Below are 72089 nucleotides of genomic sequence, written 5' to 3'. Positions count from 1 at the left end.
GCCGGTCTACTGGAAGTTGATGCTGTTGCTATGCAACCTCTTGCTAGCTAGTTAGCATAAAAAAATGACTAGTTAGACATTTTACGACTTCGGGTGTGTTCTTAAATTCAATCTGGAGTGACAGAGTGCGCTCGTAAATTCAGAGCGTTGTCAGATTGTCCGTTTGTTAATTCAGAGCGCTTCGCTCTCGGAGCACACACTTGACACTAGGGCCGAGGAGTAGGTTTGATTTGATCTGACCTTACAACGGCAGTCAAGCACCCAAGCTAACGTTGGCTAGCTTGCTAGCTACTTCCAGACACAAATGAGAGTGACCACTCGGACCATTTTACTCGCCCTAGCAGAGCTGGTTAGGCAGTTTTCATGTTATCCAGAGCATTGGTGACTGTGTTGCTGGCAACAATTTAATTACACTTTTTTGCCAAGGTTAACTGGCACCGGCCACATTCAACCGGTGTTGAGCGTTCGTAAATTCATTATTCTGCGCTCTAGTACACTCAGATGAGAGTGCCTTGAAATCGGAGTAGATAGTCAGAGTGAATTTAAGAACGCACAACGACTATACCATTTAGCTAAGCTAAGAATGAAGGGAATAATCAAGTCAATAAACGTTGGGTAGTTAGTTAGATAACCCCTAGTTAATATACTGGCAAGTTTGATGTATAAGTAGCCAACTAACGTTAGGTAGCTAGCTAACATACCGGTACATACTGCTGTAATGATATGCTATGTGGTTCGTAAGGACAGTGTAGCTAACAAATAGTCAGCCAACAACGTGTAAGGTAACTTATTTGAAAAGTAATTACTTTATTACATTGCTCAACATTTTGTTAACATGTCTCAAAGTTAGTTAAAGCAATGAATTTGTATCCGCTATCGTTGGACTTCAGCTGTATATTTTCCGCCATTTCCTGAAGCACATTTCCTGAAGAATTGCATTAGGGGTCATAAAGTATGGAAATAGTGTCCTCTGTGTGTATACTTCATATTTTGGCGAATTTAGTACGACATCCGGGAACTTTTGGCATATTAACCTCTACTTCCTCAGAAACCCGGGTCCGGGAGCACCCCCACCAGTAAAAAAGCTGACTAGCATAGGCTAGCATAGCGTCACAAGTAAATAGTAGCATCTAAATAGCATTAAATCACAAGTCCAAGACACCAGATGAAAGATACACATCTTGGTAATCAAGCCATCATTTCTGATTTTTAAAATGTTTTACAGGGAAGACACAATATGTAAATCTATTAGCTAACCACGTTAGCAAAAGACACAATTTTTTTTACTCCACCAGTTTTTTACTCCATCAGTAGCTATCACAAATTCGACCAAATAAAGATATAAATAGCCACTAACCAAGAAACAACCTCATCAGATGACAGTCTGATAACATATTTATTGTATAGCATAGGTTTTGTTAGAAAAATGTGCATATTTCAGGTATAAATCACAGTTTACCATTGCAGCCACCATCACAACTCGACTAGAATAACTACAGAGAGCAACGTGTATTACCTAATTACTCATCATAAAACATTTCTTAAAAATACACAGCGTACAGCAATTGAAAGACACAGATCTTGTGAATCCAGACAATATTTCAGATTTTCTAAGTGTTTTACAGCGAAAACACAATATAGCGTTATATTAGCTTAGCACAGTAGCAAACCACACAACAGCATTGATTCCAGCCAAACATAGCGATAACGTATTCACCACCAAAAATATGAATTTTCACTAACCTTCTCAGAATTCTTCAGATGACAGTCCTGTAACATCATATTACACAATGCATATAGAGTTTGTTCGAAAATGTGCATATTTAGCGGCACAAATCGTGCTTATACAATGAAAATAGTGTCCAAATACTCAAGCAATCTGTCCGGCGCCATCTTGGAAAGACACCTATTCTTATCGAAAACTATTCATAAACTTGACTAAAAAAATACAGGTTGGACAGCAATTGAAAGACAAATTAGTTCTTAAAACCTGTTTGGGCTGCAAGCCCGACACCGGTACAATTATGACAACATCCAGCTCAAGTGCAGGGCGCGACATTCAAAAGCTAGTTTTTAAAAATATTTAACTTTCACACATTAACAAGTCCAAGACACCAGATGAAAGATAAACTTCTTGTGAATCAAACCAACATGTCCGATTTTTTAAATGTTTTACAGGGAAGACAAAATATGTAAATCTATTAGCTAACCACGTTAGCAAATGACACGACTTTTCTAACTCCATCAGTTTCTTACTCCATCAGGTGCTATCACAAATTCGACCAAATAAAGATATAAATAGCCACTAACCAAGAAACAAATTCATCAGATGACAGTCTGATAACATATTTATTGTATAGCATATTTTTTTTAGAAAAATGTGCATATTTCAGGTATAAATCATATTTTACATTTCAGCTACAAATCAGAAAGTGCACCGAAAGCAGCCATAATATTTACAGACACCAACAGACACCAACGTCAAATGGCTTATTACTCATCATAAAACATTTCCGAAAAATATATAGTTTGCAGCAATTGAAAGATAGGCAACTTGTGATTCCAAACAATATTTCCGATGTATTAAATGTTTTACAGCGAAAACAAAATGTATCGCTATATTAGCGTAGCCACAATAGAGAGACACATTTGGGCGCCCACGACCCGTTCACATGCACGACAGATATATGAAATAACATCATAAAATGAGTCTTACTTTGGCTGATCTTTCATCAGAATGTTGAAACAGGCGTCCTCTGTCCAGATGAGTCGTTGTTTCGTTTCAGAATGAGAAATATCCCTGTTCATTTAGCATTTCCAGTAGCCGTGGCCCAACGTAAACACAGTCATACGACGGAACACGGCAAAACTCCCGAATAAAGTTTCAATAATCTGATTAAACTATATTGAAAAAACATACATTACGATGATATGGTCACATATATCCAAAAAAAATCGAGCCGGAGACGTTAGCCGTTCGTTAGGAAGGCAAAACAGAAGTCCATCCCACTTCCTTCAGAATACCGGAAGTTGGCGCTCAGGTCAAAGAAATAGGTTTTTTTCCACCATAGACCAAGAGGAGCAAAAAAATGTCTTCTCTGACATCCTCTTTACACCAATAGGAAGGCGTATAGACTGTCAGCAGACTCCTAGATGTTATGACCATGTATAGGCATCAGATTGAAAAGAGCATAGATTTCTGACATTTCACTTCCTGGTCAGGAAAAGTGCTGCAAAAGGACTTCTGTTTCACTCAGAGAAATAATTCCAACTCTTTTAGAAACTAGAAAGTGTTTTCTATCCAAAAAGAATAATAATATTCATATTGTACAAGCAAGATTTGAGTAGGAGGCCGTTTGAAATGGCCACCTCTTCCAGGTTACTCAGTGCTGCCAGTTGCAGCCATAAGAAGTTAATGCAATCGCTGAATTACATTTTTAAAATTAACCTTACTGTGCAATACAGGGTGCAATACAGGGTGCGATAACGCAAGGCTACACGGAAAATAATGGCGTCTTATGCATTTTACTTTTTCAACAGAACAACGAATTATCAGCATAAATAGTTCTTACTATTAGCTGAACTCCCATCAGAATCTTGGGAAAGGTGTCCTTTTGCCAAAAGAATCGTTGCTGGGTTGGAGAATGTTTTCTTCCAGGTTGCAATTAGCAGTACACAATGGCATGCGAGAGAGAGAGATACCCAACTCAATACAACGTCAGAAAATGAAATGCCCGAAAATCGCAATATACTGACATAAACTGATATAAATCGGTTTAAAATAACAAGATTATGATGTCTTTAAAGCCTATATCGAATAAAAACAGAGCCGGATATATATAGAAGCTAAAACCAGAGCTTCTAAAACGACTTGCCAAGACCCTCTCTGCGTCAGCGCGAGGATCCAAAAGGGTGGACACCTCGATTCCAATCAATTTATAGACTTTCTGAACTGCGTAGAAACTCCATTTCAAGTCTCCCTATTCGCTAACAACCAGGGGAAGGCGTATGCAGTGCATCTCAACCAATAGAGGACAGGCAAATTAATACACAGGTCTCAGAACAGCCAGTAAAATTCTGCATTCTTACATACACATAGGAAAATTGCTCTAAGTCGAGTTCTGTTTCACCCACAGATATAATTCAAACGGTTTTAGAAACTAGAGAGTGTTTTCTATCCAATAGTAATAATAATATGCATATTGTACGAGCAAGAATTGAGTACGAGGCAGTTTAATTTGGAAACACCAAGAAAAAAATTGTGCTAACAGCTCCCCCTATTGACAAGAAGTTAACTATATCCATACTATGACCAATAAGCATACTATATACTCAATTCACGTTACAAACAGTACAGTTAGTGTGGGTTGTATGAGTATTCGAACACCGCTTAGGTCTTTCCTTGCAGTACTCGACCACACGACTGGACAATAATCAAGATAAGATTAAGCCTGCAGGACTTACTTTTTGGAGTGTGGTGTCAAAAAAGCAGAGCTACTCTTTATTACAGATAGACCTCTCCCCATCTTTACAACCATTGAATGTATATGTTTTGACCATGCCAGTTTACAATCTAAGGTAACACCTAGTCTTTTAGTCTCTTGTTCAACAGCCACACCATTCATTACCAGATTCAGCTGAGGTCTCTAACTTAGGCAATGATTTGTACCAAATACAACGCTCTTAGTTTTAGAGATGTTCAGGACCAGTTTATTACTGTCCACCCATTCCAAAACAGACTGCACCTCTTTGTTAAGAGTTTCAGTGACTTCATTAGCTGTGGTTGCTGAAGAGTATATGGTTGAATCATCAGCATACATGGACACACATGCTTTGTTAAATGCCAGTGGCAGGTCATTTGAAAAATAAAAAAGATGTCTATGCTTTCTATGCCAGCTAAACCCCATTGTATCTCAGGGGCCTCTTAGTCACGGACAGAGAAACCCTTTGACCCCTGGTCCTAGAGCAGCAGTAGACAGTAGAGTGATGGAGGCGGACAGGGATTGGCACAGAGGTGGGAAACGGGAGCAGTGCAGGGAGGGAGGGAGAATCACTGTGGTAGTAAATTTCAGCAGCCTGTTTACACAGACAGGGCACACTGCTCCCACCACCCCTGGAATTCTCCCTCTCAGCTTCACATAGCAGCCATGGAAATGCAGTGGAGAAGTGCTTTAGTTTCCACTATTGATCGACCTTTTTTCTCTCACATGCAAACGCACATACTGTATGCATTCATAGATGTACACACACACACACACACACACACACACACACACACACACACACACACACACACACACACACACACACACACACACACACACACACACACACACACACACAGTCTTGTACAGCTAACCTTTTGGGGACACACAATTCAGTCCCATTCAAAATCCTATTTTCCCTAACCCCTAACCCTAAACATAACCCTAACCCTAACCTGTACTCTTGCCCTTACTCTAACCTTTACCCTAACCCTAAACCTTAGCTCTTAACCCTAAAACTAACCCTAGCTCCTAACCCTGACCAACATAATTCTAACCCTAACACTAATTCTAACCTTAACTCTAAACCCTCTAGAAATAGCATTTGACCTTGTGGGGACTAACAAAATGTCCCCAGTTTGTCAAATTTTTGTTAGTTTGCTATTCTTGTGGGGACTTCTGGTCCCCACAAGAATAGTTAAACACGTCCACGCAGAACACATTGTGTGTATAACAACCCAAGGGGGAGTGATTCTTTGTGATTCACACAGTATTTTACGATCTGGTTGATGAGACATAGCAATGGAATTACATGCCTTGTTACTGCACTTGTCAAAACCCCCTGAGTGCTTTAGTCAGCAGCTTTCAAAAGATCCAGTCCTATAGATATCTCAATAAATCATCAGGGAATGCAGACTTTTCTTAGTGGTTCAGACATCACACAGATTGTGGGTACATAAAATGCAGCTGCACCTTCATCTTGCGGATCAATCATAGACTTGGTAGGGCTTTAATAAAGAAAAAAGTACTGTAAACCACAACAAAAGCCAAAGGCCTTTTAACTATAGGATATGAACCCACCTCATTGCAGCTCATTGATTCTTGGTTTGATGTACACTACCGTTCAAAAGTTTGGGGTCACTTAGAAATGTCCTTGTTTTTGAAAGAAAAGCATTTTTTTTGTCCATTAAAATAACATGAAATTGATCAGAAATACAGTGTAGACATTGTTAATGTTGTAAATGACTATTGTAGCTGGAAACGGCAGATTTTTTATGGAATATCTACATAGGCATAGAGGCACCGTATCAGCAACCATCACTCCTGTGTTCCAATGGCACGTTGTGTTAGCTAATCCAAGTTAATCATTTTAAAAGCCTATTTGGTCATTAGAAAACCATTTTGCAATTATGTTAGCACAGCTGAAAACTGTTGTTCTGATTAAAGAAGCAATAAAACTGGCCTTTAGACTAGTAGAGTATCAGGAGCATCAGCATTTGTGGTTTCGATTACAGTCTCAAAATGGCCTGAAACAAAGAACTTTCTTCATAAACTTGTCAGTCTGCCAGATGCCTCACAATTAAATAGTACCTGCAAAACACCAGTATCAATGTCAACAGTGAAGAGGCGACTCCGGGATGCTGGCCATCTAGGTAGAGTTTCTCTGTCCAGTGTCTGTGTTCTTTTGCCCATCTTGGTCTTTTATTTTTATTGGCCAGTCTGAGATATGGCTTTTTCTTTGCAGCTCTGCATGGAAGGCCAGCATCCCAGAGTCGCCTCTTCACTGTTGACGTTGAGACTGGTGTTTTGCGGGTACTATTTAATGAAACTGCCAGTTGAGGACTTGTGAGGCATCTGTTTCTCAAACTAGACACTCTAATGTGCTTGTCCTCATGCTCAGTTGTTCCCCGGGGCCTCCCACTCCTCTTTCTATTCTGCTTAAAGCCAGTTTGCGCTGTTCTGTGAAGGGAGTAGTACATAGCGTTGTACGAGATCTTCAGTTTCTTGGCAATTTCTCGCATGGAATAGCCTTCATTTCTCAGAACAAGAATAGACCGATGAGTTTCAGAAGAAAGTTATTTGTTTCTGGCCATTTTGAGCCTGTAATCGAAACCACAAATGCTGATGCTCCAGATTCTCAACTGGTCTAAAGAAGGCCAGTTTTATTGTTTCTTTAATCAGAACAACAGTTTTCAGCTGTGCTAACATAATTGCAAAATCGTTTTTCTAATGATCAATTAGCCTTTTAAAATGATAACCTTGGATTAGCTAACACAACGTGCCATTGGAACACAGGAGTGATGGTTGCTGATAATGGGCCTCTGTACGCCTATGTAGGTATACCATTACAAATCAGCCGTTTCCAGCTACAATAGTAATTTACAACGTCTACACTGTATGTCTGATCAATTTGATGTTATTTTAATGGACAAAAAATGTGCTTTTCTTTCAAAAACAAGGACATTTCTAAGTGACCCCAAACTTTTGAACGGTAGTGTATGTAATACTACTATACATTGCAGCAGAGTCCTAATCAATGTACCTTATTGACCTTTGACATGGCCGACCCCTCTGTACCCTGTGTACCAAGGTCATTGTGACAGATGATCCAGCCAACTCTAAAACACAATAGGGCAACTCAGGACGGAGACTGTCAGAGAACCTCTGAGTGTGTGTGTGTGTGTCTATAACCTTTTACATGGTAAGAAAGAAATCTATAAGGAAGTTGTCATATTTTTCAATATAAATGGGGTTAAAGTAGATAGTTTCTCACTGGCTAAGGACATGTGATTCCTCACTACACACATACGCGCTAACACACGCGCACGCGCACACACACACACACACACACACACACACACACACACACACACACACACACACACACACACACACACACACACACACACACACGTTGTCAACAACTCTGTCAGATGACGCCCTACATACAGTACATGTCCTAATAGGCCACCATGCTGCACTTAAATATGTACACACTCTGCACAGATTGGCTTAGCAATGTGGAGATAACCACATAACCACCCAGAGTGCTGTGTCTAAATGCAAACACACACAGCCTACTCATGGCATAAATACTCAAATATGGTCAAACATACACACACAAGCATGCACACACAGACGCACGTACGCACAAACATACACACACCATTCCTGGCCCGGTTTCATCAGCTCACTTTAAAATCCTGGGTAGTGGGACAGTCTTGTTTTGATCCTCTTATAGATACTTCACACATCATTACACCCAGAGCTGAAACACCAATCAAAGCTTTAATCCAGACCAGAAGCCCCCCCCCCCCCAAAAAAAACCCAGCAAGTGACTTTTCAGTATGGGCAGGTATCTTCTCTACTACCTCTAGGAATCTCTGTTTGACTCACCTCATGTTAACGTACAGTCTGCCTCTTTCCATTAGGTCAGTCTGGGAGATAGCTGGGCTTTAATGTGGACCATCAGTTTATGATTGGCCTGGATTCAATCCATACTAGAATCTGGCTTCCATCCACCACCAGAAAGAGTATGTGCATGTCATTTTATCTCCTATAGGTCTACATGTTATGAATTCAGGTTTTTTTTAAAGCTGAATTTGTCTATAGGTAGTGTGTGTGTTCGAATTTGTGAGTGTATGTGTGTGTGTGAGTGCATGCGTGTGTGTGTGAGTATATATACAGCATACAGTGTGAGTGTGTGTCGGTGGGTGCCTACTGCAGTGACTCGGCGGGGTGGGACTCCATGTGGGGTGTTGGTTATCCATCACAGCCCTCTGCTCTTTGGTAGCCGTATGCTTAAACAGAGCGTGTAATTTCACCCCCCCAGGGCCCGACCCAGAGGCGACAGTCAGAGAGCAGCCGTCACTCTCAACCCCTTGCCCCATCACACCCTCACCCCTCTGCCCCAGCTGTGCCACATCCATCTCTGTCCCCCTTACTGCTTCGCCGAAAGGAAAAACCCCACTGGAAGCAGTAGGGGAGATCGGGGTTGGTTGTCACACTTTTAACTCTTGTGTGTATTTCTCAGCACCAGTCTATCTTACAAGACTCTTTTCAATATTGAAATGGGGGCCCTTTTTATCCTCATATCTTATTCTTTCATGGGATTGGATGTCACACGGTATGGGGTTGGTTGTCACAATGTTTGCTAGCAGTTTATTCCTTTTTGTCACAGGAAGTGAAGCAATATGCCAAACCTTTCTTTGATCAAACAATGTTCCTAACAGAATTCTGCGTTTTATGCCTTGAAAATAACATACTTAATTTTTTGGACATTTGTGTGTGTGTGCTTATGTTTGCACATATACAATATGTGTGTGTGAGAGAGGCAAGGAAGGGTGCTCTTTATAGCACAAGCACAAAGGAGCTCACCCGCTAATATAGAAAATGTGTTGTAGGCTACAGTCCGAGATGGACAATTCTTATAGCCTAATTTTGATATTTTTCTGCTTATAATTTCTGACATTTTGGTAGACTATTTGTTAGTCAACTTGTCTATAATTAGATACATGCAGCTTCTCTTTTGTCATTATATGTTGCCCTAGAATACTAAATAAACACGTGCGCACCAGAATAATGTCATAAATCGATAGAATGAATGCCTAAATCTAGTTGACATCGGTAAAGTTCTGTCATCTCTGCTTCTTTCCCTGAGCAAATACTTTTGAGAAATTGCAAAATGTTCAAATGTCATCAGTTTGACCGGTTGTAATGAAATAGAAAGCTGTGAAAATGCCCCAACATGTTTCTTTTAAGATTTCAATTTGGCGTGGTTGCAGATTTGATGTGGTTGAAATAATATCAGCTTCTATGTTGCTGATAAAGATAGCACCTTTACAGACGGTCCCTAACTGCACCTTCGCATTCTTTCAAGATGCTGTGAGAAAAATCACATTTCTCCACTACTGTTCCCGAGTAAAAATGTAGCCGACTTTTGGTGTACCATTTTACTGCAAGAAATCGTTCATTCTATGTGAGAGGTTCTAGACCTACCGTCAGTGTCCAGATGTCAGTTTCCATTCAACTCATTTGAACAGTAGGCTACAGTTCCCTTGACGTGCCATAGGCCTATTTGAATTCCCGTCTTGTGACTGACGAATTTGTATAGCGCCTCATTATCATCAAACATAACATAGCCGGCACTGCTATCATCCTTTTTGCCACTTCAGCAAATCTTTACCAAACATTTGTCACGTTGGCATGAAGGATCGGGAGACAGGCGCAGGAATGCGTAATAGTTTTTATTATTATACCCCAAATTACAGCGTGTTGTGTAAAGGCACGGGGATGAAGACCAAACAAAAGAGCGAGGAGTACCTCGAATAAATAACATAAGCGCAGAATGATTAACACACGGGACGAGACCCGTAATCATTTGCACAATCCACAAGGGCACGAAAGCCAAAACACACAGCACAGGTACTCACACGCACCAACGGACATTGTAACAATAATCAACCCCCAATGGAAATCAAAGGGCACATATATACAAATACTAATCAGTGGGAATAGGGGACAGGTGTGCGTGATGAAAGTTCCGGAGGGATCCGTGACAACATTACTTTTCTGGCTCTCCCTTCTCTTTATTTTCAATTCTCCATTTTGCAGCTTTTCTCTTATTGAATTAAACTCTGACATTGTCCTTTTTGCCACCATGGATCAACTCACTTTTTCATCCTGTTTTCAAAAGCATTTGGCGTTTGGCGTGTAGGCTATTTGGTGCGCATAGCCTACAGGCCCTAAAGCTTTTACGCACTAATGCCAGATAGCCTAAAATAATGACTCGAAAAACCTCAATGTAGCCTATAGATATAAATTCCACAAGAATTATACATTCATGTATTTTTTAAGGTAATATTTTCTCTTTATTCAACGTGCCCTTCATCCATACAATATTTAATGACCCTAAACCCGCCTGCTCCGCTGATATAACTGCGGGGACTGCGGGTTGAGAGTCCAGGTTGCAGGGTCAACCCACGCATCATCACACTGTGACAACCAACCCCGGTCTCCACTACAGGTTTTTAAACTGATTGACAGACAGTTGAGTCACGAGAAAAGCCCTTGTGTTGTCTGAGCTGAGAACCTGGTGTGTCACGCAGTCTGCAAACAGTACAGCAGAGTACATTCGATCTCTGCTCCTACAGTGAGTGGTGGCGCTGGTGCCATCCCAACAGCTGAGCCTGCACAGTGGGGAAGCCCACTCTCCCATATCATCTCACTTCCCCGACCTCCTCAGCCCAGCACATCTATACTGAGCAAAAGTATAAACGCACCATGCAACAATTTCAAAGATTTTACTGAGTTACAGTTCATATAAGGAAATCAGTCAATTTAAATCAATGCATTAGACCCTAATCTATGGATTTCACATGACTGGGAATACAGATATGCATCTGTTGGCCACATTTTAGAGTGGCCTTTTAATGTCCCCAGCACAAGGTGCACCTGTGTAATGGTCATGCTGTTTAATCAGCTTCCTGATATGCCACACTTGTCAGGTGGATGGATTATCTCGGCAAAGGAGAAATGCTCACTAACAGGGATGAAAACAAATTTGTGCCCAAAATTTGAGAGAAATACGCTTTTTGTGTATGTATGGAACATTTGTTCAGTATAGTAAGGCAGGAGTGGAGAGGAGAGAAAAGGAGAGGAGAGAGGTGTCTCTGTCTCTGTGTCTGTCTCTGACCTGTAAACTGAGCCCAGTTCTGGCATTAAGCATTTCAGCCACTCTGCTGATGAATGGTGAGATGGAGACAGACTGTATTGGGCATGCAAGGGGGGCTTGGCGTCGCGCTGGGCGCCCTGACAGCTCACACTACGGTGGCTTAGGCTGATTTGGGCACCATGTTGTGGCCAGATGTGCAGCCAGCTAGTACTGGCCTCAAACTGAGACGCCTGTTCACGCAGACATCCAGGGCCTGGTGATTGGGGTGCAAACCATGCAGAGGTTTTGTGGGTAAATTCAGCCATTGAGGTGCAGTGCCTTTTATGACCTGAATGTATCATACAAATAGTGATAGGAAAAAATGCATTGAGAATAAACATACACATGAACCAGTCATCTACAGGGACATATTGTGTCTTTTTGGCCTTGCAATGCACATCACAGATCTCTAGAACTTACATGGTAAACTAACCCCTGCACCATGGCTCCAGTGTGTGCGTGTGTGTTTGTGTGTGTGCATGCGTGCTTGAGTGTGCACTTCTGTGTGTGTGCTTGTGCATGTGTGCTTGTGTGTGTGCGAGTGTACTTACGTGTATTTCTTTCAGTGTGTGTGTGTGTGTGTGTGTGTGTGTGTGTGAGCCATTTCAGAGCCTACAGCTTCTAGCCATGAAGTGGAACCACAGCCATGCTCATATGACCAGCACGTCTTAATGAGGGACATTCCTCCAGGAATTCTGAGGGCCAGACAAAGAGGCTGAGAGACAGTGGTGCAGTGGGGCAGAGATGAGGAGGAATGGAGGGAGGAGAAAGAAGAGGTGGGGGGGGTGAGAGATCAGACTCCCCCTGAGCACCTGTGTTCTCCAACTGACCTGACACACACGGAGCCCAGCTAGCACATTTGGTTATTTGAAAGTTGTGGGAGAGTATGTTATTAGTTTCACATTGGTAATGGGAATGAAGTCATACGTTTCCTGACCACTAAACATTTTCTGTTCTGGGGAGGTTAATTTTTTGGTTGCAGGGAGGTTCTGAGAATGTTTTACTCTGGTTCCGTGAAAGATTTCCTGGTAGGTTTTATTAACGCTCTGAGAACTACTCTCGAATAACTTCCTTAAAACATTCAGACAATTTGAGAACATTACTTTATGTTTATCAGGATCCCTATCAGCTACCGCACATGCAGCAGCTACTCTTCCTGGGGTCCACATAAAACATTCAAATACATGACCAAGTACAGAACAGTAGCAGACAAGAACATAAGATATTACATTAAATAAAAAAATATATATAAAAATAAGAGTATATACAGTACCAGTCAAAAGTTTGGACACACCGTCTCATTCAAGGATTTTTTAAAATATTTTTTTTACTATTTTCTACATTGTACAATAATAGTGAAGACAGATTCTTCAAAGTAGCCACCCTTTGCCTTGATGACATCTTTGCACTCTTGGCATTCTCTCAACTAGCTTCATGAGGTAGTCACCTGGAATGCATTTCAAGTAACAGGTGTGCCTTGTTAAAAATTAATTTCTGGAATTTCTTTCCTTCTTATTGAATTTGAGCCAATCAGTTGTGCTGTGACAAGGTAGGGGTGGTATACAGAAGATAGCCCCATTTGGTCAAAGACCAAGTCCATATTATGGCAAGAATAGCTCAAATAAGCAAAGAGAAACAGCAGTCTATCGTTACTTTAAGACATGAAGGTCAGTCAATACAGAACATTTCAAGAACTTTGAAAGTTTCTTCAAGTGCAGTCGCAAAAACCATCAAGCACTATGATGAAACTGGCTCTCATGAGGACCAGCACACGAAATAAAGACCCAAATCAAATCAAATTTTATTGGTCACATACAGATGGTTAGCAGATGTTAATGTGAGTGTAGCAAAATGCTTGTGCTTCTAGTTACGACCGTGCAGTAATATCTAACAAGTAATCGATGTGGATAGGCGGGTGCTCCCTCTGCTGTTTCCTGAAGTCCACGATCATATCCTTTGTTTTGTTGACGTTGAGTGTGAGGTTATTTTCGTAGCACCACACTCCGAGGGCCCTCACCTCCTCCCTGTAGGCCGTCTCATCGTTGTTGGTAATCAAGCCTACCACTGTAGTGTCATCTGCAAACTTGTAGATTGAGTTGGAGGCGTGCATGGCCACGCAGTCATGGTTGAACAGGGAGTACAGGAGAGGGCTGAGAACACACCCTTGTGGGGTCCCAGTGTTGAGGATCAGCGGGGTGGAGATGTTGTTTCCTACCCTCACCACCTGGGGGCGGCCCGTCAGAAAGTCCAGGACCCAGTTGCAGAGGGCGGGGTCGAGACCCAGGGTCTCGAGCTAAATGACGAGTTTGGAGGGTACTATGGTGTTAAGGAAAGGTGGGATGCTAGCGCCCCATCTCAACAACATCCGGTGAAATTGCAGAGCGCAAAAGTCAAAATACAAAAATCGTAATATTGAACATTCATGAAAATACAAGTGTCATACATAATTTAAAAGCTTAACTTCTTGTTAATCCAGCCGCTTTGTCAGATTTCAAAAAGGCTTTACGGCGAAAGCATACCATGCGATTATCTGAGGACAGCGCCCAGCATACAAAAGCATTAAAAACATTTTCCAAACCAGCAGAGGCGTCACAAAGTCAGAAATAGGGATAAAATAAATCACTTACCTTTGAAGATCTTCCTCTGTTTGCTATCCCAAGGGTCCCAGCTCCACAACAAATGGTTGTTTTGTTCGATAAAGTCCTTCTTTATATCCCAAAAAAGTCAGTTTAGTTGGCTCGCTTGATTCAGTAATCCACCTGTTCCACTCTTTCAAAATGCATACAAAGGAATCCCAAAAGTTACCAATAAACTTCGTCCAAACAAGTCAAACAACGTACCTAATCAATCCTCAGGTACCCTCATATGTAAATAAACAATCAAATTTAAGACGGAGAATAGTGTGTTCAATACCGGAGATAAATAACGAAGTGCGCGCCCTCATCCACGCGCGCCACAAGACTACAGTCAAAATGTGAGCCACCTTGAAAAACTACAAATTCCAGCTCATTTTTCAAAAAACAAGCCTGAAACCCTTTCTAAAGACTGTTGACATCTATTGGAAGCCATAGGAACTGCAATCTGGGAGGATTTCCTTTGAATTTCCCATAGACAAGCATTTTCAATGGGTGGTAACCTCAAAAAAATAATTCTGGATGGATTTTTCTCTGGTTTTTGCCTGCCATATCAGTTCTGTTATACTCACAGACATTATTTTAACAGTTTTAGAAACAGAGTGTTTTCTATCCAATACTACCAATTATATGCATATCCTAGCTTCTGGGCCTGAGTAACAAGCAGTTTACTTTGGGCACGTCAGTCATCCGAACTTCCGAATACTGCCCCCTAGCCCTAAGAAGATAAATGCTGAACTGTAATCGATGAACAGCATTCTTACATAGGTATTCCTCTTGTCCAGATGGGTTAGGGCAGTGTGCAGTGTGGTTGTGATTGCGTCGTCTGTGGACCTATTGGGGCGGTAAGCAAATTGGAGTGGTTCTAGGGTGTCAGGTAGGGTGGAGGTGGAGGTGACTAGTCTCTCAAAGCACTTCATGATGACGGAAGTGAGTGCTACCGGGCGATAGTCGTTTAGCTTAGTTACCTTAGCTTTCTTGGGAACAGGAACAATGGTGGCCCTCTTGAAGTATGTGGGAACAGCAGACTGGGATAGGGATTGATTGAATATGTCCGTAAATACACCAGCGAGCTGGTCTGCGCATGCTCTGAGGACGCAGGTAGGGATGCCGTCTGGGCCGGCAGCCTTGCGAGGGTTAACATGTTTAAATGTTTTACTCACGTTGGCTACGGTGAAGGAGAGCCCGCAGGTTTTAGTAGCGGGCCGTGTCAGTGGCACTGTATTGTCCTCAAAGCGAGCAAAGAAGTTGTTTAGTTTGTCTGGTAGCAAGACATCGGTGTCCGTGACAGGGCTGGTTTTCTTTTTGTAGTCCATGATTGACTGTAGACCCAGAGTTACCTCTGCTGCAGAGGATAAGTTCATTAAAGTTACCAGCCTCAGAAATTTCAGCCCAAAAATGCGTCACAGAGTTCAAGTAACAGACACATCTTAACATCAATTGTTCAGATGAGACTGCATGAAGCAGGCCTTCATGGTCGAATTGCTGCAAAGAAACCACTACTAAAGAACACCAATAAGAAGAACAGACTTGCTTGTGTCAAGAAACACGAGCAATGGACATTAGACCTGTGGAAATCTGTCCTTTGATCTGATGAGTCAAAATTTGAGATTTTTGGTTCCCAATTTTTTTTGGTTTGATCTCTGCATGTGTGGTTCCCACCGTGAAGCATGGAGGAAGAGGTGTGATGGTGTGGGGGTGCTTTGCTGATGACACTGTCTGTAATTTACTTCCAATTCAAGGCACACTTAACCAGCATGGCTACCACAGCATTCTGCAGCAATACGCCAGCCCATCTGGTTTGCGCTTAGTGGGACTATCATTTATTTTTCAACAAGACAATGACCCAACACACCTCCAGGCGGTGTCATGGCTATTTGACCAAGAATGATTGAATTTTTATTTAACTAGGCAAGTCAGTTAAGAACAAATTCTTATTTACAATGACGGCCTACCAAAATGCAAAAGGCCTCCTGCGGGGACAGGGGCCTAGGATAAAACATGTAATAAAAAATAAAGTATAAATATAGGACAAAACACACATCAGGACAAGAGAGACAACACAACACTACATAAAGAGAGACCTAAGACCGCAACATAGCAAGGCAACAACACATGACAACACAGCATGGTAGCAACACAACATGATTAGTGGTGTGGGGGCTGTGCTTTGGCAAAGTGGGTGGGGTTATATCCTTCCTGTTTGGCCCTGTCCGGGGGTATCATCGGATGGGGCCACAGTGTCTCCTGACCCCTCCTGTCTCAGCCTCCAGTATTTATGCTGCAGTAGTTTGTGTCGGGGGGCTAGGGTCAGTTTGTTATATCTGGAGTACTTCTCCTGTCTTATCCGGTGTCCTGTGTGAATTTAAGTATGCTCTCTCAAATTCTCGCTTTCTCTCTTTCTCGGAGGACCTGAGCCCTAGGACCATGCCTCAGGACTACCTGGCATGATGACTCCTTGCTGTCCCCAGTCCACCTGGCCGTGCTGCTGCTCCAGTTTCAACTGTTCATTCTTCTTACCAAACCACATGACCTTTGTTTTGGAGGTGTTCAGAACAAGGTTAAGGGTAGAGAAAGCTTGTTGGAAGGAGAGTGATGGATTGATGCATCAGATGACCTGGCCTCCACAATCACCTTACTCAATTGAGATGGTTTGGGATGAGTTGGACCACAGAGTGAAGGAAAAGCAGCCAAAAAGTGCTCAGCATATGTGGGTTCTCCTTCAAGACTGTTGGAAAAGCATTCCTCATGAAGCTATATATATAAACAATTAGCAGCTAGCAAAATAACCATAGGACAACTACACTCTCACCAAGCTCTAAGAAACATATGGTTCTCAGAACGTTATGTGCTAGCTGGGAGAGCTCTTCTATATAGACTATGAGCTAGAAGGGGCCATCTGCCTGCCCTGATCCTGCTCTTTTACCCACACTGACTCCCATAGCGACAGACTGACGGACAGATTAATTATCCTTGTGATGCCTCTCACTTTGACCAATCATACTTCACATAATGTTTCTCTCTTGGTATCTCTCTAAATATTATATTATTTTCATCCATGCTTATTCACCCAATGTCTTCATCACAAGTGCTCCCTACGAACCTGTGATCATTACCCCACCCTCTCTCTCCTCCCTCCCTCCTTAGTCTCCTCTCTCTCTCTCTCTGTCTCTCTCTCTCTCTCTCTCTCTCTCTCTCTCTCTCTCTGTCTCTCGCTCTCTCTCTCTCTCTGAGTGCCTGTGCGTTGGGTGACAATGGTTCTCTCTCCCTGGGCCCTGGGCTGGAACGTCCTCCCATCTCTCTACTGAACAGCTCCATTGTGAGGCCTCTGCTCTCCAGGCGCCCGCACTCACGCTCCACACTGGAAAGCATCCCGCCAGATCGGGTTCCCTCGCCCTCTCCGCCGCCCGGTCCTCCAACCAGCCACTGTCCCAGGAAGACGGAGGCCCCCGACGCGGCCCAGCGATCAGGGCCATCTGACAGCATAAAGTGCACCGCGTCCGTCTTTCAGCACTCGGGCCAGATCATTTTCTGCTGGGCCACTCTGGGTGGTGTCTACATGGTGCTGAGTGGGGTTGTCAGGGGGATATGCTAATGCTAGCTGGCTAGCTACTGATAATACTCAACACAATCTCACACTCAATTCGCGCAAATATGTAAAAAAAGTATTTCAGCAGATTGAATTAATTTGTGTGAAAAGACCCCCAAAATTTTGCGACTTAATTCGTAGGAGAAGATACACATTTTTGTGTGACTTCATTCATAAGAAAATACATTTTTGGGGGGTAAACTTCGGTACAATCTTTTGAAAGTTATTAGAGCAATGGTGTTCTACACTACCTTTTTTTGTGTCCCACATTTATTTATATATAAAAATAAAACTTGTTAACAACCCAATATAGTTAATTAACCAGGTTGTCACCAAAATAATTATAATATAATAGTTGTCTTATGTTGTTTTTTTGTTTTTTTCAGTTAATACTTTGGGATACTGGTGCAGAAAAGCCCTTTTTTGTGTAGGCAACAGTAGGCCTACACAATTTTCTTCATAACGCTTTTCATAGTTCGTGGAGCCTACTTTACATAATTTTCTTCATCATGCATTTAATACAAGGCTCCACTTTGTGTACATTACACCATTTATTTTATAATGCATTTTATACAAGGCTATGTCGAATTTTATGAGGGTTGCCAGATTGGAGAAAAAATATAGATTTTTCTTTTTGGTGAAGGTATTTGATTGGGGAATGGGGATACATTTTTAAGATGGTGTCAAGTGTCAGTGTGCAGCGGGTAGGACGGAGTCAGGCGCAGGACACAGAACTGAGTAAAAACATACTTTACTCGAATAAATCACAAACTAATTCCATACAGGGAAAACAATCCAGCTCGACACAAAAGAGCGACCACTTAACAAAGAACAAACATGCACAAAACCACGTGGGAACCAGAGGGTTAAATAGGGAATAAATTATAACGTAATGGAAACCAGGTGTGTACAATCAAGACAAAACAAATGGACAAAGAAACGTTAATCGGTGGCGGCTAGAAAGCCGGTGACGTCGACCGCCGAACGCTGCCCGAACAAGGAAAGGCACCAACTTCGGAGGAAGTCGTGACAGATGGGAAATGATAATACACACCATAATACACACAGATGCACAAAAACAATATGTACACATGTTACAGCCAACTCTTGACTTTTGTATGAATTATTTTTTATTAAAGATTTGTATCTATTTATCATGTATTCATTATCTTTAATTGTTTAAATGTTTGTAGTTTGCTTGTTTCAGTTATGATTAACATGGTTAAATAGTTGTAAATCTCTGCTTGATTTAGCTTTTGGTATATTTGGCATTTTTGTACATATTCTGTATTTCCACTGAAGAAAGCAATAACTAATCAACACACTAATCAATTCATTTATTGATGAATGAATTTCCCATTATGAAAATGTATCCCCATTCCCCTATCAAATACCTTCATCGATACCACACACAAAAACAGACAAATACAGCTTTTTACTCCAATCTGGCAACCCTCAAAATCCGTCATAGCACAGTATTCCGAAGTATGTGGCGAAAACAAGCATAGAAAACAGCATTAGCATTAATAAAAACAAAAACAAATGTAAGGCTCCTATTATATTATAAGTATTTCATGACAACCTGGATGATTAACAAAATGTTGTATATATATATATATATATAAATAAATGTGGGACACAAAAAAGGCAAAATGCATTTCTCCAATAATTTTCTAAAGATTGTGCCAAAGTTGTATTTTCCTATGAATTTGTGTCCTACGAATTAAGTCGCACAAAAATGTGTGTATTTTCACATGAACTAAGCTACACAAACACGTACAAAAAGCACAAAATCTGCTGAAATACTTTTTGTACATATTTGCACTAATTGTACATATTTGTACATACAATTGTACATATTTGCACGAAGATTGTGTTGCAACACAGGGCCAGGTGCTAGAGAATCAGTTTAACCCCAGCTCTCCTTACATATCAATCTCATCTACTGCTGAGGCTAGATAACCATCCAGATCAGCCCCCAGCATTTCAACTGATGTGTCTTTATATGCCAGCCAGCTGGGCTATCAGTAGATGGCAAACATGGCTCGGTCATCACTGTTTACAAACCATGGTCATGACTGGAGCACGTCCAAGTCAGTGCACTAAGGGCTATCCATCTAAGTCAAGACCTTGAGGGTCTGTTGGTTGATGTTAGTTCCCATGTCCTTTCTGCTTAATGAAGGTCACATTTTAGTGTTGCTTAATCTGCTGTTTTTCACAGCCATAAAAAGTGTGTTAAACAGTATTAAATCCGTATCGTGGGAGTTCAGCGTTACAGCGTGATTAAAATGTAAAGACAATGTTTCCACGTTAGCGGAGGCTGCATTCACGGTAAACACTGCATATGTTGGCTCAGACGCAGATTGAATTGAGCCAGGGGCGTCACGCACCCCAAAGGTCTGAGGGACCACAAAGTACATGTGGATGGTTGGGGTGTCGTCCAGACAGGGGCTAGGGATTTTTCCTGCAATCTAGAGCCATAATCATTATGCTTAATTCTATGTTAAAATATGTCAATTTTTCTGTCTATCTAAGCATACCTCTTCTGCTCTCTGTATCCTCCTGACCGTTGGTTATTTTTAAAGAACCCAAATATTCTTCTCTACAGCTCTGCAAAAATCTGGGTGAAAGATTGAAATGAATGTGAGTCTTATTCAGTACATTTAGTTATTGCTAAAGTCTACCAACCTCGCCATCAGGCATGCCAGCCAAGACAGCTAGACAAGCTAGCTACTCTAACTTGATTAATAGCCTGAAATGATTTGGCATGTTCCTCAAAAATTTCTAAAGCCGCAGCATTGAGAGCATCTTGACTGGCTGCATCACCGCTTGGTATGGCAACTGCAAGGCACCCGACTGCAAGGTACTACAGAGGGTGGTGAGCACGGCCAAGTATATCACTGGGGCTGATCTCCCTGCCATCCAGGACCTCTATACTCGACGGTGTCAGAGGAAGGCCCTAAAAATTGTAAAAGACTCCAGCCACCCAAGTCAAAAACTGTTCTCTCTGCTACCACACAACAAGCGGTACCGATGTACCAGGTTTGGAATCAACAAGACCCTGAACAGCTCCTACCCATAAGACTGATACATAGTTAACCAAACAGCTACCTGGACTATCTGCATTGACCCTTTTTGTACTAAATCCTTTGACTCATCACACATACTGCTGCTGTTAATTATCTATCCTGTTGCCTAGTCACTTTACCCCTACCTATATAGGTAGAGGAGAGGAGGGGGATGAATGAGCCAATTGTAAACTGGGGATTATTAGGTGACCGTGATGGTTTTGAGGGCCAGATTGGGAATTTAGCCAGGACACCGGGGTTAACACCCCTACTCTTACGATAAGTGCCATGGGATCTTTAATGACCTCAGAGAGTCAGGACACCCATTTAACGTCCCATCTGAAAGACGGCACCCTACACATATATGCACAGTACATGTCTACCTCAACTACCTAGTACCCCTCCACATCGACTCGGTACTGGTAGCCTGTGTAAATAGCCAAGTTAATGTTACTCATTGTGTGTATTTATGTGTCATTATTTTTTCCAAAAAATCTTAATATTTCTCCCTGCATTGTTGGGAAGGGCCCATAAGTAAGCATTTCACTGTTAGTCTACCTACACCTGTTGTTTACGGAGCATGTGACAAATAGAACTGTATTTGATTTGATTATGAGGTTGGGAGATTGGGATCTTATCTGCGCTAGCTAAAGCCAACTTCATAAAATTGCTAGGGGGCTAGTAGTATTACAAAGAAACAACCAAAAATGTAACCAAAAGAATCGTATTATTATTTAAATGTTTTATATTTTTTAAACAGGGCAAATCTGAGGGGGCATGTGCCCCTGTGCCTCCTATGGGCATGACACCTCTGAATAGAGCCCTAGAGAGGAGAGGTATAACAGGTATGAAGGTAGATTGAATTTACAATTGTATATTGTACTTTTTTGATATTCTTACTTTTGAATCACTGAATCAATGTGTAAATACTGACTCAGTACATGTGACCTGCTTGCCTACCATGTGACTCTGCCCAGGAAGTAGATATTTTGATCTGATGAAGAATATCTTGGTGGAATGCGGTGATGTGCAAGCAGGCTGATGTCAGATGGATGTGAAACACAGAAGGAGTGCAGAATACTAGATCTCCACTCCAAGGCATAGCTGGCATGCGGCTGCTCAGCTGCATGGCAAACGCACACACAGTGGTGTAAAGTACTTAGGTAAAAGTACTACTTATGTAGTTTTTGGGGTATCTGTACTTGACTTTACTATCTATATTTTTGACAACTTTTACATCACTACATCCTAAAGAAAATAATCTACTTTTTACTCCATACATTTTTCCTGACACCCAAAAGTACAGTATTTTGAATGATTAGCAGGACAGGAAAATCCCTGGTTATCTCTACTGCCTGAGTGTTGGAGTGTGCCCCTGTTATCGATAAATTTAAAAAACAAGAAAATTGTGCCATCTGGATTGTTTAATACACACTGCATTCGGAAAGTATTCAGACCCCTTCCCCTTTTTCCACATTTTGTTACATTACAGCCTTATTCTAAAATGTATTAAATTAATGTTTTGTCTCATCAATCTACAGACAATACCACATAATGACAAAGCGAAAACAGGTGTTTAGACATTTTTGAAAATGTTTTAAAAATAAAAAACAGAAATACCTTATTTACATAAGTATTCAGACACTTTGCTATGAGACTCAAAATTGAGCTCAGAGGCATCCTGTTTCCATTGATCATCCTTGAGATGCTTCTACAGTCCACCTGTGGTAAATCCTATTGATTGGACATGATTTGTAAAGGCACACACCTGTCTATATAAGATCCCACAGTTGACAGTGCATGTCAGAGCAAAAACCAAGCCATGAGGTCGAAAGAATTGTCCGTAGAGCTCCGAGACAAGATTGTGTTGAGGCACAGATCCGGGGAAGGGTACCAAAAACTGTCTGCAGAATTGAAGGTCTCAAAGAACACAGTGGCCTGGAACCACCAAGACTCTTCCTAGAGCTGGCTGCCCGGCCAAACTGAGCAATCGGGGGAGAAGGGCCTTGTTCAGGGAGGTGACCAAGAACACAATGGTAATTCTGACCGAGCTCCAGAGTTCCCCTATGTAGATGGGAGAACCTTCCAGAAGGACAACCATTAGGCCTTTATGGTAGACTGGCCAGACAGAAGCCACTCCTCAGTAAAAGGCACATGACAGCCCGCTTGGAGTGTGCCAAAACGCATCTAAAGGACTCTCAGACCATGAGAAACAAGATTCTTTGGTGTGATGAATCCAAGATTGAACTCTTTGGCCTGAATGCCAAGCATCACGTCGAGGAAACCTGGATACATTTCTACGGTGAAGCATGGTGGTGGTAGCATCATGCTGTGGGAATATTTTTCAGCGGCAGGGACTGGCAGACTAGTCAGGATCGAGGGAAAGATTAACAGAGTAAAGTACAGAGAGATCCTTGATGAAAACCTGCTACAGGACAACGAACCTAAGCACACAGCCAAGACAATGCAGGAGTGGCTTTGGGACAAGTCTCTGAATGTCCTTGAGTGGCCCAGCCAGAGCCCGGACTTGAACCCGATCGAACATCTCTGGAGAGACCTGAAAATAGCTGTGCAGAGACGCTCCCCATCCAACCTGACAGAGCTAGAGAGGATCTGTAGAGAAGAATGGGAGAAAATCCCCAAATACAGGTGTGCCAAGCTTATAGCGACATACCCAAGAAGACTCGAGGCTGTAATCGTTGCCAAAGGTGCATCAACAAAGTACTGAGTAAATGGTCTGAATACTTATGTAAATGTGATATTTAAAAAAAAAAAAATTAAAAAACTGTTTTTGCTTTGTCATTATGGGGTACTGTGTGTAGATTGACTAGGCTTTAAAAAAAATCAATTTTAAAATGTGGAAAAAGTCTAGGGGTCGGAATAGATTTTCCGAATGCACTGTAAGTCATTTGAAATTATTTATAATTTTACTTAAGTATATACTTAAGTATATTTTTGCAATTACATTTACTTTTGATGCTTAAGTATATTTAAAACCAAATACTTTTAGTAGTATTTTAATAGTTTTTAATAGTATTTTACTGGGTGACTTTTACTTGAGTCAATTTCTATTACTAAATTTCTATTTCTATCTTTACTTTAACTCAAGTATGACAACTGGGTACTTTTTGTACCACTACACGGATATAGACACACCCAAATGTCAGTGCTCTCTCTCTCTCTGCTGGCCCCTGAGATCTCACAGTAAGACCCAGTCCAGGAATTTTGTTTTCTCTTTTCAACTGTATTTCACCGCTCCGGCCACAAGATTTCTCAAACTAATTAGCATCGTATTGGCAAAACGCAGACAAGTGTCCCATTGTGCTCCAAGCCATGATCCACTTCACAACTAATTAGATATGCTAATGTACCATTAAATTGGAAGATTGGAGAGAAAACGGGAGTGCTGCATGCAGCTTCTATTCAGGGCTAAATGGGATAAATGTGGTGAGGTGTATCTGGCCCCCGTAGCTGGTAGTAGTCCTGGGGAGTAGCACTGTTTATGAAACACATACATCTGCACTGTCATCACCTGCATTGCATTTAACATCTGACTGATAGCCAGGGCTGATAGGTAAGGCAGGTTATAGATACACACACGCACACATACACACGCAGGCATACGGTGGCCCGAGCCTGGGCCACACTGACATGTTTCCTAATGGCTCCAACCAACGCACGTGCTTGTTTCAAGGTCATATCCACACTAGTCTGAGGCTCATAAACTCACAAAGTGTGACTGAGTGTTTGCTGGCGGCACAGGCCTCCCTCCAAGGGAAGATCTCAATTGCATTCTCCTCCACTCCTCTCTCCTCGTCCCTACCCTCTGACCTTCTCCTCCAATGGGTTTTGAGAAGAAGATAAGGAGAGAGGAGAGAGGACGCGAGGAGTATGCAATTGAGGTTTCCCCCCCAGTCTTTCTCTCTCTCCTCCTCTCTCGCCAACTCCCTCCTTTCTCAACTGAAAACAGAACCAGAAGTTCCTCTCTAGAAACATAACTCTTATGGGGTAGAGAACGCTCTCCTTATCACCCATTTGTCTCAGACACTGATATGGGTCTACTCCACTTCTCTATAGCAGCCAGCAAGAGAGGATGAATAAGAAACCACACAAACCTCCTGACTAAAGGTTCAGATGGAAAAAGAGTCCATTTCAACTTAAACGGAACATAAAAAAGCTTGGCACCTAAGTGGGAAATTAAATACATGAACAGTGCATTTACAAAATCAAAACCACAATGCACAGCACATTTAATAGATACTGGACAACATCAAGATACAGTTCAGAAATGTCTTTAGTTCATTAAAAACATCTCAAGTTGACTGACTCCAATGTAAATTTAAGCTCTGATTCAGAAATGGCTCTGACTAAAAATGTCTTATTCAAGATATATAGCCAATTTCTTTTGAGCCTTTTGGTCCTTGCAATAAAATGGATGCACAAGTTTACAACTTCTATATAGAGACCTTCTCTCCATGGCATTCACTTCGGCAGGTTGCAAATTGCATAAATACTTTCAGCTCAAATTTGATTAATTGACACCTCATTACTTCGGGTGACATAATGTATTTGGCCTACTAAAGCGCACATTGCCAATGAATGGCCAACCTACGCCCCCATTTTAATTCATGTGTGGTTTCCAGTAACAAAGGCATATAATTATCCCCCTCAGAAAATAGAAGTGTAAAAGGATTTGTTCAGTCATATACCGCCGTAGGTTGAGCCAATCACAAAGGCACAGCAAAGGTAACATTCCTGCGCTGCAGCGGGCTAATCCGTTACCCGCGAGCCAGCCAACTGCCACTCCCGGATTCTCCATGTAAACGGCTGGTCAAATGGAAAAGCCCCAGCATAGTGGTTAGAATACACTGTTTGCCTATTGTCCCTAATAATCCGAGAGAAAATGAAGTTATTTAAGTGGGATTAATGCGTGTTAGCTCCCCCGAGGCGCATTGAGCCTCCCCTCCCGCAGAGCTGTCCGCCCCAAACTAGGCCATGCAAATGACCACTCCACTCTCAAAGTAAGAAATCGGAAATGAAAGCAACAGTTGCACCACTGACGAGGCAAATTCCGTTTCCTTACACATCACTTCTGTTACTTTAAAAAATGCAGCCAAATAATTAATTATACGTTTTGGGTTAGGCTATCTTGTCAAAACTTCTTGACAGTTGGATTGCAAAAGTACCCTAAATATTTATATTATATAATTTACACCACAATGTATAGATAACTTGCTAAATAGGGCAAGATAAGTGTAGTCAATCATTCGGATGTTTATTGGACTATATAATGACGGACAATCAACTCTAATGACCATTAATATGCAGAGATAACAATGATTGAATACAATCATCGTGCTTAAAAATTAAAGAAAAATAACCGCCAAATAAACAAATGGTTAATTATCGGATAATAAATTATTATTATTGTCACAATTTATAATCATCATCATCAAAGACTGTTGTCCAGGAGATGGAGCTAAGCTTCTCCACATCCCACTTGCCACTTGTCAAATGTGTGGACATAAAACAGTCTCAAAGTGACAGGAGCAGTTCCAGATATGATAACAGTTGGTGTGGGATGTAGTGGCCATTTCAGCGCGAGAGGTAGGCTATAGTTAGGCTACTGAAAAGCTTCTGCTCAAAAACAGTTCCATCCAAAATGATCCTTCCTGTCAAAAAGGGCCAATAAAATAGTATAATATAATATAGGGCTAATATAATATAATTATATTTACACTACTTTGACCTTTTAAAAAATGTTACCAAAGCTATTAAAAGGAGTGGACGCGCGCCTCGTGTACAAATTCTCCCTGAGTCTGGCCCCTCGACCCCAGGCCGTCGTGCGGCTGCGCCCCGCTGTCTCCGCTTTGTTTGTTCAGTTTCCAGGTTGATTGTATTTGTTAATTAGTTGCTAACTACATGGTAATGTCGGTTTGATGGATAGCCATGTCACTAGCATTCAGGTCTACACTATCCGGATCTCAAGCAGGGCTCAGGCCGGGCTCCCTGCGTCATTCTTCTGGTTTGTTGGCCTAATGAAGGTATAGAGGCCGCTTGGTCTTGCCTCAGCTGCACCAGAAATAACTAATGTGTCATTATTAAAGTAATCCGATAAACAATGAGAGCATTAATAACATTATTTTAAAGTTCATCATCATTTAGCCTACCACAATAGAGAGCGAGACCCCGTCGTGAACTCTGTTTGGGTCTGCTTAAAAGGGGTCGTGGTGGCTAATTTTTTTAACGTCCCTGGCACTGCTATAGTGTATTTACAGCAGATAAACACGACGGGATTTATTTGGGAGGACGGGGGTGCTGGCTAACATGAGATTCCAGTCAAGGAATGCTTATCTCGGCCGAGTTTAACAAAGCCGTACTGGAGCCTATTATTTCATTATTTATACTCCCTTTTTCGTAATGTCTGCTTTTAATTTAGAGTTTTACTTCTCCGACCCCAGAGACATAATTATACACATTTTTCTTTCCAAGTAACAGAGGGGCTCGCAGAACTTCAGCCTGCAAGGAGTCTGGACTTCTCAACCAATTTAAAACAGAGGTGGAAGATTTAATGCAATCCAAAAGTGTTAGCTAAATGGAATACCCTACTTGCTGAAAGCATGAAGCGTTCTTATGCGTATGCACAGTTGTCTCATAGCGCAATGTTCATTATTCATTGGAAACATTTCAATTATCCTACTTTCCATGTTGTGTATATACCATCAGCAGAAAATCTACTGGATATAGGCTAGGCTACATAATGTTACTATGCGCAATGGTAACAATTAATCATCCGGATGACATAACCAATTGGCATATTAAGTGCGTATAGGCCTATTAGAAAGGCTTAGCAAACATTCAATTAAGGCTATATTTAAAACACATATAAGCCTGGCCATTCAAAAAATTTAAATAAAACAACATTAGATAGTAGATATTATAATTCATGTCCATCAACTCATGCGCTTTCATCACTAACCTCAGTGGGCAGATTTTGCGCGTGCCATTAGGTCTACTTGAAACGGCAGTTCTAAGAAACCTCAAACACTGTTCCACAGCTGCTGGTTTGCTGGAATTGTCTGGATTTTTACATTGCACCATGGGTAGTGTGGTTTTTAGAATTTCTATGTTCAACGTACCCTAATGGGAAATGGACTTCCTGAAAACTACAGTGCTCACAGATGCATGACCTACGTATGCTGTCAATCACAGTGGCGTCACGGCTGTTTAGTCGCTCAGGGGGCTTCTAGTAGGCTAGAGGACCCCTGCCTGATGCGCTCATAGGCTACAGAAGTGGTGGGCTTTGCAGTGTGTGAAGGCAAGTGTCACCATGGTCAACCTTATATGGGGAGGATCTTAAACCTGCGTGGCTGCATAAATCATATAATTCAAGATGAAGACGTGATCATAGCGTATTCGGCATCGGAATATCATTAAATTCTGTCGCGCACGATAGAACCTTGAACGCCGGGCACCGCTGCAGAGGTGGTAGACACTTAGGCGGGGGCTGGAGCCGAAGACGGACAAATATATTTTATGCTATTAATACAACTGATCACTATGAAGCGAAGAAAGATTGTGGTTGCAGCAGGTTTCTGCCTCTCTTTCTTCCTCGGTACGCTGATGAATTTGCTGTACATACCAGGGTTCGAGCACCATCAGAACCACGACAATAGAGTACATCGGTACTACCACAAAAAACAGCAGCGGGTTACAGGCGATTCCCAGCTTCACGTCGGCGAGTCAGACACTAAAGATGTGGCCGAGTCCAGTAGTAAAAACGCCGCGGGAGGCAGGCATCACCAGGACTTATTACTGCAGATACGAGAGAGATTCGATGAGGTTGTGCGGTACCGTCGGCGCCAAGGACATGGGTCTGGGACCGGGGACCCCGTCCGCCCGCTGGAGAGAAGGAGACTCATGGATTCAGAGCCAGGGGACAATTGGGACCCTATCAAAGTCATTGAGCGAACCGATAACCAACAGACGCATTTTCAAAATCGTCTTTCACCTTCCACATACATGCAAACAAAATCACGGAAAGATTTAACTATGAATTCGAGGAGCATTAACAGTACACCGATGCTTGACTGCAGCAGCATAGACAACGTGACCAATGTTCAGTACCTCGGCTCAGGCTACACAAAGGCTGTCTACAAGGCGGCTCTCAACAATAGCTTGTCCGTGGCTCTGAAATCGGTGGATTTCGGGGGACACGATATGGAAAATTGCGTAAAGAAATATGGTTCACCTGGAGACTGCTACAGACTGGCGTCCTTCAAAATAGTGAAAGAAATGACGCTAATGGAAAGGCTACAGCACCCCAACATTCTAAAGGTAATATCTAGGCTAGCTAACAAATTGATGATTAATTATTTAAATGTTTTATGTTCTAAATCTGTGTTTTAGCCTATTTCTGTAAATTATTAGCACATACTTACTTATTTAGCTATAGGCCTATTCCACACACATTTAAGATGCAACCTATATGTTATGTTGCCTACAGACCAAAAACGACAGGATATTTATCTGAAATCCATTAATTTAATTATAACGTCATTATAACTAACAGTAGCAGTGGCCTTATAAATCATTTCAGTTTGACTTCAAATTTAACCCAATTTGCGCTTGTTATACATATCGAAGTTACAGTTAATAGCCATTTTGTCTTATACCAACAGCCAAACCATTAATCATTCTTTCCCTAATGACTGAATAACCATAGGTGTGAAACTTTACTCTCAGCGTTTCAAAAGTGACACATGGGCTGAACACTTGGAACACTGGTGTGTATTCCATTTCCATGAGATTCCTTGAGAAATCAATTCATGTTGCGTGCAGTGAAAACAAAATAGTCAGCATGAAATAAGTGCATGATTGGCCTATTATTAATAGTGCTATTTGGATTATGTGTTGTACGTTTAGTGGCTAAACAGTTGAATGAGCGCCATCGCTCCATTGTTACCCTGTAGCTTAAATCCGATCAGCAGATTGCTGGCTCTGCATGGCGCACCAGCCGGTGAGATGCCCGAGGCTTTGTCGCATTCTACCTCGTATTTATTAGCATTTAGACAAGTTCTGTAAACAAGAAAGAAGGCATTTTAATGTAATTATATAAAAGATAGTCTTTCTACACCTAGGCCCTTTTTGTTCATGTATTTTCATGAAGCGCCAGGTAACGTTTTACCACATATTCTAAATAAATGCGTAAAGGACGATTTTACAATTCAAACCGAGATAAGTTGGCCAAATGACCTTATCAATATCCACACGAATCATTTATAATTCATCCAAGCCTACAATACAGGTCTACAAATAGTTATGCCTGTACAAGTGTCCCTAGAACATGTAATTTGCAAGCCTTTATACACACAAATGTCCAATTTTACAATAGCCTATAGGGCATATATTGAAAAATGTTCTTGTAATGTTTCACATGTTTTGCTAATACTTGAGAAAAATATAGGGCCTTGAAGTACTGGTTACAGTGGCATTTCTAGGCTACAGTATAAGCCTAAATTAGTGCTTGTAATATGCACCGCATGAGGCCCAATTAAAATATCCAAACGATGTTGTTGAGGGAACTCAATGCAACTTTTGCTGAATGGATAGATAAGTAGCCACCAAACAAGTGAAAAACGCGCCTTTATGTTCTGAAATAAAGTTTAGGATAGTTATTATAACTTAATAAATATGGGGTAATTTAAGGTAAGAAATAGTGTTGCACTTTAACCAAGTAAAAAGTGGTATGTTTTCAAGATAGGCGTATACTGTTTTTAGGACGGTACAAAGGAACCAAGACAGCCGCCAAATAGTCTATACAGAAAAGAAAAAAAATTATACAAAAATGTTCATTTTTTAATTTAAACTTTATTTAAACATGTAGGCCAGTTGAGAACACGTTCTCATTTACAACTGCGACATGGCCAAGATAAAGCAAAGCAGTGCGACAAAAACAACAACACAGAGTTACACATGGGATAGACAAACGTACAGTCAAAGCACAATAGAAAAATCTATGTACAGTGTGTGCAAATGTAATCAATTATACTCCCTAAATCATTTTCTGGACAATATTATACGTCTGTGACCTTTTGATCAGAATTTCTACACATCAGTATTTGGTTAGCACATTCGAATGGGAAGTTATCTGTTTAAACATTGAGAAAACGAAACGTGTCACACTTACTTTGAATAAATTCTATCAGCCTTGACATTTTTTGTGTGCATGGTGAATGGACAACAATTTTAAGATAATAATGTATGATAACCGAGGATATAAGAGAATATCTGGCAATAATCAAGTTGTTTACCCTTTTTAAAGCTTTACATGTAGCTTACATTCTTATCAAGATTTAAATTGCAATAAAGAAATATCACTCTCTAATGTGTAGTATTGCAAAGGACATATCATTGTCAAACAATGTTAAACCTACATTAATTTTGAATTAAAATACCAAATGAAAATATAAAACCAAGATGATAATGTACATAGACTTTAGTAAGGCTATTGGAAGTTAGGCTTATGTCATTGAAAATAATACATATTTTAACTTGGGCTCCCGAGTGGCACAGGGGTTTAAGGCACTGTATCTCAGTGCTAGGGGCATCACTACAGACACCCTGGTTCGAATCCAGGCTGTATCACAACTGGCTGTGATTGTGAGTCCCATAGGGCGGTGCACAATTGGCCCAGCATCATCTGGGTTTGGCCGGTGTAGGCCGTCATTGTAAATAAGAATTTGTTCTTAACTGACTTGCCTAGTTAAACAAAAAAACTATAACAACAACAAAAAACTTGTTGCAATAACTGAATGTGTAATTTGATTGGCATGAAATATTTAGGATATTTCAAAATATTAACTCTATCAAAACTCTCATCAAAACTTGATGACCACTTAACTATAACCAGAGATCATTTTTTGACAACAGCATTAAAAAGAGCACTACTTTTACATGGGCTGTTTTTCTTCTACGTGTCTTCTACTTTTACTTGGTTTGTTCATTGATGGGAAGTTATTTTCTTTATATAAGTTCCATTGTAAAGTCAAGGGGGAGCAGAGCCAATAGCAGCGGCCCATCTCTCATCGCTGTCGTACTAGTCCATGTTGTGATAGTGTACTTTCTAGGTATATATTTACATTGATATTGACTGTGATACTGGCATTTTGGTTGGTGTGGGAGTGGACTGGGTCAGGGTCAGAGGTGACACATATTCCCTCTGTCCACTCAGACTTTTCTGTCCATCATGCCGTAATGCACGCACACACGCACACACACACACACACACACACACACACACACACACACACACACACACACACACACACACACACACACACACACACACACACACACACACACACACACACCTATATATAAACACGTAGTTCTACACACACATGTACACACTAGCATTGCGTGACTGGAAAGTGGACTTTGGCTTTATCCTACTCTCTCATCGTTGTCATAAGCAAATAATAGCAATATTATTTATTTCAGGATAAACATTAAAAAAATAACAAAATTCATTTTCTGGCATGGAAGATATGTTGAAGGATTACTGGAATTGCTTTAGAACATGTTAACATAAACTGAAAAGGGTTTGAGATGTCTCTCTCTAATCATAGGGAAACTATTATTAATTGTTAATCCCTCTATGAACATGAGGAATATGCAAGGAATTTAAAACAGCACACTGGCCTTAAGGCTAATACAGGCCCTTTTTTTGTGCACCAGGAAAAAATGCCTGAATGACTTCTGGTAATTTCTATTGACATGCTCTACTACCTGTAGAAATCAACAATATATTAACTTTAAAACTGAATTACAGCGGTATCTCACTTCGAAAAAAGGAATGTTTATTTTAACCGACCTAGGTCCACATTAACATGACTTACTAGAATCGCAACTTGAAATCTGTCTGTATAACAATATTCTTAACCGTTATTTAGCGTGTTTTAATGTCACAAAGAGCAATTCATGTCCAGCTCCGCCGATCCAATACATCCTGTTAGAGTGATGAAGTCTGGCTCCGTCTGAGCAAAACAGTCTCCAACACACTGTCTGGTTAGTGTCTGCCTCTGGCCAGTCCCTCACTATGAGAGGAGAGACAGAGGCCCATGCTTTCTCTCACTAGAGAGAGTGGGATCTTATTGGACTCACACCCCTTAAACTACCACAGATGGGATCAGAGGTAGAAACCAAAGCAGTTCGTCTCTGTTCTCCTAACTCAGCACACTTGTGGTGTCAATAGCCATGTTGACTGATACTGCTTGTCCAGGGTAGATGGGGGACGCTCCTTGGGAGAGGAGAGAAGGGGTAGGTGACTGACTGGGCGGTGAAGTTGGATGTGGATTGTGGACACGTCTTTTCACACCAGCACACGTGGCAGGCGCGGACCGCCTTTCTCTCCCCTCGTCCATGTTAGAGCGAGTGTGAACAAGATGAATTTGAGCTGATCAGAGAGTAAGATAACGAGAGGGGCTGTCGGCCTGCCTGCCTGAGTGTGTGTAGGGTGAGGGAGGGAAGGAGGGGAGGAGGAGAGGGAGGTGGAAGGGTAAGGGTTATCCCTCAGAGAAATTGTGTGTGTGTGTGTGTGTGTGTCAGCGTACGCACACTTGCATGTGTGTATGGTGGATACAGATGATCTGAGAGTGGTGGGACCTCTGGGCTGCTGCAGGGGTCTGGGCCTGTTTCTGGCCATGTAGTTGGATTATATTTACACGAGCGTGTCATTCTGTCAACCTCTCCCTCTCTCCCCCAGGGCCTGCTCTGTAGATCTCCTCCATTAGTTGGGGAATCAGTAACCAGGTTGTGTTAATGTGAAAGCTGGGTGTCCCGGGCCACAGAGGCCCTGGGGTCAGTTTGAGGATGAGGGGGGTGGGTGGAGTGCAGAGGGGGCGTGAGCTGGAGACAGAGTTGCAATTAAGCCAAGGTTAACACTTTAACCTCCGACTTCCACGGGAAGGAAGCTGGGGGGGGGGGGGGGGGGGGAAATGGAACGCCACACAAATGTGGTCCAATGCCTCCTCTGCCTGCAATACCTCTCTCAGCCCTCAGCCCTGTTTCTGATCAACCCCTGCTGTGAGTCTGGGTCTGTTGGGGCTCAACAGCCCTGCAGCCGCCGCACTCTGCAGGGAGAGCAGGGTTCCCCCAAGACCCCTAGACCCTCACCACACAAGCCATTTCTGCTTCTCTTCCTGTTCTGAAACTTTCAAAGAATATGCAATACATACATGTCATCCCTTCAAAAGTAATAGTTGAAGTAAAGGAAAGATAAGATACGTTTAGAAGTGCTCACAGAATATCTATGGATATCTCCCCAGTCTTAAAACAGACACATGAAAAATGATTTGATCAGATGAAGATCAATTTGTGTGGAACACTATTTGATAGGGCCAGCGAGTCTCCCACATCATTTGCATTAGTTAAAGCTATGTAACATCTCCCCTTTATTTCCCCCTGAGAACATCTTCAGCTCCTGTTAACTGGTAATCTGAAGTTCAGGTATTGATTTGTGCCTAGAGAAACCATTAGATGTGTTTAACGAGGACATGAGAAGATAACTCCAGAGTACTGGAGTAAATTCCTTCCGCAAAACACCTCGTGTGCAGCCCTCTCTGTCATCTCCCTCTCTCTCCTTCCCTGACACCGTTTGAAATGTTGTTTATTTTACTGAACGGCTGGAGAAAACAAGTTGTTGAGAGTTCTAACTCATTAAACTTGTTTATATTTCAATATGCTGCCTTCTCTATATTTAACTGAGAAGTAAGGCGCCAAAAACATATTTCTGCCCATTTTACAGTCATCAAAAGAGTGAAAAGGGAGCGGTCGAAATATACACAATTGTTACCCAGAGGAAAATGGGGGGAGGGTCATGCTTTTTCAATTTCAGTCAGGGGGAGGATTTTGTATTTTTTTCATTTAGTCCAGGGGAGGGTCATGTAATTTGAGACCCCACTGTATGAGGCCATAAGTGTCAGGTTTTGGCCAAGACTGTTCGGGTTTTGGTCACTAGATGTCCCCATTGCACCTTTTTTGTACCTTTTGTTTTTCTTGCTCTAATTATTGTTTGCACCTATAGGTCATTCCCTTGTTAGTATTTAAACCCTGTGTGTTCCTCAGTTCCTTGCTCAGTGTTTGTAAGTTAGCACCCAGCCCCAGCCCAAGCCTTGTTTTATATAGATATTTCTCTTGTTGGATTTTCCAGAGGTTCTCTGGTTTAGTTCTTGTGTATTATTTGAGTAGTCTTTTGAGGTTTGTTTTTTCCCTGCTGTTTTTTACCACTTTGTGGAGTTTCTTTTGTATTTTGGAGGATTTCCACTTTGTGCCTCTTGGCTTTATTTTTGGACAGTGTGGATTTAGTTTCTTTGCCTGAAGATTTTGTTCTTTAATTAAACCACCATCTCTAGTACTGCTGTGTCTGCCTCATCTTCTGGGTTCTGACGATTATTAGTGACTGTTTCTCGCACCGGGTCCTGACAATAAGCAAACAAGAAAATGCTCATCCAGAAGCGGCGCTCCTAGTGGCCGGGGACTTTTATGCAGGCAAACTTAAATCAGTTTTACTTTTACTTCACACACAGAGATGCGTACAACGAGGAGTATATCACCTCAGTCACCGGCTTCATCAATAAGTGTGTCGACGACGTCGTCCCCACAGTGACCGTACGTACATATCCCAACCAGAAGCCATGGATTACAGGCAACATCTGCACCGAGCTAAAGACTAGAGCTGCCGCTTTCAAGGAGTGGGACACTAATCTGGACGCTTATAAGAAATCCCTCTATGCCCTCAGACGAACCATCAAACAGGCAAAGCGTCAATACAGGACTAAGATTGAACCCTACTACACTGGCTCTGACGCTCGTCGGATATGGCAGGGCTTGTAAACTATTACAGACTACAAAGGGAACCCCAGCCACGAGCTACCCAGTGACGCGAGCCTACCAGATGGGCTAAATGCCTTTTGTGCTCGCTTCGAGGCAAGCAACACTGAAGCACGCATTAGAGCACCAGCTGTTCTGGACGACTGTGTGATCACGCTCTCCATAGCCGATGAAAGCAAGACCTTTAAACAGGTCAACATTCACAAGGCCGTGGGGCCAGATTACCAGGATGTGTACTCAGAACATGCGTGGACCAACTCGCAAGTGTCTTCACTGACATTTTCAACCTCTCCCTGACCGAGTATGTAATACCTACATGCTTCAAGCAGACCACCATAGTACCTGTGCCCAAGGAAGCGAAGGTAACCTGCCTAAATGATTACCAACCCCTAGCACTCATGTCGGTAGCCATGAAGTGCTTTGAAAGGCTTTGAAATCCATCATCCCGGAAACCCTAGACTCACTCCAATTCGCGTACTGCCCCAACAGATCCACAAATGACGCAATCCGAATCACACTCCACACTGCCCTTTCCCACCTGGACAAAAGGAACACCTATGTGAGAATGCTGTTCATTGACTACAGCTCAGCGTTCAACACCATAGTCCCCTCCTGTACTCCTTGTTCACCCACGACTGCATGGCCAAGCACAACTCCAACACCATCATCAGTGGTGTAAAGTACTTAAGTCAAAATACTTTAAAGCACTACTTAAGTAGTTTTCTCTGGTATCTGTACTTTACTATTTATATTTTTGACTACTTTTACTTTTACATTCACAACATTCCTAAAGAAAATTATGTACTTTTTACTCCCTACATTTTCCCTGACACCCAAAAGTACTCGTTACATTTGGAATGCTTAGCAGGACAGGAAAATGGTCCAATTCACACACTTATCAAGAGAACGTCCTTGGTCATCCCTACTGGCGGACTCACTAAACACATGCTTCGTTTGTAAATGACGTCTGAGTGTTGGAGTATTCCCCTGGCTATACGTAAATAAAAAAGAAAATGGTGCTGTCTAGTTTGCTTAATAATAGGAATTGTAAATAATTTATACTTGTACTTTTACTTTTACTTTTGATACTTAACTATATTTAAAACCAAATACTCTTAGACTTTTACTGAAGTTGTATTTTACTGGCTGACTTTCACCTTTACTTGAGTCATTTTCTATTAAAGTATCTTTACTTTTACTCAAATATGACAATTGAGTACTTTTTCCACCACTGACCATCATTAAGATTGCTGACAACACAACAGTGGTAGGCCTGATCACCGACAATGATGAGACAGCCTATAGGGAGATGGTCAGAGACCTGTCAGTGTGGTTCCAGGACAACAACCTCTCCCTCAATGTGAGCAAGACAAAGGAGATTATCGTGGACTACAGGAAAAGGAGGGCTGAACACGCCCCCATTCACATTAACGGGGCTGTAGTGGAGCAGGTCAAGAGTTTCAAGTTCCTTGATGTCCACATCACCAACAACATATCATGGTCCAAACACACCAAGACAGTTGTGAAGAGGGCACGACAACACCTCCCCCCCCCCCCCCAGGAGACTGAAAAGATTTGGCACGGGTCCCCAGATCCTCAAAAAGTTCTACAGTTGCACCATCGAGAAGATCCTGCCCAGTTGCATCACTGCCTGGTATGAAATGCGACCTTAAGGCGCTACAGAGGGTAGTGCGTACGGCCCAGTACATCACTGAGGCCAAGGTTCCTGCCATCCAGGACCTATATACTAGGCGGTGTCAGAGGAAGACCAAAAAATGTCAAAGACTCCAGTCACCCAAGTCACAGAGTGCCCCCCTCCCCCCTCCCTTTGTTTTTACACTGCTGCAACTCCCTGTTTATTATCTATGCACAGTCACTTTACCACTACCTACATGTCAAAATTACCTCGACTAGCGGTACCCCTTGTATATAGCTTCATTATTGTTATTTTATCGTGTTACTTTTATTTTCTTAAAACTGCATTGTTAGTTAAGGGCTTTTAAGTAAGCATGTCATGGTAAGGTCTACACCTGTTGTATGTGGCGCGTGTGACATATACAATTTGATTTGTATGTTTTTGTATTGCTCAGGTGCTGAGAATGATTTGCTTATTGTAGAATCTCGATGCCCCCCCCACCCCACCCCCATGATGCCCCTCATCCCTGATTCTCTGCTGGGCGCTGCTGGGATGGTATATATGAAAGTAGGTTACACTGCATTACACACTGAAATGGATAGGCGTTCACAATCATGAGCCCTGGCCTGCCCTGCTCTTGATGATGTAAACCCTTTTGTGCTGCCTAACCAAATTGCAATATCTCTGCGCGTGGACTAGGCCTACTGATGTCCTGTTCAGTTTGAGAGGGAAAGCGCGGAAGATGAGAAGGAGGACCGGATGTAAGCTTGTTACTGTTATAATTTATTTGAATAAAAACAATATGTTTCGTAGCCCATAATGAAGTCTATTTATTAGAATTGTTGAACTCACAACAAGCCATATTCAAGTCATTTACACAACTTACATTGCTATGAAACGGCAGCCGCGGGAATAGACAGCGCATGGGTGCTGAAAGTAGGCTAATTCGAGAAGGCCTAATTCATTTAAACAGTCTTCATCTTAATTTGACTTTAGGCTTCTAACAACAAGAGGGCTTTATTTTTGAGCCTATTTCTTCCTATTCAGGAAATAAGAGATGGGCCTACTTTTTTGACAGATGAAATTATAGTCTACTATCCATAGATGTTGTCAGACAATTCCTTCAGTCACCATGCACTCCTTAAATATCTCAGTGTCACTGAAGAGCTAGGTCTGCTAAGTTAAAACCAGGGCTTAAATTGAGGGGGTATGTGAGGGTATTGTGGCTTTTGTTAAAGAAAATGGCTAAAAGTATAGGCCTACCCCTTGTTAGCTTAAGCTTTTAATGGGCCTGATTATATACAGCGATCTAAAACAACGCGTTTGTCCGCAATGCTTTACACTAGAAACAAGCTCTAAAATGTTGGGGAATATCTTTTGAGATATCTTTGGTTTGTCTCTATGACATTCAGAGGCTGCACCACAACCTTCTATAGCCGAGGAGACACAAATGTAACTTCGCTTTGGAAGTGATCAAATCAATTGACGTTCGACATTTCAACAGGCCATTAAACAACACACTAACTCTAAATCAGTCAGGAGCAAGCCAGGTAGCCTAAGAAGGAATGAACATGTATTATTTAGACTATATTGTTAGTATTTCAAGGCTATAGCCTGCCGTTTGGGAAATCGATTGTGACGCATTTGTGACACGCTACCGGCTGGCAGGAGCGCTCGGCATTTCAACAACACATCAACAACCGCACTTCAACAACATGCCTATCTATACATGTCGCATTTAGGCTGCATAAAATGTCATCGAAAACATAATTACCTCGAATTACATAATAATGAAACGGAAAATGCCTTATTAGGCTGTACAGTCATTCTACAGTGCCTTTGAAATCGCTTTTAGAAACAAGAGTTTGGCCAGTCATTGGTTTGAGGATCATGCAGTGAGCTATGCATGCCTAGTTTGTTCATTTGCCGTAGCAGCTGCTCTTGTATTCCCAGGCCCTAATCACAGTCAACACAAGGATAGTTTCCCAAATGCATATAGGTCTACCTGATGATATGCGGCTGCTGTAGTAAACGACCACTTACGATCAGAAATACGTCAGTTGTAAACGCTTCTGTTGCGCAACGTTTTTACAGCTTACAGACGACTTCAACACTGTTCCAAATTTAGACTAGCCTGTATAGAAATCAAAACGTCTCCGCTGCTGCAGCATACACTCATTTGTTGTCATGCTCTGTCGTGGTATAAAAAAAGATTCTGCTTGTCTCCAATCATGTAAAAATGACTTAAAATGGCATGAAATGCGTTTATAAAAGGACATTTTTTCTCAGACCGCAAATAAGTTGATAGATTCAGGAAGTGCTTTTATTTTAATGGATATCTTTTCACCCCTACCCTTGTCCGCGGTGGTCTGCGAATCCACAACCTTCTTGGCTACTTTGCCATGTAATGCTTACAAAACGAAGAACAGTTTCTAAAACTGCATATCTAAGGCTCTGGTCTGTCCTAGGAGTGAGGGTAAATGGTAGGCATGTTCTCTGCTATCCACGTTATGTTTTTTTTAGTTTTTTTAAGCGTTCAGGGATGGTCGGTTAAAAATATATTTTACTGAAGGGTGGGCCATCCATTTTCATTTCAGAGGTCCGATTTTCTCCGGGTATCCCTCATTATAAATAACGTAACTAAGTTAGCAGTCATACGTCTATGCTGCCCTAACACTTTCTCCCAAACTCTGTGTTTTCAACCCTATGAAGTCATGCAAATTATATAAGGGGAAAAATGTAATAAACGGAGTCTAATCATCGAAACTCAAAACTTTTAAACCCCTTTATGCACCCAAACGTATGGTTTTAACAATTTCACCCTCCTTTATTTAATGCATTATAAGTCTCAAATCCATTTAATGTACTAGGATCAATTCACATGGAAAACGAAAATGACATTAGAGGTTTTTCTGCCAGTGGCACTTGGCCCAAGTCTCTGATTAAAACAAGGCATAAGAAATTCAACCATTAACATCATGCGATACACACACACACACAATACACACACAGGCTTACACACAGGCTTACATCCACACACACACACACACACACACACACACACACACACACACACACACACACACACACACACACACACACACACACACACACACACACACACACACACACACACACACACACACAGGAGCGCTAAGTTAAACCCGTATACTCTACATGAATACGCTTCACACATGGATTTGATGAATTCCACATGAATAATAATCAAAAGTATGTTCCTTATTAAATGATTTGTGAGTGAAATTAAAATCTCAACTTTTTTATTGGGTCTACTACCTGACCTGGGCTTATAGTAAGTCGCCACCGGCCCATAGCAGAGATCCAGAGAGAATCCTGTTCGTATGATAGAGGTACTCTTGTTTGCCTGACACTCAGTCCTGCAGTGACCCTGTCCAACAGAATAGCAGCAGTGTGCTCTGGGCTCTGGCAGATGCTGGGGATTTCATCTCTGGACAAACATGTCCGCCCCGGGGCCGGTTTGATCAGGGACCAGGAGGCCCTCGTTAAAGAAAGTGTGGTGAATGGGGTAACAGCCAGCTCGGCTTGCCCTGCCGGCCCCCGCGTTTATTTACACATTAATAATGTCCCACACAGAAATGCTTTTGTGGAGCGCTGATGTGTTGGCATATTATGACTCGTATAGCATATGTTCTCGACTATTTCATCTGCTTCTCGAGCGGGGCAACTGTTCCAGCAGCAGCACCCCCTCTTGGCTGCTTGAAATGTCTCACTTTGACCACTACCCAGTCCCACCTCAAGCAGAACCTACATGGATTCCTTCTCTTTGTCCATCTTCATCTCTCACTTCTCGATAATATCTCTATACGACTGTCTCAGTTGAAATGTTCATTCCCACTACCCTACATTCTGTTTAGTAAGAACAGAGAGAACTTCCTTCCTTCAACTTCCTTCCTGTGTGTACAGCCAATTGGCCAGTGGGGTTAAACCCCAGGGTATGGCCTGTGTGAGTGTTTCTGGTCCCTGGGCTGGTGTGTGTGTGTTTGTGGCCCTGGCCCTTGGTCCCCTCTCTGTTCCTGGTGAGGCCATGCCGAGCCGTGCCATGCTGACTCACTCCTGCCTGCGGCCAGGAAGGGGGAGAACTGCCAGGGGATTGGCGTACTAGGCTTTGTTCCTAACGTACCTGCCTTTTGATACTTACCTCACCTCACAGTTTCTCAGCCTTTTCACTGTAAGCCACGCTCTGTCATGCTCCATATACACCCGTCCAACAACGCACATAGATAAACCTCTTCTTCCAGAAAAAAAGACACATATCAAAACCTGAACTCACAACAGAACAGTAAAAAAAAAAACATTTCCCTAAAATATTTCAGTGATGCCTTTCTCAGTAGAAAGACGCTAACAAACTACCGGGGTGAGTGACCTCTGAACTCCAATCAGACAAAATGGCACCACATTCAGAGTAAACACAAACACTGCCCCAGCATGCGTACAGCTGCTATCTCACTCAGGGCATGCTGAGCTGCCGATGAGTCTAGTCTGCCACGGAGGAACAACACTGCCGAGATGCAGTCATGTTCGCATAAGAAAGCCTCTGCTGCACGATACCAACAACTTCAGCCCTGGCTGCAGATGTGGTGCACACACACAATCTGGGAAGGGAGTTGCACAACTGAATGCATTCAACCGAAATGTGTCTTCCGCATTTAACCCAACCCCCTCTGAATCAGAGGGAGATGGCGTAGGGTGATAATAGTCATTAATGTGAATTTTTATCTCAGATAGCAAATCTTTGCTGCAAAAATGCACTTTGGATTCATGTACTCAACTAAACCCTATTTATAGAGAGTAATAAAGAGACCACAAAACTAGAAAACTCAACTCTATTAAACTAAACTCAATTCAAACATGCAAATCTCATTGCACAAGGAAAATATTGAATCGGACTTATCCTGGAGGCCTGAATAAAGCTCTAGAAGTGTACACTTACATAACATTACATTTTCGTAATTTAGCAGACGCTCTTATCCAGAGCGACTTACAGTCAGTGCACTCATCTTAAGATAGCTAGGATGAGACAACCACATATCACAGTCATAGTGTACATTTTTCCTTAATAAAGTAATTATCAGGAAAGTTAGAGCTGGTAGGAAAAGACAAGTGCGAGTACAAAGAAGGCAAGGGTGAAGTCTTCTCCATGTGTTTCTCGTGCAGCACCCATGAGTGGGGTGAGGGGGCACTCTGCCAGCCTTGCCCACAGGCCCTTCCTTTCCTCCCACAGGGTTGGCACCCACTGGGCACCTCACATTTCCTATCACACACCACTGCTATAAATGTCTCTGCATCGCTCTTCACATTGCTCTTCGCAGATGCACCAAAACTGCTAACAAACATTAGTCAGACTCCAAGTGTATGAACCCTTTACTTTACTCTCCGACACGCTACATTCTCACATCATTCACTTGTGAAGCATTTTATTAACCAAAAAACAACACGCAATGCCACCTTCTCTGTTTTGCGTAGTCAATGTTTTCCCTTGATTTGGTTTGGTGGTATGGTTGACGGCGATGTCGGTTGCTCAGCTTTTTAGATTGAATTTCATGCCCTCTAATTTCAAACTACTTCTTCTGGCACAAATGATCTTATGTAAATGTTTCTGCAAGCAAAGGGCCAGCCAGATTCTCTAGGAGGCTGTCGCCATGGTAATACAGAGTAGAGTAAACAACTGGAATCGACCAAAAGAAACATTCATCAGTGCCAAAGCTATCTCATGTGTCATTGCCTTTTCAGAATCAGAATGCATGCAATTGACATACAAAAACATCATCTTCTGATAGAGATTGTTTGCATTTGACTGCTCAGATTTATACCATGTACAGTATGTATAGATGAATAACCAGTGTATGTCTTCGTCCCCCTCCAGTTGTATGGGTACTGCTACCAGGACAGCAATGACATCCAGGACACAGTGACAGCCATTACAGAGCTCGGTAGTCCTCTGGAGATGATTCAACTACTGCAGACCTCCTGGGAGGAACGCTTCAGGGTGAGTGTTACAATGCACGCACGCACACGCACACGCACACACACACACACACACACACACACACACACACACACACACACACACACACACACACACACACACACACACACACACACACACACACACACACACACACACACACACACACACACACACACACTTCACTTAAACACAGACCCTCACTTAAAGCACTACCAGTATTTCATCTCATGGCACATTAACATTAACACTTCTCTTGTGAGCTTCTTGTGCTTTTCTGTCTCTCACTGAACAGAGTGCAAAATGTTTGAGTCAGCAGAGTAGGCTGGTTGGGGTTACTGAGGGACTGAGGGTGGATCACATGCATGAATGGATACTAAGGCCTTACTGAGCCTCCTGTGACTCAAACCCATTACAGGCTGTCTGAGTGCAGAGCGAATTGGCTGTAGCATTGGCTGGCTTGACTTGGTTTATAGGGACACTACTGGTATAGCAGATGGTATTTCCACAGCCTGCCCAGTTTCCTGCCTCCCTAGCTTAGCAGCATGAGCCTGTGTGCCACTGGGCCGCTGGGGCTGCTGGGTCTGCCGATCACTATCGCCACAGCGCCACACTCTAATTATTCCCTATTGCTTCCTGTGGCCTGGGAGTGTCCACCCGTCTGCCACACAGAGGATGGAAGAGCTCCAGTGCATGAAATCACCAGCAAGTGCTCTCTACCTCTATGCATTCCCTCGCTGGCAACACCGGAGGAGATTCCCTGAGACAGGCAGCTCTTCTACTGAGAGACTTCCTTCAACGGAAAAGTGTAGTGATGAATACGGGGCGGGAAATCAGGTGAGGACGTAGACGGCGGACGTAAAGGTAACGTAAAGGTAATGGCGGACTGAACGAAGTTATGTAGAGCACCTCAAGATAAAACATAATATTCGAAATATCTGCTAAATTAGACTAAAATATTAGCACTAAATAATCTGGTGGGTGATAACCTTCAATCTGGATAATAACACAAAACAAATCCTAAGACTAGAGACATTTATCGACAAATATTACGAAAACAAGCAACACCCAAACATGACGGAGAGTAAGACAGGGGAACCGATTCAAAAACGAAAACGTGACTCCTCAACCGACACTGATGATCTAATATTCTCACCACCGGCAATGGTAAAGGTCGAAACCGATCTGCTAAAATCAATAAATGACAAACTGGGTATACTTGAATTAGTTAGTAAAGATATAAAAGAGTTGAAGGCAAGCCTAGAGATGAGTGATGAAAAAGCTGCGGCTTTGGAGAAGGAAACACACGCGCTAAAAGGGACAGTCAATAAGATTGAAACCGAAATGAATAAATTTAAAAAGGAGAACAACGTTCTGAAGGAATGCTTACTGGACATACAAACTAGATCCATGAGAGAGAATTTGGTACTTACAGGTATCCAAGAGAAAGAAGGAGAGGTTCCTGAATCTGTAGTTAGAGAGTTCCTTTTTGCAGCGCTTCAGATTCCACGCGAAGTTATCGATAAGATCCAACTTGAACGTGTACACCGCCTCGGACAGAGAGGGCAGAGGTACGAACGCCCAATCGTTGCCAAATTTGCTTCATTTAAAGATAAAATAATGGTTAAAAGCCTGGGTAAAAGACTTGCTGGGACCAAAATTGGCATGAATGATCAGTTTCCGAAAGAAATTGCAGAACGGCGCAAAGTTCTGTATCCAATTTTCAAAGAAAATAGATTAAAAGCGAAACGAGTAGCTCTCGTCGTTGATAAACTATATATTGATAACCAGTTGTTCAGAGACACAAAGATTACTCCATGGTTATTTTAAAAATTACAAAGTTCTCATAGATGAGGAAAATAAACACAATTCAAGCCCGGTTACTGATTGTAACAATACAATACAAAATATAGCTTTTCTATAAATCTTCACATATAACTAATTGAACACAAGCACTATTTCTACATAGTGAAGATAAAAACTAAGTAAACAGAAGGCACAGTATGTGTGGATGGTGTGGTGTGTGTTTATTTTTATTTGTTATGTTTGGAAAGTTGAGTGAGTGAGTAATGAAATAGTTGCATATCCCAGAGCCAGTGTATTGCTGTGGGCCGGGTATGAGAGGGCTTTCAATGTTGTTCAGATGATGGATATACTTTTATAATGAATTATACGTCTTATTTATTTATTGTCCTATCATGGGGAACTACATTTTTTAAATAAATTATATCTAATTATTTATTATCCTATTTTAATGGTACGGTCCATGGCCCTATACCCTAGACACCCACATGAATGGCCCAGATACTAAGGAGAAGTCCCTAACTGTTTTATGTGCATGCTGTAAGCGGTCTGTATGCAGCCAAAATGAGGTCAGGGACCAAGAGCAGCACTGCCCCCTCAAGATTCTGAGCCTGCTTGGCAGGGTTGGTCCTGCAAAGCCAAAGCCCCCTAAAGGGAGAGCATAATAAACAAGGAAATTCTCAAAGCTGCTAATGAGAACCTTGACGACCTTGTACCTAGCCGGTGGGGATTCCGGTGGGGTGCCCCCACCCAGGCAGTGGCAGTGCTGGCAACACTAGCTGCAGTAACCCATGGGGAGGGGGTCACACTCGGACATTCAGAGAGGGGGTATATTATTGTGGCCCTGGTGGCACGAAACCAATCGGACTGCATGGAGATGCTTGGGAACATGGTCAAAATGGATGACCGTATTGTGGGTGTTTCAGGAAGAAGGTGTACATTTGACCTCCATCATATAGGATGTGACAATGGTAAATAAATCTCTACATTTATGCTCATTTTTTGCGCGGTCTTGCAGGCCTTCTCATGCAGCTGCAACTGCAAGTACATTTGTAAATCATGACCCATCTTGAGTTGGGCTCTGGGATGGTGCAATTATTGAGAGGGTGAGCTTATGGTTGTGTGGGGGTAAGGGCTGAATGTGTGTGGGTGTATGTGTGTATCCCACAACTGTTGCGAAGGAAGAAGTAAAAGATGTTAGGGACTATAGAGGATGATTCACAGCAATATGTAATAAAAATCGAGGTGAGGGCGATGGAAATGCATTTGGCAATGGATCTGCTTCGGTTCGGTGGATGGTGCTGTGTGCACTTTTCGAAGGATGGATCCCAGTCGGTCCGGGGCTGTGCAATGCGGGGGGTCGGGGGTGGTCTGCCGGGCATTGGGATGACAACCCAACTCGAGATGGGGGCTTTTGGCGGGTGGAATAGTGGGGACCAATTGGAGGTTTGCTTAGTGGAGATGCAAATGTCATGGTACAACTATATAGACACTCAATCATTATGTTACTTTTTAATAGGACGTTTACAAACATATATTTTGATAAAAATAATTGAAAGGTGTGTCTCATTATGGTAAGTGGTGAAATAAGTATAGCCAGTTACAATTGTAATGGCTTAGCAGATAATAAGAAAAGACGATCAGTATTTACCTGGCTAAAAGAGAAGGATTATAATATCTACTGTTTACAGGAAACCCATTCAACAGTTTTAGATGAAGTTTTGTGGAAAAAGAACTGGGGGGGCGAAATATATTTCTCCCATGGGCAAAGAAATTCAAAAGGGGTGATGGTTTTAATTAATAATAACTTTGATCCAAATGTGCAACTTGTCCAAACAGATCCTCAAGGTAGATGGATTATTTTAAATATGTTATTGGACAATAAACATATATGGCTTATTAACCTATACGGTCCGAATAATGATGATCCAAGCTTCTTTGACAATATATATAAGAATGTATCAACTCTACAAGCAACACTAGACTCTATTATTATAGTGGGAGATTTTAATACGGTCTTAAATACCTCTATGGACCGGAAAGGAAATCACACTACAAACTATCACCCTCAGGCACTTAAGGAAATCAGGAATGTCATGGATATATTGGAATTAGTGGATATATGGAGACTTAAATACCCTGACCTAGTGAGATATACATGGCGGAGGCTTAATCAAGCTAGTCGCCTTGACTACTTTCTTATATCATTCTCTCTGGCACCAAAAGTTAAAAAGTGTTTGATAGGGGACAGAATGCGGTCGGACCATCACATAATTGGCATATATATTACTCTTACAGAATTTCCACGTGGGCGAGGATATTGGAAATTTAATCAAAGCCTACTAGATGATAAATTGTTTAGAACTAGGACAGAAGAATTTATAACTGACTTTTTTAGACATAACATAGGTACAGCAGATCCCCATATTGTATGGGACACTTTTAAGTGTGCCTTTAGAGGCCATGCAATTCAGTACTCATCTATAAAACAAAAGCAATTTCGATCAAAAGAGTCCATATTAACAAAGGAAATTGAAGGACTAACAGTACAGTTAGATAACAATAAAAACGGTACCATAGAGGCACAGAATAAGTTAGAGGAAAAACAAAAAGAAATGGAGGAACTTATTCAAGAAAGATCCAGTGTAATATATTACAAAAATAAAGCGAACTGGATGGAATATGGGGAAAAATGCACCAAATTCTTTTTCAATCTTCAATATAGAAATGCTACCAAAAAAAACGTATTAAAACTTGTTACAAATGATGGAGTCACGCATGATTCACCAAATGATATTTTGAAAGAGGAAGTAAAGTACTTTAAGAATATATTTTCGTTTCAGGCTCCTCCATCTCCACTAACTGAAACTAATTGTATGGATTTTTTCCCTAATAATAATGTAAAATTAACATCTGTACAGAAAGACTCATGTGAAGGCCTAATTACAGAGGAGGAACTACTTGATGCAATTGGGGCCTTTAAGGATGGGAAAACTCCAGGACTGGATGGCATACCAGTGGAAGTATACAAACATTTTTTTGATATACTCAAAGGACCATTATTAGCTTGTTTTAACCACTCCTATATAAATGATAGATTATCAGACACGCAACAAGAAGGTGTGATATCATTATTACTGAAACAGGACCCAAGTGGTATATATAAAGATCCAGTCCATTAAAAAAATTGGAGACCTCTTACACTTCAGTGTTGTGATGCAAAAATCCTAGCAAAATGCTTGGCGCATAGAATAAAAAAAGTTTTGTCAGATATTATTCATCCTAATCAGACAGGTTTTTTACATGGACGATACATTGGAGATAATATAAGGCAAGTACTGGAAACAATAGAACACTATGAAATATCGGGGACACCAGGCCTGGTTTTCATAGCTGATTTTGAAAAGGCTTTTGATAAAGTACGACTGGAGTTTATATATAAATGCCTAGAATATTTCAATTTTGGGGAATCTCTTATAAAATGGGTAAAAATTATGTATAGTAACCCTAGGTGTAAAATAGTAAATAATGGCTACATCTCAGAAAGTTTTAAACTATCTAGAGGAGTAAAACAAGGTTGTCCACTATCGGCATATCTATTTATTATTGCCATCGAAATGTTAGCTGTTAAAATTAGATCAAACATTAATATTAAGGGATTAGAAATCCAGGGCCTAAAAACTAAGGTGTCATTGTACGCTGATGATTCATGTTTTCTTTTAAAACCACAACTAGAATCTCTCCACGGCCTCTTAGAGGATCTAGATACATTTGCTATCCTCTCTGGATTAAAACCAAATTATGATAAATGTACCATATTACGTATTGGATCACTAAAAAATACACATTTTACATTGCCATGTAGTTTACCAATTAAATGGTCTGACGGTGATGTGGACATACTCGGTATACAAATCCCAAAAGAAAGAAATGATCTCACTCCAATAAACTTTTATAGAAAGTTAGCAAAAATAGATAAGATCTTGCTACCATGGAAAGGAAAATACCTGTCTATTTGTGGGAAAATCACCCTGATTAACTCTTTAATCATATCACAGTTTACCTATTTGCTTATGGTTTTGCCTACACCTAGTGACCTGCTTTTTAAATTATATGAACAAAAAATATTCAATTTTATTTGGAACGGCAAGCCAGATAAAATTAAAAGGGCCTATTTATATAACGAATATGAATTCGGAGGGCAGAAATTATTAAATATTAAAGCATTAGACCTCTCACTAAAGGCATCAGTCATACAAAAGTTATACTTAAATCCAAACTGGTTCTCTAGTAGATTGGTACGAATGTCTCATCCTATGTTCAAGAAGGGCCTTTTTCCCTTTATTCAGATTACACCTGCTCACTTTCGGTTGCTTGAAAAGGAAATAATCTCCAAAATATCTTTATTTTTTAAACAAGCCTTAGAAAGTTGGTTGCAATTTCAGTTTAATCCACCTGAAAGGACGGAACAAATAGTACAACAAATCTTGTGGTTAAATTCAAATATAGTAATTGATAAAAAAACTGTATTTATCGAAGAAATGTTTAAAAAAGGTATAATTTTTGTGAATGATATCATAAATAGGACTGGTGGAGTAATGTCACACATGCAGCTAACACAGACATATGGAAATGTCTGCTCTACCCAAAATTACAACCAATTAATTGCAGCATTACCACAAAAATGGAAGAGGCAGGTGGAAGGGGATAAAAGTAAGGAACTTGTATGTCGGCCTTATATTAAAGAACATAAATGGTTAAAGAAAAGTGTGATAAATAAAAACATATACCAATTTCATTTAAGGACCAAAAAACTTACAGCTGTGCCATATAAATTGCAAAATAGTTGGGAAGAGATTTTCGATGTACCCATTCCATGGCACATGGTTTATGAATTGATACGCAAAACAACGCCGGATTCAAAACTTCGAATTTTTCAATTTAAATTATTGTACAAAATTCTTGCAACTAATAGAATGTTATATATATGGGGGATACAATCTTCCCAGCTCTGTAGATTCTGCTGTGAGGAGGCAGAGTCATTAGACCATTTATTTTGGTATTGTCCGCATGTAGCTCGTTTTTGGTCACAGGTCCAGGAATGGTTGAAGAATTGCAACATTTGCGTAGAACTAACGCTACAGATAGCAATACTGGGGGATTTGAAAAGCCATAGTCAATCAATCAATAATATAATAATTATTTTAGCAAAAATGTTTATTTTTAATTTACAATCCGTGGAAGCTATGAGAATAGGAAGATTCAAATCTTTTGTGAAGCATCACAGCACAGTTGAAAAATATATGGCAAATAAAAATCCGAAATGGATGATGTTGGAAGATAGATGGGAAAGGTTGAGTGGAGCTGAAGGGTGGGACTAATAACAAGATAAACAATGTAGGGCATACGGGATCTGTGAAATGTGTATAGGTGCGGAGCTATTGTGAAATAGCACAGTTACAAGTGGAAATCAAACTGGATGGACAACAGAAATAGAGGAAGGACTAAGAACAAACAAGAGAGAACTATTATAAAGTAGACTGTGTCTGTAAAATGTGTATAAGATGTATAAATTGAAGGTAAAAACAGAAATGTTTATCAGTTTACTCCAATTGGGGGATCGGTGGTAGGGTTTGCGGGGAATAATAATAAAGGTATACTCTTTAAAAAAAGTATGTATGTCTATGTAGGTATGTGTATGTATATATGTGTATATGTATGCATACGTGAATGGATATATATATTTACCCAAAAAAATATGGGGGATTGGAAATGATGCAGACAATTACATTGGAAGCAACATTCTTTCCGCAATATTAAGCTGATCCACCCCCCAGAAAAATAAATAAAAAATAAAATAAAAAAAATAAATAAAAAATTCCAAATCAACCAATAGCTGTAGGCACTTATGGACCTGAAAGGAATGGATAGATATACAAAATGTGTTATTAGCTTCACCTTGCCCTCTGAAAGGCATTGGGCTTCCTTAAGTGTCTTGGGCTTCCATATCATTTACATCTATCCAATATTTTCAGATTTGAATAAGTGCCTGGGGGGTAGGGACTAGGGTGTAGGGGCTAGGGGTGGATTGGGAACTGGGCATGTCTCCCAGTTAGTTGTAGAGTTCCCAGTGTAACCATTGACACATGCACGGCTCAACACGTTCTTGGATGTGTCATCACTGTCATTTATAACACTACACACTACGCCCATCTACATGTCATCACACTAGTCTATGACCTCCTAAAGCATTATTTGTTTCATCCCTTAATCAACACTGTATTTATAGAGGAGAGGCGAACTTGAACCTTTTCCTGCAGTCAAATGACCTCGTGGCCTCATGGGTGGAATGTTATTCATATTTTTCATAATTTCATAATTAATAAACATATAAATACATTTTTTATTCCCAAAATCCGGTGTTTCTATGTCAACAGTTTTGTTATAGTTCAGTCTTCTGTGATGTATATAAAGTGTAATATTGGGATGCAAACAAAAACATTGAATACATTTCAACTCCATATCTGACATGGTACAGGTGTCTTCTCTTTATGCCCATAACCATGTGTGTGAGGTGTATACTTTTGTTTCAGAGTAGATTTGTTTAAGACCAAGAAACACTCTGTGACAATGATTTAGCCCACTGCAGTAAAAGGTTAACCAGAGTCAGAGCTGTCTCCCTCTCGGAGCTCCATAGTGTAGTTAGACACATCAAATACATCAGCCTTCTGGTAAATACATCGAGGTAACTTTCCACTGATTTCCTGGGCCTTGAATGATAGCCGGAAATGTTTCTAAGCCACTGAAGTAAAAGTGAAATAAATTCCCCCTTTTAAACAGCGACCATGAAATACCTGCTTTTTAAGACTCCTTCCTCGTGCTTGTTCCTTTTTGTAAGTAGGATAGCAACAGCGTTCAAATAACTTTCATTTGCACATAAAAATGTTGCTTTTCTCCAAATGGCTCTGTTAATGTCTTTGCGGTTCACTCACTGGATCTGAGGCTCAGTGGGAAGCATAGAAAAGATCATATAGAACAGATCTACCTCTTCTTAGACTTGCTTTCAATGAGATTGACAGATCTGTAACTGACATTTCTATGTAAATTTGGTCAGGTTGCCCCAAAAAATGAGATACTGCAGCTTTAATATAATAATAATATTTGACTGGAGTATCACCACATACTGTCTATGGATCTTGATGTGTGTGTTTGTGGAGGCATCAGTGTGTGCTGTTTTTGGTTGCTCCTTTGTTTCCCCATAACATAATTGTCAGGTATCTTTCCCTCTTCTCACCCAAGATCCTTCCCTTGAAATGTGGAGTGGAAAATGAAAAGAAAATACGCTTTTTTTGCAATTTGCATGAGACATTAATAGACTCTAGGGAGGCCCGCTGTAAACCCACTGAATTTCAAACGTTCCATTTACCGTAAGTCTGTAGCCATTTCCTGTAAGCGTTGATGAAGGCTTTGATGGCCTCGGCCTGCAGCCCCTGTCAGTGAGACAGACACACTCATATCCCCCTTAGCCCCTCCCCTTCCCTCACCAACCACTCCCACCCAGCAGCCTGTCAACCTTCAGGTCAGGCTCATTTACATGTATGGATATTATGAACTAATGGCTGAATTCAATCAAACCCACGTTGTAGAATTTACAATACACAGTAGTACTTTTTACCATGGTCAAACAAAATTAGTTTTGGGTACTAAAAAAAACCTATGACTATCAAATCAATCATTCAAAAAAATCTGATTACAAACTATGAGAAGTTTGTAAGCAAAGACACTGCAACAACCCTATGACTAGTCTGATTAAATTCCAGCTTTAGCCTCATCATTGTACACAGGGAAGGACCCACATTGAAATGTGGACTTTGACCCAGCATTTAAGCACAGTGTGACATAGTATTGCATCCCTCCAGCACTACTCTTCCTTCACTAGGGTAAGAAAGAGACTTCCTTCACGCCTCAGTGCTCTGAGTCTGACCTCTCCCACTCACTAATAATCCACAGTACATTAAAAAACGATTTTGTCTCGCCTGAAAATAAATTAGCTGTTCAGCTCCTCCTCTTCACCTCTTTTCTCTCTCTCCGTCTCAATCCCCCTCTCTGTGCGGTTTATAGTATATCTTCTATAGGTCTCAAGTCCCCCTTTCACACGTCCTCTTGCTACTCTCAGACCTTACCCTTGCCCCCTGGACACACACAATGAGAGGGACACACACACACACACACACACACACACACACACACACACACACACACACACACACACACACACACACACACACACACACACACACACACACACACACACACACACACACACACACACGCAGGGTCCTCTCAGTGATTTTCTCAGGGATTTAGAGAATTACCACATAAAGAAAGTGCAGTTGCTTGCATAAACGATGAGTTCAAAGGTTTGTAAACGATGTGATGTAAATGTGTGTTAACGTTTGATTTCTCCCCCCCCTCTCTTTATCACTTCTGTCTCTCTCTCTCCTCTCTCTGCTGTAGATCTGTCTGAGTCTGGTACGTCTTCTCCACTACCTGGCCCACTCTCCTCTAGGCTCTGTCACCCTGCTGGACTTCAGACCACGCCAGTTTGTCTTGGTGGCGGGGGAGCTCAAAGTCACCGACCTGGACGACGCCAGCACCGAGGAGGCCCCTTGCTCACCCTCCTCCACCTCAGACTGCGTCATGGAGTTTCCCGCCCGCAACTTCACCCTCCCCTGCAGCAGAGGCCGCTGCCTGGGCATCAACGAGAAGCGCAATCTCTACAACGCCTATAGGTGAGGAGCAAGCGTTTGGCCATTTGACAGAAGAATCAAGACCCCTGCCATTTTAGAGGATCATCCAATTAGTTCAGCGAAGACTGGTGGGGAAATAATCCGAGGATTGGTTGGGTTCATTGCATTTCAGCCATGACAATGAGTGCCTCCTCCGATTTTGGCAGCCACCAGCCTCCTCTGAATTAGTTACGTCATCGTATGATGAGAGTCAGGGGCGCATAAAATAAAAATAATTATCTAGTCAGGTAAACACTCCAAACAGCCTACCCGACCGCTCTGAGGCTTCTGCATGTTCCTTAAGCACACCGGGGCCTCGTTTTGTATCACATTCCATTTATACAACTTGGTGGGGGACAAAAATGCAATTTCAGAATGTGGGGGTGGATTTGTTGGAGTCTAAGGAATCTTGGCTGTGGTGTTTGAAACTGCATTTGATTTTGATTTCCAGGTTCTTTTTCACCTACCTGCTGCCTCACAGTGCCCCGCCCACTCTAAGACCCCTACTGGACAAGATAGTTAACTCCACAGGTGAGTGCCCTCAGTTCAACTTACATTTTTTGTATATACACTTCATTGAGTTGTCAACTAACGTGAACTTTGAACCATGTCATTGAAGGGGGTGAAAAAAAATACCCCATATCCTGAAATTCCTGTACATTGATGACTTTTTGCAAATCCAATCAGTTTTCCACATTGATTCAACGTGATTTTTGTTGTTGTTGAAATGATGTGGAAACAACCTTGATTCAACCAGTTTGTGCCTAGTGGGTGTTTGTTCTCTCTCTCTTTCTAGTTCTCACTAGTTCCTGTTTGGTTTAGGGATTAAGCCACTTTAGCTACCAGTATACCTAGTCTGCCTCAGTGCTCTCTACGTTATCTGCTTAAGCTGGATCCCCTTCTATCCACCCTGCCCTCTCTTTTTCTCTCTCTCCCTTTCTCTTTGCTTCCCCCTCTCTCTACCCTTCCCTCTTCCATTCTCCCCTCCCTCCCTCCTCCCTATCTGGCTTCTCCTCAGGTTAATGGTATGTCAGCCGGGTGTTTGAGATCTGTTTTTCTGGGACACAACAGGCCGTGAAGGCGCAGGCCGCGTGGGCGGGCGGTGTGTGTCTCTGTCTGTGTGCATGTGTGTGTGCATGCATCTGTGTGTTTGTGAGTGTGTGCGCGAACTGGAGGATGAGTCAGGTGATCCTATCTCTCCCAGTCAGCCTATCAGACAGACAGCTTCACGACCTCTGAGCAGCTTTTCCTTTAAGGCAGGGGTTCTCAAACGTTTTGGGGCCAGAGACCCATTTTGTGATAGCAAATTCATCAGGGATTTCCTCATAACCAGAACAAAACTCGAGTGAGATATTTTTTTTATGCACAAAGTGATTTTTACGAAGACTTTACTATGACTTTGGCAGTCCATGGCCGGATGAACCAAGTCTCGAGCCCCGGGAAGGAACATTTAAAAGGCACGCCTCTTGGCATCAGAGAGATAATTTTTCAGTTATGAAGCAAATTTCCTGCAAATCTACACATTTTGTCATGGGGTAGAGAGATTTTTTCATTGTTGCAGCTTGAAAGCTAATATTCTGCAATTCTACACATTTTGCCATGAGGCAGAGTGAAAACTTTGCAGTTTTATTTAAACCTTAAATTATAGTCCATTCTGATTTTTTTTGTTTTTTTGTTGAGGAATTCAAGAAGTTTTGAGTGCGTAATAGGTGTGGACACCAATATCCCTGTGAGCTTCCCAGGCCCATGTTGCCCAGGGTTAAGAACATAAATTCTAGATTAATATTACATTGTATTGTCTTGTATTACACCCTTTAAACTTATTCCATGGATCCCTTGGCCAAAATTGGTTTAATCTGTTGTTGTTAGTAGTATATTTCAGATCTGGTTGCGTACCCCCTGCAGTACCTCCGCAGACCCCACTTTGAGAACCCCTGCTATAAGAATAGCCAACACAGACACTGCCCCATGTCCCTTGATGTTGAAAGACTGAGCTGCACCTGTTTTGTTTGTGCTATTGTACACTAGTTTCAACCAGTTTTTGGTTCAATTGTATGCTTTAATATCTGTATAACAATGAGTCCTAACCTTGTTATGTGACATTTTGTTTGAAGGTGTAGAGTTTAAACTGTGTTGCACTATCTGAATGTTACTTCCTGTGTTGGTTTCAGGAGAGCTGATATGGGGGATAGATGAGACACTACTTCAGTTGGAGGAAGTGTTGTACCTGTACAGGAATGGATTTTACCTACAGAACAGCACACAGACGCACAGAGCAGGTACATATGCATGCAAACACAAATACATACATACAGTACACACACACATGTGCACGCATGCACATACACACCCACCCCCACCCGCATACACACACACACACACGCACAGGCACACACGCATACACACTGTCATACCACAGCAAATCCAGTACATCATTCCTCTGTTCCCATGCATTCCTGTGTAAGATAACAGTCTAATGTAATTAAACACAGCAGTGCATCCAACACACACACTGTGCTAGATATCAGCTCATACGGTAATATAGTTACATAACTGGCTGTCTCCCCTGGACTTTCTGTGTCCTGGACTACCCCTTTCAATTGGCTATATGTCTAGGCTACTGGCATTTATCCCCTCGACTGACACACTAAGTTTGGGGTTGGAACCGCCACATAACAGACTGGAGGGCCCATGAAGATGGCCATATATGGACTGCCCTTAGGGGGGCTGGTGTGTGTGTGTGTGTGTGTGTGTGTGTGTGTGTGTGTGTGTGTGTGTGTGTGTGTGTGTGTGTGTGTGTGTGTGTGTGTGTGTGTGTGTGTGTGTGTGTGTGTGTGTGTGTGTGTGTGTGTGTGTAGGTGAGTACGCCTAGAGGCCCAGGGGGGTGAAGTAAGGACAGAAAGAAGGGTCTGATCAGATATGCGCCGGACAAATGGAATGAGATTAAAAAGATTACACTTCATATAACGGGAGGGAACTCAGTGGGGGATGGGAGAGACTGACAGCTCTGGTAATCCCAGGGTGCATTTGGGGGGGAGGAGGTTAGACTGAGTGAGCTCTCCCTCTCTCCCGCTCAGCTCTCATCTACTGTATGTTCGAAATCTTTCCTTCTCTATCCTTTCACCTTTCTCCATTCCTCTATCTGGAGGAGTCAGTTTTCACTTTCTAATGTTCACTTGGTGTCCCTTGCTCTTCTTCATTTACTTTCACATGTTCTTTCTCTCCCCATTCCTTCGTGTCGAATCGCTTCCCTCCATTGGCAGTGTAAAGCAGATTCAGACAGTTGTTGACTGACGAGTGCTCGCAGCCCAAGGGCCGAACACAACTGGGTCTGCTTAGCTATTCACAAAGACACTGCTGCTCCAGTAGGCCTCTCACTCCCCAGTCCCCACCTTGAGCTCCTCTCTCACTGACACAGAACAAAGTGCTGTGGTTTCTCTCGCTGTTACTATAACTATTACACAGGAACACTGGTAGGGTCTTTCTCAGTGGCTACCCAGCTATCACATTTGGTTCCTTGGAAGTTGGGGGAACGTTTGCTTTTGGTTTCACATTGGTTGTGGGGACAAAGCCATTATTTTACTGACTGGTAAAATGGAATGTTTTTAAAACTTTCTGAGAACAGAAGTGACAATTTTGCCTTTTCTGGGAACGTTATTTTTAGGTTGCCAGGAGGTTCTGAGAATGTTTTACTTTGGTTCCTTGAACGTTTTCCTGTGAGGTTTTATTAACGCTCTGAAAACTTAATTATAGGTTATTTGGAGGTTTTTTAATAACTTCCTTAAACTGAATGTTTCAATAAGACTTTTAAAAACACTGCTATCTTATTCTGGGTTAACGTTTTTGAACTCACAGATAGGACACATAGAAATTCATTTCCTTAGGCATCATGCAAACACATTTTTATTTTTATTTTTTACATTGCATCAGTGAGATTCAAACATATAATCTTCTGTTCTCTATCCATGTAATTAGTCCACTGCGCCACCAGGATGGAGCTAGCATGCCATGATTTTATGCTGTTCATTTTAGTCTATTCAAACAGAACCCATTTCAAATGAAAAAAGCGCTCATTAAGATCAGGTGTGGCCAACACACTTGAACACCCTTAACAAGATGGAGAAAGTATGTTTATGTTTTTAAATAACATGCATTGAACATTTTCTGAAAGTTACTAATGTTTCCTTATGGTTTTTATGGACATTTGTATATTTTCTCAGAACATGAATTTAAATAGAACCATGAGGAAACATGTAGGAAACGTTATGCTGAAGAACTGAAATTCCCACAGAAGAACTTTGTTCCTTAACATTCTCTGAACTATTTGAGAACATTCCCAATGCCAAACCAGTTGGAGAACATTCCTAGAACGTTTAGGAAACGTTGTGTTAAAGCAATGAAATACAGAGAAACTGAGAATGTTCCAATGCCAAGCAACTATCCTGCACCATTCCCAGAAAGTTGTGGGAAGGTTGTATGTAGGGCTGTTGTGGTGACTGTATCACTGCTAAACCTGAAGGCAGTCAAATTCTACTTGACCGTTTAGTCACGGTAATTAGGCTTCTCCAAGCTCTGATGCTGCTGCTGGTCATTAGTAGCCTACCAAACTTGCTAACTGCCTGGCACTCAGCACTCTCTAATCACTCTGACATCAATGCAAATATGATCGGAAATCTAATCAAACACTTCATGAGAGCCCATGAGCTCATGTTGCGCAACATTTCTATAGGTTATGCAATTGCGCAACAAAACAGTTGATGGCCTCTATTAAAAATAGGAGGATTCCATCAGCTTTCTATAGGCCTGGCCTACTATATTTATTTCTCAACTTTCCTAATATTAAGCACATTGCTTTTATTTACAACAGGAGTATAGCCTACCTGGCTGGCATGAAAATAAACCATGGGAAAAGTGTCCTCCGTTTGCTATTTAAATGCAGAGATGACATGTATTTTTTCCCCTGCCCCTGTTTCTAAACAAGTGCATGATAATGGTCCATTCTAAATCTATTATTTAGTATATGTAAAGACAAGATTACATCAAGAATAGTCTGATGGATGACAATATTAGCCTATCACTTGTGAATTATATATTATCACTTGTGAATGAAGACCAGCGTAAGGCAAGAAATAATGCATTTTTTTTGTGTGACTTTATCGAATCATAGTCGCACAACTCATGTAGCCTAGACCATAGGCCTATATGTTTTGATAAGGTTTGTATCACAACTAAAGTGGCCAAATAACTTCTTAAGCACATTAATCCGCTTTACAAGGGGTGTGGAGCCTAACTGACAGATATAAGCAGCGCGTGAGTTTCAAGTTTGGGGAAGATCATTTTCACCTTAAAAATGCACCTTTATAATAAAAACATTACATGCATAATCACATTTGTAGTCACTTTTGATAATAGTGTTTTCACGCTTGTGTTTGCGCTTATAATGTGAATAAATAGCCTAACAGTTTATCAACATTTTAAGCTAAACGTTCTGATCTGTTGCGTCAGCCTCATTGCTTGAAAAAGGTTTTTGATGCTTGTGGTTGTATTAATTTGTGATCTATCGCATCCCATAACTGTCCCAGACTATGTTTGGACATTTTTATTTCTCCCACAGAATAGAATAGGTCAACCTTTGTACTATGGGGGATAGTAGATTGACATAGACTAGTGTTTTTGCTGTTCATTAGGCCTACTCATCTTGTTGGCTGACGAAAAGTAAATGTGGACAGTTCTTCCAATATCTTCAATATGCACCTCAGAATTGGATAAGGATGCGCGCAGTTGTCTTCCCGATGTGTCTGTCTTCACTTGTAGCCTGTGAGAAAGACCCGTACACGTGATGGGGAGCCATGTGAGTGAGAGGTGCTTCGGGGCAACCCTCAGGGAGAAGGGCTGCAAAAGGCATGGATTTTTTTGGGGTGCATTACTGTCACACAAAGGGGATGTCGCCGGGAAATTCTCAATAAGTGAATGAAAGAATGATAAAGTGTGTACAGCCTGCGCAAAAAAACTAAGCAGAGCTCATGCCTTTCAAGCGACTTTTATCAAATCGTCATAAGAATGTCATTATGCAGCCTTACAACGTATTAAAAATCAAAACATATAGCACAACTAAAGTTACATTAATAACTCTAAATTAAGCATATTGGAATACCTATTTATTTTTTAACCGCTCAACACAGAATAGCCACGTGCGCACTCCCTCAAATCGTTTGGAGAAAACATCCTTGCTATTTTATTCAGCTATGTTCAACTGTATTCCTCATACTATAAAATAATATTAAATAATGCCACGCATTCGAAGCAAATCTTGTCTGCTAAATGAGCCAGTGTAGCCCACAGCCTTATGGCATAGCCAGATCAGGACCTGCTAAATGAGCCAGTGTAGCCCACAGCCTTATGGCATAGCCAGATCAGGACCTGCTAAATGAGCCAGTGTAGCCCACAGCCATATGGCATAGCCAGATCAGGACCTGCTAAATGAGCCAGTGTAGCCCACAGCCATATGGCATAGCCAGATCAGGACCTGCTAAATGAGCCAGTGTAGCCCACAGCCTTATGGCATAGCCAGATCAGGACCTGCTAAATGAGCCAGTGTAGCCCACAGCCATATGGCATAGCCAGATCAGGACCTGCTAAATGAGCCAGTGTAGCCCACAGCCTTATGGCATAGCCAGATCAGGACCTAACATAAGGACAACTCACAGTATCTTATTCTGTTCTTCTGAAATATACTATATTTTCTTCATATCATGTTTCTTTAGATCTGTCTAAAATGAATAATGGATTTATTATGAATGTGTAGGCTACATTACATGGATTTATTAGACTTTCTAAAATGTAGATTTACATTTACATTTAAGTCATTTAGCAGACGCTCTTATCCAGAGCGACTTACATTTAACCTTTATTTAACTAGGCAAGTCAGTTAAGAACAAACTCTTATTTTTCAATGACGGCCTAGGAACAGTGGGTTAACTGCCTTGTTCAGGGGCAGAACGACAGATTTGTACCTTGTCAGCTCGGGGATTTTGAACTTGCAACCTTTCGGTTACTAGCCCAACGCTCTAACCACTAGGCTACCCTGCCGCCCCATGATGTTCCAAAGGTCTGCATCAGTGGCTTGAGGTGGAAGCCAGGAGATGCTAAATGTGTTTATGTTAATTAAGGGTCAATTACCATGAGACTGACAGTTATTTGCTTGACAATCACCAGCTGACGAAATTTTGTGACCACCACAGCCCTAGTTGTATGCAAACTAACCATAGGACAACCACGCTCTCACCAAGCTCTAAGAAACATATGGTTCTCAGAACGTTATGTGTTAGCTGGGGAAGTGTTCGCCCATGCAGGGCTTCCCTGTGGAATGTGGCCTTGCATCATGTGATTTTTCTGCAATTACACACAGGGACATGCCTACTTCCTTGCGCCCTCCTTCCCTTCATTCCTCCATCCCTCCCCTTCCCTCTCCCCGTCATGCCATTCCTGGAGCTTTTAAGTCCTGCATTTGCAGAAAGCGAGAGCTACGTTAAGCATTTATTATGGCCATAAAGTGTCCGATAGTTGTAGTTATTGATTGTCTGCTGCCACGCATGCAGGGGGGCCAGCTTGTGTGTGTGTGTGTGTGTGTGTGTGTGTGTGTGTGTGTGTGTGTGTGTGTGTGCGTATGTGTACCTCCACATAATAAATTGCGGACAGGTTGTCCGGAGAGACATACTGTCCTGTCCCCCCTCCCTCCATTTAAAGGCCATCTTTCTTCCTCCTCTTCAAACAGGCGTGTAAACCCTCCCTGTAAATCACCAGGACTACTCCTGGTCCAGCCAGGCATGACACTTAAAAAAAAAAGAGAAGTAGAGAAACATAGTAGGTAACGGAGAGAGAAAGTGAAAGAAAGAGAAAGCTGGACTCAATGATTCATGCTTCATAGGCTGGGAGGCTTTTAAAGGAGCAGGGGGGACTTGCTTTGAAGCTGCCCTTCTCATTAGGCCCATTGTCACAGTCCTGTGAAGCTTCATTAAACCCACAGAAGATAGGAAAAGTGGATCCTGATTGTGTAGGGGAAGTACAGATGCTCAAACTGCTTCATGTACAGCATGAATGCTGTCTCAGTTAAAATCACAACCTATAGGTTATTGAAATAATGATTTATTTGCTGATTCATGGAGCCATACTAACCAGTACACACATACATACATTAATTATCATACACATACAGTGCCTTTGGGAAAGTATTCAACCCCTTGACCTTTTTCACATTTTGTTACGTTACAGCTTTATTCTAAAATGTATTAAATTGTTTTTTTCCCTCATCAATCTACACACAATACCCCAAAATGACAAAGCACACATTTTCCCCCTAATTTATTAAACATCAAAAAACTGAAATTTCACATTTCCATTAGTATTCAGACCCTTTACTCAGTACTTTGTTGACAGCTTGGATTCTTCTTGGGTATGACGCTACAAGCTTGGCACACCTGTATTTGGGTAGTTTCTCTCATTCTTCTCTGCAGATCCTCTCAAGCTCTGTTAGGTTGGATGAGGAGTGATGATACACAGCTATTTTCAGGTCTCTACAGAGATGTTCGATCGGGTTCAAGTTCGGGTCACACAAGGACATTCAGAGACTTGTCTCCTGCGTTGTCTTGGCTGTGTGTTTAGGGTCATTGTCCTGTAGGAAGGTGAACCTTCGCCCCAGTCTGTCCTGAGCGCTCTGGAGCAGGTTTTCATCAAGGATCTCTCTATACTTTGCTCTGTTCATCTTTCCCTCGATCCTGACTAGTCTCTCAGTCCCTGCCGCTGAAAAACATTACCACAGCATGATGCTACCCCCACCATGCATCGCCGTAGGGATGGTGCCAGGTTTCCTCCATACGTGACGCTTGGCATTCACTCCAAGCGGGCTGTCATGTGCCTTTTACTGAGGAGCGGCTTCCGTCTGGCCACTCTACCATAAAGGCCTGATTGGTGGAGTGCTGCAGAGATGGCTGTCCTTCTGGAAGGTTCTCTAGAGTTCTTTCAGAGTGACCATCGGGTTTTTGGTCACCTCCCTGACCAAGGCCCTTCTCCCCCGATGGCTCAGTTTGGCCGGGCGGCCAGCCCTAGGAAGAGTCTTGGTGGTTCCAAACTTCTTCCATTTAAGAATGATGGCCACTGTGTTCTTGGGGACCTTCAATGCTGCAGAAATGTTTTGGTACCCTCCCCAGATCTGTGCCTCAACACAATCCTGTCCCGGAGCTCTACGGACAATTACTTTGACCTCATGGCTTGATTTTTGCTCTGACCTGCACTGTCAACTGTGGGACCTTATATAGACAGGTGTGTGCCTTTCCAAATCGTGTCAAATCAATTGAATTTACCACAGGTGGACTCCAATCAAGTTGTAGAAACATCTCAAGGATGATCAATTGAAACAGGATGCACCTGAGCTCAATTTTGAGTCTCATAGCAAAGTGTCTGAATACTTATGTAAATAAGGTATTTCTGTTATTTATTTTTAATACATTTGCAAAAATGTATAAAAACCTGTTTTCGCTTTGTCATTATGTGGTATTGTGTGTAGATTGATGAAAAAATGTGAATATTTAATCCATTTTTAGAATAAGGCTGTAACGTAACAAAATGTGGAAAAAGTCAAGGGGTCTGAATACTTATCCAAGGCACTGTACATGCATGCACAAGCATGTAAGCACACACATACAAGCACACACACACACACACACACACACACACACACACACACACACACACACACACACACACACACACACACACACACACACACACACACACACACACACACACACACACACACACACACACACACACACGGCTATCCTGCTGACTGGACTGTGTAGAGTGTGGTTTCTAGCCATTAGAACCACAGTGTAATCATAGCCATTTGGGATGAGACAGAGGAAAACCTCACTATTAGCATCCAAAGACCAGCATAACAATGGCCGGTAATCATAGTCAGTAATGTTTCCAACCACTAGAAAAAGTAGCACAGAACAATTCTGTTTTACTTCGTGAGAATGACAATTGCCACACATCAATCAAGCTACATATGTAGGATCTTAATTTGATCACCCTGTCGCAGGAGAACTTTCAGGGAATTTAAAACTTGTTGTGTATTTGAGGTTTAAAAAGGCTTCTGAAGTTTGTAATTTCCACTTAGAAATTTCAGACTTGATTTTCCCTCACAAAAAATTGATCAACCCCTACAAAAATGTCCATTAATTTAATCCACATAATAATTCACATTTACTGTTGCTGCAGGATTATTTTCCTGCTGTAGAAAACGGTCTCAAACTATGATCCTACATAAGACCCTAGCATGCTAAAATCCAGAGCATGACTGTGTTGTTATGTGCATATTCCAAAGCATCATATACATTGTTGAAATCTGATCATTCAAACTACTTACTGATACTTGTATACGGTTAGTTGCATCTAATTTGCAAAGACTGTTCCACAGGTAGCCATGCACTCAATATGATCTTTTCCACCTCAGATCCAGCTAACCAAGTCTGGTCGGGCTTAATCAGTAATGTACTGTGGTTGCACAGTATGTCTATGTAGTTATTGTTTCACGTGAGAACACTCTGAGAAATAAGACTTGCTCTACTGAGCATGAAACCCAGGACACAAAACAGGCTATTCTAATAGAGAAAAAGACTTTGAATTTGTACAACATACAGTTATTAACAGTTGGCTACCAGCAGTAGTTTGATATGGGCTTTGGCAAAGGAAAACTATTTAATTCTGTTGACTTTACTGTTCATTTGTTTCGTATTTTAGATTTATGTTTTTGCTTTTATTTATTGTTCGTCGACAAACTTACAGTTGAAGTCGGAAGTTTACCTACACTAAGGTTGGAGTCATTAAAACTAGTTTTTCAACCACTCCACAAATTTCTTGTTAACAGACTATAGTTTTGGCAAGTCGGTTAGGACATCTACTTTGTACATGACACAAGTAATTTTTCCAACAATTGTTTACAGACAGATTATTTCACTTATAATTCACTGTATCACAATTCCAGTGGGTCAGAAGTTTACAAACACTAAGTTGACTGTGCCTTTAAACAGCTTGGAAAATTCCATAAAATGATGTCATGGCTTTAGAAGCTTCTGTTAGGCTAATTGACATAATTTGAGTCAATTGGAGGTGTACCTGTGGATGTATTTCAAGGCCTACCTTCAAACTCAGTGCCTTTTTGCTTGACATCATGGGAACATCTAAAGAAATCAGCCAAGACCTAAAAAAAAAAAAGTTTGTAGACCTCCACAAGTCTTGTTCATCCTTGGGAGCAATTTCCAAATGCCTGAAGGTACCACGTTCATCTGTACAAACCATAGTACGCAAGTATAAACACCATGGTACCACGCAGCCGCCATACCGCTCAGGAAGGAGACGTGTTCTGTCTCCTAGAGATGAACGTACTTTGGTGCGAAAAGTACAAATCAATCCCAGAACAACAGCAAAGGACCTTGTGAAGATTCTGGAGGAAACGGGTACAAAAGTATCTATATCCACAGTAAAACGTGTCATATATTGACATAACCTGAAAGGCCGCTCAGCAAGGAAGAAGACACTGCTCCAAAACCGCCATAAAAAAGCCAGACTACGGTTTGCAACTGCACATAGGGACAAAGATCTTACTTTTTGGAGCAATGTCCTCTGGTCTGATGAAACAAAAATAGAACTGTTGGCTATAATGACCATCATTATGATTGGAGGAAAAAGGGAGAGGCTTGCAAGCCGAAGAACACCATTACCAACCGTGAAGCACAGGGGTGGCAGCATCATGTTGTTGGGGTGCTTTGCTGCAGGAGGGACTGGTGCACTTCACAAAATAGATGGCATCATGAGGGAGGACAATTATGTGGAAATATTGAAGCAACACCTCAAGACATCAGTCAGGATGTTAAAGCTTGGTCGCAAATGGGTCTTCCAAATGGGTCTTCCACCATACTTCCAAAGTTGTGGCAAAATGGCTTAAGGACAACGAAGTCAAGGTATTGGAGTGGCCATCACAATGCCCTGACCTCAATCCTATAGAACATTTGTGGGCAGAACTGAAAAAGCATGTGCGAGCAAGGAGGCCTACAAACCTGACTCAGTTATTCCAGCTCAGTCAGGAGGTATGGGCCAAAATTCACCCAACTTATTGTGGGAAGCTTGTGGAAGGCTACCCGAAATGTTTGACCCAAGTTAAACAATTTAAAGGCAATGCTACCAAATACTAATTGAGTGTATGTGAACTTCTGACCCACTGGGAATGTGATGAAAGAAATAAAAGCTGAAATAAATCATTCTCTCTACAATTATTCTGACATTTCACATTCTTAAAATAAGGTGGTGATCCTAACTGACCTAAGACAGTGAACTTTTACTAGGATTAAATGTCAGGAATTGTGAAAAAATGTTACGCCCTGACCATAGAGAGCCTTTTTATTCTCTATTTTGGTTACGTCGGGGTGTGACTAGGGTAGGTAATCTAGGTTGTTTTATTTCTATGTTGGCCTGGTATGGTTCCCAATCAGAGGCAGCTGTTTAGCGTTGTCTCTGATTGGGGATCATATTTAGGCAGCAATTTCCCCACTGGTTTTTGTGGGATCTTGTTTATATGTAGTTGCCTGTGAGCACTCCATAGCTTCACGTGTAATTTATTCTTTATTGTTTTGTTGTGCGGTTCACTTATAATAAAAAATGTCGAACCGATTTCACGCTGTGCTTTGGTCCGAATGTTCTTACAATGATCATGACAAAAATTGAGTTTAAATGTATTTGGCTAAGGTGTATGTAAACTTCCGACTTCATCTGTATATTGTTAGTGGATCCTCAGGGGAACTCTGAATCTGGTTAAAACAATCTTGATCTTTTTTTTCATTCACTCTATTATACAATTTGATGAAAGTTATGTTACTATATTGCCATGGTAAACGTACATTTAAATTGCAACTTCGGTCTACACATGTATTACATCGAAATGTAATCTCATTTGATTTGTATGTTTTAAATCAATCGCCCTTTTCTATTTTAGGGATCCTGAGTAACGCAGCGGTCTAAGGCACTGCATAGCGGTGATAGAGGCGTCACTACAGACCCGGGTTCGATCCCGGGCTGTATCACAACCGGCCGTGATCAGGAGTCCCATAGGTCGGTGCACAATTGTCCCAGTGTCGTCTGGGTTAGGCCGGGGTAGGCCGTCATTGTAAATAAGAATTTGTTCTTTTAACTTACTTGCCTAGTTAAATAAAGGTAAAAAAATATATATATACAGTATATATAATAATATTTTAAAGTGGTCCCGTTTAAGATTTAGGATTAGAATGATAAAAACAGAGAAGACAAATAGAGAGAAGAGAAAGAATTGTAGAGGTATTCTAGTGTGGTCCTCATTCCTGGGCCCTTCAGATCACTCTTGCTTTATCTCTCTCTCCCCCCTCTCTCTCTTCTGCTCTCTCTGTCACTCCTGAGTTCAGTCTGCCCAGGGTCGCGGTTGCCGTGGCAACCATTGTAGAAAAGTGGCCTTTACAATGTGTGTCAGACAGTTAGTGGGGCAAAGGGAGGGTGAGAGAGGAGAAGGGGAGTGTGAGTGTGTGTGTGCCGTGTCTGTGTGTGTGTGTGTATATGTGTGTGTGTGTGGGGGGGTGAGTGGGAGGGTGGCGTCGAGGATCACAGAAGACATGTCAGCCTCTCACTCCCAAATAGCTCCATGGCACTCCCTCTGACAGACAGACAAAACAGAGCCCCCGCGCTCACACAATGACCTACCTCATTACACGCGTGCAGGACCCTCAGTGCATCTACACCCTGCCAGTGACAGACACACACACACGCACACACGCACACCCTTCCTTGCTAACTAAATTCCTTCTCCTCTCCAGACTATAAGCGTGTAGTGGATGCCTCTATTCCTGGGGAGAACTACCGCTGCTGGCCATCCTATCAGCACGATGGATGTCTGCTGTCAGTCTACAGCATCACAGAGGCTATTGGTGTATGTGAGAGCCACGCCCAGTGCCGAGCATTTGTACTGACCAATCAGACAACCTGGACAGGTAAGAGTTAAATGAATGTGTTCACGCTACAGTGTTATCATTGTATTGTATTGTACACACACACACACACACACACACACACACACACACACACACACACACACACACACACACACACACACACACACACACACACACACACACACACACACACACACACACACACACACACACACACACACACTTAATTGTAGCACAGTCTGAAGGGAGCACATCAGCATGGCAATCACTAATCGTAATTGAACCAGGCCAGCACTTTCACATTCATTCTCTTCACTCTTCATCCTCTCCTCCCCTGTCATACAGTATATCTCTCACCGCAGTTCTTTCTTTTCAGTCTTTTTCAATTATTTTGTACATCTCTGGCATTGTACGATTGTCATTGCATTCATGCAATGAACCAGTAATACATTGTAGAAGGGAAGCACGTGCTATAGGGTACATTCCGCTCATTTAACATAATGTCTTCAACTTTACGGTCTCTCCTACTTTTCTACTTTTTATTCACGTGTTTACTTTTTTTCTTCTTCTCTGTCTACAGGTCATCAGCTTGTATTCTTCAAGACGGGCCCTGCCAGTCTAAAGTCTGCCAAGGGACGGGTCACCTACGTCAGAGTGGGCAGCTGAACCAAAGGAGAGGGAGGAGACTTAACTACCAAACCTTCCTCTGATTGGCTAACCTGATCCTGGGGCATGCCCTCACGGCATAGTGAGCCACCCCATTGGATGGGTCGGGCAGAGGGAGTGTAAGATGGATCCTAGACCACACCCTCCAGTGTGAACCTCCACGGGCCGTAAAGAAGGCTAACCCAAACCAGCTCCTGCTGAAGTGCAATAATAACTCAAGGAGAACATTTATCGTAACATAGATGTTGATGATCTGTCCTCCATTCAATGTTTAAACGTGACTATTTTTCGGTTGTGCAGGCTTTTAGCTCAGGGTATGCTGAGGTTACCCTTCTAGCTAAGAGGGGTGAGAATGTATCCCTGTGGTCAGATGCCCCTCCTGTGCCCCCTAAATTACCTTCACATATCTGGTCAGAAGGATCTCCTTCTGGTACTGTAGAGTGTTTAATCATTGTTCTGTGAAGGCTTCGAGGCGGCCTCAGTATGAACCATCAGCCAATCATCAAACAATAGGAAAGGTACTCAAACATATTCAAAAAAAATGTCCAAATTAGGGTTGGGTTCAATCTGTATCGCTGAAGGTCAGTGTTATAGCGTGATTTAAATTTAAAGGCAATGTTCCCGCGTGAGCGGAGATTGCATTCCCGGTAAAGGCTGCGTATGTCGGCTGAATCGGAAATGACCTTTACATTTCGATTGTGCAATGTGACGTTTTAGCGATACATACTGAATCGAGCCCTAGGACTAGTTCAATCGTGCGTCTTCATGCAATGTTCAGGCTTTATTCTAGGTGGAAACAAAGGTATTGGCAAAGGACTGATGTTCCAGTGTTACTGTGACGTCTTAGTCAGTGAATAAGCTCTTGTTTTTTTATTCTCTGACGCTGAGTGCTGCTCAGACTTTCTCCCTCCTTCCCGACCCTGTCTCTCTTTCTCTACTTCCTTTCCCTTCCTCTGTCTTGTGTTAGATCCACAGCACTTTCGATTAAGTCAAACGGGGGTTCTCTATGCTTTCAAAAAGCAACTCAATAAGTAATTGATTTCCACGTCTTGGTGGCTGAAGAATCTGTTCTTATAGAACAGAGGATTGTAACAGCTGAGTTATCAGATCAAATATCTTCTATTTCAATCCTATGTTGATGAAAACAAAGAAATTGTTCTCGTATGGGAAAATCAAGGACTTATTTGGAATATTGTGTCATTGTTGATTTTGCATGTTGACCAAATGTAATGTAGTGTAGTGACCTCCTTGAGAGGGTCACTTTTTTGATCATTTTGTATTTATTGAGGACAGTGTGTGTTGGTTCCTGTCCCACTCCTGGGTCGCGTTCATTAGGCACCAAACGGAAGAAAAGGGACTAAAACAGGAAGGGATTACCCAAACTTGTCCAATAAGAAATTCTCATTTTCGTTTTCTGTTGCAAAACGCTTTGCAATGGTTTGCCCTAATGAATATGACCCTAGGTTTAGAGAAAACACAGCAGGAAGTAATCTCCATCTATTGTAATTTCCTAAGGAAATGTGACACGAACCTTTAGATAAATAATCAGACAAGTATCAAAGAGCTCTTGCTTTCAGTGAAAGCAGAACATTCTGGAAAAAAATGACCAAAAGTGAATTCTACAAAAGCTTTAACACTGTGTAGGCTGTTCATTGATGTATATAATGATGATAATGATGAGATGGCTATTTTTATATGGAAAAATACAAAACTTGTGGCAAATGAGACGTCTCTCTCTCTCTCTCTCTCTCTCTCTCTCTCTCTCTCTCTCTCTCTCTCTCTCTCTCTCTCTCTCTCTCTGTGATTATTTGAGTTACAGATCTTTTTATTTAATTACAGAAAACCCTATGTAGTATATACAGTGCATTTGGAAAACATTTTGTCACGTTATATTCTTATCTAAAATTGATTAAATAGATTTTCCCCTCATTAATCTACACACAATACCCCATAATGACAAAGCAAAAACCTTTTTTTTATGTTAGCAAAGTTATAAAAAATTGAAAACTGAAATACCTTATTTACAGTATTCAGACCCTTTGCTATGAGACTCAAAATTGAGATCAGGTGCATCCTGTTTCCATTGATAATCCTTGATGTTTCTACAACTTGATTGGAGTCCACCTGTGGTAAATTCAATTGATTGGACACGATTTGGAAAGGCACACACCTGTCTATATAAGGTCCCACAGCTGACAGTGCATGTCAGGGCAAAAACCAAGCCATGAGGTCGAAGGAATTGTCCGTAGAGCTCCGGGACAGGATTGTGTTGAGGCACAGATCTGGGGAAGAGTACCAAAACATTTATGCAACATTGAAGGTCCCCAAGAACACAGTGGCCTCCACCATTCTTAAATGGAAGAAGTTTGGAACCACCAAGACTCTTCCTAGAGCTGGCTGCCCGGCCAAACTGAGCAATCGGGGAAGAAGGGCCTTGGTCAGTGAGGTGAACAAGAACCCGATGGTCACTCTGACAGAGCTCCAGAGTTCCTCTGTGGAGATGGGAGAACCTTCCAGAAGGACAGCCATCTCTGCAGCACTTCACCAATCAGGCCTTTATTGTAGAGTGGCCAGACAGAAGCCACTCCTCAGTAAAGGCACATGACAGCCCACTTGGAGTTTACTAAAAGGCACCTAAAGACTCTCAGACCATGACAAACAAGATTCTCTGGTCAGATGAAGCCAAAATGGAAATCTTTGGCCTGAATGCCAAGAGTCACGTCTGGAGGAAACCTGGCACTGATGCATGGTGGTGGCAGCATCATGCTGTGGGGGTATTTTTCAGTGGCAGGGACTGAGAGACTGGTCAGGATCGAGGGAAAGATGAACGGAGCAAAGTACAGAGAGATCCTTAATGAAAACCTGCTCCAGAGTGCTCAGGACCTGAGACTGGGATGAAGGTTCACCTTCCAGCAGGACAATGACCCTAAGCACACAACCAAGACAATGCAGGAGTGGCTTCGGGACAAGTCTCTGAATGTCGTTGAGTGGCTCAGCCAGAGCCTGGACTTGAACCTGATCAAACATCTCTAGAGAGACCTGAACATATCTGTGCAGCAATGCTCCCCATCCAACCTGACAGAGCTTGAGAGGATCTGCAGAGAAGAATGGAATAAACTCCCCAAATACAGGTGTGCCAAGCTTGTATCGTCATACCCAAGAAGACTCGAGTCTGTAACCGCTGCCGAAGGTGCTTGAACAAAGTACTGAGTAAAGGGTCTGAATACTTATGTAAATGTGATATTTAATTATAATATTTTTTTTACATTTGCAACCATT

At 41.8% G+C, this 72089-nt stretch overlaps 1 protein-coding gene across 2 annotated transcripts; it reads left to right on the top strand.

Annotated features, from left to right (window-relative positions):
* Positions 1 to 28289: 28289 nt before the first annotated feature.
* On the top strand, positions 28290 to 70402 carry pkdcca (protein kinase domain containing, cytoplasmic a). Of its 2 annotated transcripts, XM_038960412.1 has the most exons (7): positions 28290 to 29324; positions 43421 to 43543; positions 53843 to 54117; positions 54566 to 54645; positions 56286 to 56393; positions 68010 to 68183; positions 68725 to 70402. In XM_038960412.1, the coding sequence occupies exons 1-7, from the start codon at positions 28524 to 28526 to the stop codon at positions 68808 to 68810; spliced, it is 1647 nt and encodes a 548-aa protein (XP_038816340.1). In that variant the 5' UTR covers positions 28290 to 28523; the 3' UTR covers positions 68811 to 70402. The 2 variants fall into 2 exon arrangements, with proteins under 2 accessions (XP_038816340.1, XP_038816341.1); XM_038960413.1 differs by lacking the exons at positions 68010 to 68183; positions 68725 to 70402 and adding an exon at positions 67163 to 67205.
* The last annotated feature ends 1687 nt before the right edge of the window (positions 70403 to 72089 follow it).

Source organism: Salvelinus namaycush, chromosome 22 (genome assembly GCF_016432855.1).
Source record: "Salvelinus namaycush isolate Seneca chromosome 22, SaNama_1.0, whole genome shotgun sequence".
NCBI classification, from domain to species: domain Eukaryota; kingdom Metazoa; phylum Chordata; class Actinopteri; order Salmoniformes; family Salmonidae; genus Salvelinus; species Salvelinus namaycush.
Note: the sequence above shows the minus strand (reverse complement) of the source record. Positions and strands in the feature narration are given on the sequence as shown.

What these genes read in the sequence shown, in the direction of transcription:
- pkdcca (XM_038960412.1), top strand. Translation starts at nt 28,524, where the DNA reads ATGCTATTAATACAACTGATCACTATGAAGCGAAGAAAGATTGTGGTT. An exon ending in AATCTCTACAACGCCTATAG is followed by an intron (nt 54,118 to 54,565) that starts GTGAGGAGCAAG and finishes TTTGATTTCCAG; the next exon opens with GTTCTTTTTCACCTACCTGC. An exon ending in CACACAGACGCACAGAGCAG is followed by an intron (nt 56,394 to 68,009) that starts GTACATATGCAT and finishes TCTCCTCTCCAG; the next exon opens with ACTATAAGCGTGTAGTGGAT.